We start from the raw sequence: 72089 nt of genomic DNA on the forward strand, positions 1-72089 counted from the left end.
AAATTATTAAGTAAAGTTCATGGTATATATTAAGGTTTGTTCTTCATTCTTTAAGAAATGCACAATAGTTTAATATGAAATTTCAAAAATAAGACCATTATAGAGAGTTTGAAATGTCCAAGTTTTGAGCTCTACATCAGTCTTATAACTCAGTTCTGTGCCAGTCTAATTACAAGCCACCAGCATTTAGTCTTTTTGCTTTTGAAAAGTATTTTTTCATTCTTTACATAATGATCATCCAACATGAAAATATCATTTGAAATGCTCCCTAAATTTTCTTTGTCTTAGCTGAAAATAAAAACATATGTATATGTGTATGTATATGTATGTAAAAACAGTTAAGATAGTTATACTACTGATTTCTCTGAGTTTGCTGAAGTGAAAATTAGACAGTTGAAGGCAGATGTCTCATGCACTGGGTGAATGATTTGGGGATGATAATGCACAATGTATAAACCATTATTACTCCAATTGGTGTACTTTAAAATTTTGTAGTTTTTTAGTTTTTCTTTTCTTCTTTTTTCTCTTTCTTTTTATCTATGAATAAAATAGTTTTGAAAAATTTTTTTTCCTGTGTCCTAGATAACGTCATGGAAAACAGGCCTAGAAAAATGAGTTAAATTCACCAAAATTGGTAAGCATTGATAACTTTTAATTCAGAGATTTAAGAGTAAATAAGCAGATGCATCTTCCAATGGGCTCTTGGGTAATTTACAACAAAGCATGTACTCATTCGTAACATCACTTTTTAAGACAGCTGTACATTGTCTTTAGGTTTTACTTGTTTATAGGGTTTCCAAAACTTCCTCATGTTGTGCTTTTCATATCCAATTTTTATTAAATATCTTAGCTAATTTCTGAATGAATAGCCTTTTTATTGGATTTTTCCCAATTACAAATGAAATTTCATTTTACATCTATAATTAGAAATGACACACTGAGACTGTACTAATTTAGGTCAAAATAAATATATATGTTTTGAAAAGCATTTAGTGAATCTTGTAAAGCAAGCCAAAGTAACAGCAATATATACAAAAGTGATGATTTAATGACTATAAAAGCAAGACAAGGCATAGAATTGTGCTTTTGAAGACTAAAGATAATGAAATGTTTGACTACAATTTCCCATACAAACACGAAACAATATTCCTGTAGCATAAACATCCTTACAAATAACTGATGAGTGATGAACACACACCAAGTTTCACTAAAGCAAAACAAACTGAGAATTGTTGGGGTTATTCATGTTTAAAGTTAACATACTTTCTGTATTTAAAAATTCCTGTAGAAGCTCATGATAAATTGCTTCTATTTCAAGATATTACAAAGAAGGCATATTCCATTAACTGTGTGGGTTTTTGTTTTCTTTTTCTTTTTTTGAGACAGGGTCTCACTATGGAGTTTGGCCTGGCCTCAAATTCATTATGTAGTCTAGGCTGGCCTCAAACTCCTGGCAATCCTGCTGCCTCAGCTTCCCGAGTGCTAGAATTACAGCATGAGCCACAAGGCCCGGCTCCCCTAGCTGTTAAAACAACTCTTAAATTTGAAATTATTTTTATTTATTTATTATTATTTTTGAGACAAGATCTCACTCTGAAGTGCATGCTGGCCTTGAACTCACTTTGTAGTCCAGGTTGGCCTTAGAGTACTGCCTCAGCCTCCCAAGGACTGGGTTTACAAGGATGCACCACCATGCTTGGCCTTAAATTTGAAACTACCATACCACATATTAAAATAACTTTAGACAGAAATCCTTCTTTGAGCATTTGAGAATTACATTTAATAGGCATTTAAAACATATTAATTCCACTGTAACCAAAAATTAAGTCATTAAGACATAAATAGGCATTTAAAAACATATTAATTCCACTGTAACCAAAAATTAAGACATAATTTCCATATCCTTTCTAAGGTTTTTCTTTACTGCAACGATCATAAAAGCAAATATGCATTACTAGAGAAAAGTCAGTGTGATGATTATTTGCTAATTGCTTCCAATGGAGCAGAATTAAGAATTAGATTATCCATATAAAAATATTCTATGCTGGTAAGCCACCCTCATTATAAGTATCTGCAAAGGTCCATCCTGTTGGGAGAATTTTAACAAGCATTTCTAAAACACAGTATTTTCCTTATAGTATTTATGAATATATCATATGATACTGTTTCCTGTTGTGTCATGTACTAATGCGACATTGTACAACAAGCATAATGCTATCAGATTCTTACAAAAACAAATCACTTAAATAAGTCAGTAAAATAAGCGGTGCTACCTACTTTTAGACATACAAACTGTAAAACTGAAGTTTGCTTTCCTTTGATCATTTTTGCATAGAAACAGAGAAATAAAAATCAAACAAGAATCAAAATGGCTAAATATGCAACAAATTGTTTTTTTTTTTTTTTTTTGTCTTTTTCGTTTTTTATCGGTACCAGGGATCAAACTCACGACCACCTGCTTGCAAGGCAGGTGCTTATGCCGCTGAGCTAAATCCCCAGCCAACAAATTGTTATTCACAGTGACATGGCTATTAGAATGCATTATTCTATGTTTATTCTTTCCAGCTGTTGAATTTCAAGATAAAAAGCACTTGTTTTCTACACAAAACAGCATGATAACAAGAACAGTCAAGAAGAATGTGCTGTAGAGTAGGCATTAGTTGAAATTTAGTGAACTATGGCCCAGGGCTTCTGTCCACAATAGAATATTTCCAAATCCAAACAACAGAAACCATTTCACATCCTTCCTAATGCAGTAAAAAATCTTGCCTGCCTCCCCAGAATCCAATTGTTTTTTTTGTGCCAGGGATCAAACTCATAATGTCTTGCTTGAAAGGCATGCAGTCATGATACTGAGCTAAATCCCCAGCCCCAGGTCTCAGAATCCAATTCTTTGCATTTTAAATTTTTAAATTTTATTTTAAAGACATTAAGACAAAAGAGGACAGAACAAAGCAGATCACAACAGAACAACGTAAGCAACACAGCACTTCACCACAAGACAACCGGATACTAATAGTAGCTACCATAATGTCTCTTTCTTTGAAATAGTTGAGCATACCTTCGTATATAATAGTATCCAACATAACAAAATAGCTTATACTTCACACATATTACAACCAATGGAAACAGAAGAACGAAAGCATGGTAGGACTTCAAAGAAAGATGATATTAAATCAGCAGTGACTGCCATAATGTCTTGTTTTCTTCAAAATAACTGTTCATACCATCACATGTAACAAAATGAAACAAAACAGAATAAAACCATTTCAACTAATGAATGAAAACATTATAAGGTTTCAACACAATGTAATGGGGAATCACGAATATCATAAAATCTTATCTACTCTTACCATTTCTTATACTAGGGATATTATATGGTATTTATACATGTGAGTTTGATCTATTTTGTTTATAAGTATGGTCTCAATTTGTATCCATTTATTTATAAATATCTCAATGTGATCATTTTTTATAGCTGAGTGGTACTCCATTATATAAAAATACCACCGCTTTCAACTACTTTGAAGGCAATAAGATTCACTAAGATACCCATTCTGGTTTGACTATTATCTCCTTTGGAGGTCCTGTAATGTTTACAATGTTTAAGTTTTATTGGTCTTATTCTCTACTGTTTTGTTCAACTTTATAATACCTAATGAGATAGACAATTCTTTTTAGGGAAACAAGAGGCATTATGGTAACCATTGTTGATAACCTTGTACTCTGTTCTTACATCATGTACTATGTCTATCCTTGGTTTTGACTGACAGCTTTGTTTTGCCATATTTGACTTTATTCTCTTCCAAAGAAAAAAGTAATAAGAACTAAGGAGTAATAAAACCCAAAGTGTGTAAATTTTGTTGTAAAAAAGAGAGGGAAAAAAAGTTCTCTAAAGGATACAACTGCAAGTGTGTTTAAGGGTGTTAAATAGATGACCATATTAATGTTTTTGGTTGGATCATTGAACACAACTGTTTGCAGTTTCTCTTTTTGAATGTTCACTTTGTATGCTTTGATACTGTGACTTGAGCAACTATCTCTAAGATGATAATGTGTAATCTATTAACTGGTGATTTCTTACTGTTTTTTTTGTAGTTCTGTATTACTTGTACCCTTACACCACTTTGTTTTGTTTTGTTTTTTCTCTTTTTCCTTTTAAATAAAATAAAAAAAAATACCACCGCTTTTTTTTTATCCATTCCTCAGTTGATGAACACTTAGGTTGTTTCCAAGATCTGGCTATTACAAATTATGCTGCTATAAACATGGGTGCACATAGGTCACTGTGGTATGTTTTCAGTTCTTCTGGGAATATACGTAGAAGTGGAATAGTTGGGTCAAATGGAACTTCCAATCGCAGATTTTTGAGGAATCTCCAGATTGACCTCCATGGTGATTGCACCAATCTACACTCGCACCAACAGTGCAGAAGAGTTTTTTTTTCCCCACAGCCTCTCCAGCATTTGTTGTTGGTGTTTTTCTTTATCCTGGCCATTCTTTCTGGAGTGAGATGCAATTTCAGTGTTGCTTTAATTAGCATTTGTCTAATGATTAATGATGGTGAATATTTTTTCATGTATTTATTTGCCATTTGTATTTCTTCATCTGAGAACTGTGTATTCATCTTGCATGCCCACTTTTGGATTGGGTCTTTGAATTTTGAGCATCTGATTTCTTTTTAAACTCCTTATATGTTTTAGACAGAAGTTGTTTGTCTGAGGGACAGTTCACTAAGGTGTTGTCCTAGTTTGTAGGTTTTCTTTTCACTATGATGGAGATTTCTTTTGACATGCAGAAACTTTTTAAATTTCTTTCTTTCTTTTTTTTTTGGTCTTTTTCATTTTTATCGGTACCGGGGATTGAACTCACGAACGCCTGCTTGCAAGGCAAGTGCTTATGCCGCTGAGCTAAACCTCCAGCCCCGACATGCAGAAACTTTTTAATAAGATGTGATCCCAGTTATTGATTCTGGGTGTGGTTTGATTCCTGTTCATGAATTCTTTACCTACCCCTATGTCTTCAAGATTTTTACCTAATTTGTCTCCCAATAGATTTAGTGTTTCTGTTTTAATATTCAGATCTTTGATCCATTTAGATTTTAATTTAGTATATGGTGATAGGCATGGATCTAGTTTTAATTTTCTGTATTTGGAGAGTCAGTTTTTCCAGCACCATTTATTAAAGGGACTGTCATTTTTCCAGTTAATATGTTTGGCCCCTTATCAAAGATAAGGTGGTTGAGTGTGTTTGTAGTTGTGGCTTTATCTTCTAATCTATTCCATTGAACTTTGGCTCTGTTTTCATTCCAGTAACATGTTGATTTTATTACAGCAGCTTTGTAGTATAACTTCAAGTCAGGGATTGTGATGCCTCCTGACTTTCCTTTGCTGCTTAGAGTTGTCTTTGCTATTCTAGATCGCTTCTGGTTTCAGATGAATTTTAGGAGTGATTTCTCTAGAGCAATGAGGTATATTAGTGGTATTTTCATTGGGGTTGCATTGAATGTGTATAACACTTTTGGGAGAATGGCCATTATCAGGATATTTAGTCTTCCTATCCATGAACAAGGGATGTCTTTCCATTTTCTGAGATCCTCTTCAATTTTTTCAGAGTACTATAATTTTCCCTGCATAGATCTTTTACTTCCTTCATGAGATGAATTCCTAAGTATTTCATTTTTTTGGATGCTAGTGTGAAGGGCGTGGATTCTCTGATTTCTCTGTCAGTGATTTCATTGTTAGTGTATAGGAATGCTATTGATTTTTTTAAATTGATACTAGGGATTGAACTCATGACCGCCTGCTTGCAAGCAGGTGCTTATGCTGCTGAGCTAAATCCCCAGGCCTCTGCTATTGATTTTTGAGTATTGACTTTGTATCCAGCTTTATTTCTGAATTTATTTATTATATCTAGGAGTCTTTCAATGGAGTTTTGGGGGTCTTCTATGTAGAGTATCATGTCATCTGCAAATAATGATAATTTAATTTCTTCTTTTCCTGTCTTTACTCCATTTCTTTCTTTCTCTTGTCTAATTGCTCTGCCTAGTATTTCCAGATGTTGAATAGGAGTAGTGATAAGGGACATCCTTGTCTTGTGTCTGATTTTAAGGTAAAGACCTTTGGTTTTCGGCCATTTAATATGATGCTGGCTGTTGGTTTTTCATAGAGGGCCATTATCATATTGAGGTAAAAACCAATTTTCTGTAAAGTTCTTATCATGAATGAGTGACCTTATCAAAAGCTTTTTCTGCATCTATAGAAATGATCATATGATTCTTACTTTTGGCTTTATTGATATGGTAGATTATATTTATTGATTTACGTATGTTGAACCATCCCTGCATGCCTGGGATGAATCCCAGTTGGTCGTGGTGTATAATCTTCTTCTTCTTTTTTTTTTAACTCTCAAGTAGCACTGAAGGTGTATACTCTTCTTGATGATTTGCTGCATCCTATTCACCAATATATTATTGAGGATTTTTGCATTTGTGCTCATTAGGGAGATTGGCCTGTAGTTCTCTTTGTCAGTTGGGTCTTTCTCAGGTTTTGGTACTAGAGTAGTATTTACTGCCAGGAATAACTTAGGAAGAACTGCTTCCTTTTTTTTTCATTGAAGAGTTTGAGAGTGTCAACATTAAGTCTTCATATTTCTTATAGAATTCCACAGTGAATCTGTCTGGGCCTGGGCTCTTCTTTGTAGCTAAGGACTTAATTACATTTTTAATTTCATTAATAGAAATTGGGTTATTCAGCAGTTTTACGTCTTCTTGGCCCAGCATTGATAGTTCATATGTTTTAGGAATCTGTCTATTTCTTCTGTGTTATCGAACCTATGAGAGTAGAGGTTTTTGAAATAGGTGATGATGATCTTCTGTATTTCCACAGAGTCTGTAGTGATTGCACCATTTTCATTTCTTTTTGCATGAATTTGAGTTTTTATTTTCTTCTTTAAATAAGGTTGTCTAGGTGCTTATCAACTTTACTTATTCTCTCACAGAACCCACTTTTTGATTCATTGATTCTTTGAATTGTTTTCTTGGTCTATTGCATTAACTTCCGCCCGATTTTTATAATTTCCTCCCTTCTTTTGGCTTTGGGTTTGACTTGCTCTTCTTTTTCTAGATATCTGAGGTGCAGCATCAGGTTGTTTATTTGTATTCATTCTGTTTTCCTGATGTGGGAATTCAGTTCAATACATTTTCCTCTAAGGACTGCTTTCATTGCATCCCACAAATTCCGGTAAGTTGTATTTGCATTTTTGTTTGCTTGTAGGTATTGTTTAATTTCTTCTTTAATTTCCTCTGTGACCTACTGATTGCTCAAGAATATATTATTCAATTTCCATGTGTTTGTGGGTTTTTTGCAGTTTCTTTTATCATTAATTTCTTGTTTCAATGCAGTATGATCTGATAACATGCATGAGATAATTTCAATTCTTTTGTATTTACTTAAATATGTTCTGTGGGCTGGTACATAGTCTGTTTTAGAGAATGTCCCATGTACTGCTGAGAAGAATGTATATTCTGATGTTGCTGGATGGAACACTCTGTATACATCTATCAAATCCATTTGTTCACAGGTGTGATTCAGTTCTGTTATTTCTTTGCTGGTTTTCTCTCTGGTTGGTGTGTCCCTTTGTGTCAATGGTGTGTTAAGGTCTCCTGTTATAATTGTATTATTGCTTATTTGATTTTTCATTTCCATTAATACTTGCTTTGTATAGCTGGGTGCTCTGGAATTTGGTGCATATGTATTTAAGATTGTTATTTCTTCCTCTTGAAGTTTCCCCCTAACTAGTATGTAGTGACTTTCTTTATCTCTTCAGATCATTCTTAGTTTGAAGTTCACACTGTCTGCAAACAGAATAGCTGCCCCTACTTTTTTTAGTTCCTGTTACATGAAGTATTGTTTTCCATTCTTTGACTTTCAGTCTATGAGTTTCCTTTTGTGTTAGATGGGTTTCTTGTAGACAGCATAGGGTTGGATGTTGTTTCTTGATCCATTCTGCCAGTTTCTTTCTCTTAATTGGTGAATTGAGACCATTTACATTAATGGTTATAACTATTATATATGGGCTTATTGTTGATGTGTTATGTTTCTGCTGTTGTATCTTTACCTTTCCATTCTGTTTAACTGTCTACCTTGCTTAGTGGTTTCTAGAATGTGTTTCAGTATTCTTTGCAGGGTTGGTTTGATGATCATGAAATTCTTCAGCTGTTCTTTGTCATGGAAGTATCTTATTTCTCCATCCATTTTGAAGGACAATTTTTCTGGGTACATCAGTCTAGGATGGAAGTCATTTTCCTTTGGCATCTGCAATACTTTGCTCCATGCTCTTCTTGACTTCATTATTTGTGTTGAGAAGTCTGGTGTCATTCTGATAGGTTTTCCTTTATAAGTGATCTGTCTTTTCTTCCTAACAGCTTTTAATATTCTACTCTTATGTTGGATTTCTGGGATGGTGATTATTATATGTCTGGGTGTAGTTTTATTTTGGTTATGGCTATTTCGAGTTCTATATGCTTTATTAATCTGTATATCCATTTCCATTCCCATTTTTGGAAATTTTCAGCTTTTACTTCTGTAAATAGCCTCTTGATATCATTTGTGTTGGCCCCTTCTTTTTCATTTTTCCCTATCAATCTTATGTTGTTTTTCTTTGCATCATCTTGCAGCTGTTGAATTATTTCCTGATTCCTTGTTGTTTTTAAAAGCTCTTTCCTTTCCTATTCACTAGCTGCAATCTTGTCTTCGAGGTCTGAAATTCTATGTTCACTTCCATTGAGACAGTTTTGACAACTTTTAACGGAATTTTTGATTTCCTGTATATCTCTTTGCATGTGCTTCATGTACTCTGTTTCTTATATTATTCATCCAGGGATTCTATCTTTTTGCATTGTTCCTCTATTTTTTTTTTTACTATGTCTTCTTTATGTGTGTTCAGCATTTCTTTCATTATTTTTTCATTTGTTTTTATACCTGGGAGATTATTCCTAATATGAATTTCTCTACAGCTTCCTGGAATTGCTTCATTATTTCAGTTGCTATTATTTCACGTATTTCAGGTTTATATTTTCTTCTATGTTACATGGTTCTCAGTCCTTCTTGGGGTGGCTGGAGGTTTGAAATTGCATTTTGGTCTTTTGTTTTGTCACTTTCCTGTATTCCTGTGTTTCAAGTGATGTTCCAAAGCTTCCCCTGGGTGTGTTGGAAATCGTCTCCTATGCCCTTGGCCCCTGGGACTGAAAATAGGTTGCTGAGTGTGGTCCAGTCAGGCCAGCAGGACCTCCTGTGCCACCTTTGGTGTCCCAGGAAACTGGTTGGGCTCCTAACCACTGTAGGTGGTGGGCCAAAGCACTCCCTGGGCTAACTTTGATGTAGCTCACCTTGCGTGCCCTCAGCTCCCCTGATTGAACGAAGGTCCCTGGGCATGGTCTAGTTGGGCCTGTGAAACCTCCTGAGCCTAGTTCAGTGTGTCTGGAAGCTGGGCAGGCACTTAACCGCTGGGAACGATGTTCTTAAACTCTCCCCAGGCCTGTGGCTGTGAGCTGGAACTCACCTCAGGTGGCCTTAGCTCCCCGGGTTGAATACTATCACATCTAGCCCATCTTTTACAGACAAATTTAATATCACAACAAAAGAAAGCAAACTGGAGAATAGTCACATGTATTAGAATCTATAAAGCTGTAATGGTATGAAGATATCTATAAAAATCATGACTTTAAAACTTTTTTCCTTAACAGTCTCAGGAATCAACCAACCAGAGGATGTTGCTGACAACTCATTTACTGATGATTAGTGAGGTCTATTGGCAAAGGAAGACTGGTGGTTGCTACTGGAGCTGTTGCTGGTTTCATTCAATGTATTGGAAATATGAGGACACTGTGGATGAGGATCCTGCACTGGAGTCCTGGCGCTGGGCAGAGAGAAAGAGGTGGAGAGAAAACCTCCTGGTTGGCTGTTGGCCTTGTCACTCTCAGAGTCACTTTGCAGTGCTCCAGATTTTACCAGCCCATATCTCTGGTGATCAATTTTCATTCTCGCTACAAGTAGGTCGAATTCTGTATTTCAAAGGATGTGAGCCATTTCTTCTCCAGGTATAAATGTCCATTAGTGGATAGTGAACCTTTAAAGGTTCCTCTTCATATGTGACATCATGCTGGGAAGTGTTAGATATGTCCATTTTGCCTCTGAGAAACTTTCTTAAGTGTATCACAGTCATAGCTGCTGGGCATTGTAAATATCTTTTATCATTTACTTCCTCCTTAGACTTCTCCTTGTTTTTGTTTACTTTCTGATCCAAACTGTTCTGGTCAGAGAGTTCCATGGATAAGCATACTATCTCATCATCAATTATAATTCTTTTCTCTTCATCTGCAGCTTCTCCTCTGTCTTCATGAGAGCCATTGGCAGCATCAGCTGAAGGATGAACTGCATAAAAGTCCTTTCTTCCCTTGGGATTTTAGCTCAGCATTATAAGCGAGGTGGTGAGTTTGATCCCTGGTTACCCCCCCCAATCCTTTCTTCTCTTCATTTCATTTTTAAAAAGCCCTGAAATTAGTTTTTATGTGGTATCTTGAAGTGTATGATCTGACCTTATATTCAGTAGCAGTCTGGCTTTGTGAACTTGGACATCACAGATAGAATAATACTTGCTGAACTAATGCACAATACTCGTTTTACAGAAGGAATGGAGACTTGCTCTTACAGAGAAGTACCCTCTGCAAAGCATGCACATTAAGTGGTGATTTAGGGGCCTGGGGTCTAGCTTAGTGGTGTAAGTGCCTGCCTGGCAAGTGCAATGTCATGAGTTCAATCCTTGGTACCAAAAAAAAAAAAAAAAAAAAAAAAAAAAAAAAGTGGTTTAGCTCAGTGATTTTGATTCAGTAGTTTGATGCAGTTCTGCTCCATAAAAGGTAGCAGCCAGTGAGAGGGGATCCAAGCGGTTAGAAAAGACAATGAAAGTTGAAAGTTGTTCTGCACAAAATGAATGTGAGCCAATTAGCATGTTTAGGTGAGCTGTAGACACCCCTGCCAATGGGCAAGGAGTGCAGCCAGAGGAACCGGGGCTGCTTGGCTCCGCTCAGGCTGCCTCTGAGCCCCGCCTCCTCCTCTGTGTTCTTTCTGTTTTACAGTTATGGAAAACCGCGTTATTGCCAGCAGAGCAGTATGCAGAAGCGTTTCACCACTGGAAGCTTCCATTTTCTCTACCAGCGTATTTTCTTCCCAGCCCCTCCTTGGAAGCACTGGTCTTTTTACTATCTCGAAACTTTAACTTTTCCAGAATGTTTTATAGCTGGGATCAAATAGTATGAACATATTCAGACTGACTTCTTTTGGCATAATCTATTTCAAGTTCCTCCTTGTGGTTTCCTGGATTGAGAGTTCATTTAATTTTGGATACTGTTATATTATATGACTATACCATAGTTACTTGTGAAAGACATTTTGGTTATTTATTCCAGTGTTTTTTATAGTAGTGAATAAACCGCTGTGGACATGCATGTAAAGTAGGTGTGTGTGTGTGTGTGTGTGTGTGTGTGTGTGTGTGTGTGTATACAAGTCTTCATTTTATTTGGAGAAACATCTAGGAAAATATTTGCTGCCTTGTATGGTTAGACTACATATGGCTTTGTAAAAAACTGTCAAACTACCTCCTACTATGACTGAAGCATTTTGCATTTCCACTGCCATGAATGAGAGTGCCTGTGTTCCACATCGCTGATAGCATTTCAGATGGTCAGCTTTTTAGATTTTAGCTATTCTAATGGAAGTGAACCAATATTTCATTCTTGTTTGAATTTACAGAACTTTTGGTTATATTTTTACATATTTATTTGCTACTGATTTGTTTTTATTTTTGGTGAGGTGCCTAGGTTTTTAAAACATGCTAATTGCTTTTTTACTGTTATATGTTAAGAGTTCTGTGTGTGTCTTGCACATCAATCCTTCACCAAATCTGTATTTTACAAATAGTTTCTGCCAGTATGTGAGCTGTTTTTCCCTTCTTTTAACCATCCCTTTCATTTTGGCCTTTTTTTACAGTTAGATTTTATTGGTACATTTTAGATATACATAATGATCACATTCATCATAGAGAATTTGTACTTGTATGTGATACAACTTTTAACCATGGCTTGCTCAAAGCAGCAATATTGAGCTTTAATGAAGTTCAGCTTACTGATAGTTTTCACTCACACATGGTGCTTTCTTTTATGAATAGCATATCTAAGAAGTCATCATTAAAGATCACAGGTATTATTTTATGTTACCTTTTAAGAATGCCTTAATGTATTTTATGTAGTTTTAAGAAAATACTTGGATCTGGGTACTTTATAAAGGAAAGAGTCCTTTTGTTATAGTTTTGTGTTTATCGTTCGTGGATTTTCAGTGCTGTGCATTGACTCAAGGTCTTACACATGCTAGACAAGCGCTCTACCACCTCGATTAAATCCCTAGCCTAGGACAAGATTTTCTTTTGGCTTACAGTTCTGGAGGTTAAATGGTGACTGCATCTGGTGAGGTTCTGTGTTGTTTCACAACGTGGAAGCTGGTACCTCAGAGTGGGAGCATGGGTAACAGTTCACATGGTGAGAGAAGACAACAACTTGTTCTCCAGGGAGCTGGGCTGGTCCCGCCATCTTTGCACACTGAATTAATCATGGAGGAGGAGCCCCATGATTTCATCATCCTTTAGATTCTTCTCCCAACCTTGCCTCAATACCATTGCATTGAGAACCAATTTTCTAGCATGTGAATATTTGGAGGGCACACTTGCACTGTATCCAAAGCCCAGCAAGGAGTCTTACAGTTTTGTACTTCTTCTGTATATCTTTGGTGTATTTATATCTAGAGTAAATCTACCTAGATTTGTTTATACTTTGTATGCAGATGTCCAGTTGTTCCATCTCCACTTGTTAAGAAATTGTCCTTTCTCTATGAAATTGTACCTTTGGTGAAGATCACTTGACTTCTTTACGTAGGCCTGTTTCTAGGGTCTGCATGCTTCTCCACTGATCTTTTTCTCTTATTTTTCTTTCTTCACCAGTTCTATCTTGTATTCCATACTGTAGCTTTACAGTAAGTCCTAAAGTTGGAAGTGTCAGTCCTCTGGGGAATTTTCAAATCTTTGCCATGAGAATGCGGTTGAGTTCCTAGAAGTAAAAAGTACAAAAAAATGGGTATTCTGTAACTCTTATCCCCGAGGAGTTTTAAATTCTCAGGTAAAGCCCCTCAGCTACCACTAGTTTGACAATTGACACTTAAGTGTTCCTATCAGTTGTTTGATCTGAGTAGTTTCTGGTTTTTTTTTTTTTTTTTTTTGCGTACTGGCAGTGATCAAACTCATGTCCTCACACTTGCCAGGCAGGGGCTGTACTCCTGAGTTGCATCCCTGGCCCTCCTAGTAGTTTCTGTTCTTGGTCTGCTGTAACAGAATAAATGGAAAATTTATTCTGTCTTTTTTGTTTTTGGGGTGATGGTCCTCCCATCGACCAATTCTTTGACTAATTAATAGATTTTTTTTAAACTTTTTTTTTTTAAATTGGTACTGGGGATTGAACTCATGATCACCTGCTTGCAAGGCAGGTGCTTATGCGGCTGAGCTAAATCCCCAGCCCCTAATTAAGAAATTTTTAAAAAAATTGTGAGAAGTGGTAGCTTTTCAGATAGCTGCATGTCCAGTACAAAAGTAAAATGTCCTGTAAAAATTGTACATGACAAGATCACCAATCATAGATGTATAATTCAATGATTTTACTTGGTTGGTAGAACTGTGTAACCATCCTTTGCCTTTCCTTTTAGAATACTATTGTCACCTCTCCACATTCTCTTAAGTCTCTTTGCTGGCATTGTCTTCATTCCTGCTCACCATGAATGTGTTTGAGTAAAGCAAACATTTGCAAAACTCTTATTAAGTTTAAATTCCTACTAGATTAGGGTTTTATGCAGTGGATGATTCTGTTTATTTTTCAGAGAACTAATGGAAAGATTTTATTCTAAGGACATAGTTTGGGAGACCTTAAGACTAGTGGCTATTTCTTGCTGTCCTTGATTTGGCCTCTCTTTGATGGTGACCTATAAATCTTGTGCGGTGAGCTCAAAGGAAGAAGGTGGTAGAAAAAATCTTTGATTAGAAAGAGATAATTAATTTGTAGGGAGTGTTCTTTAGAGTTAATAATTTTACCATTTGTATTTTTTCACAAATTTTGTTGGATTAAAGAGGCATTAAGTGAGTGCAATGCTTTTCATCTCTCTTTTAGGGCCTGAAAAGTCTCTTAGTCTTTCTGTGTCTCACTTTCTTCCTTGCTAAGCTAAAGGTCAGACTGTATCTCTGAGGGCCCTCCCTGATTACTTTTGCTGAATCCTTCAGTGGTATGAGGTGTGCTTTTAGGTTTTATGGGGGACTCTACCTAAAAACTGATTTGATCTGCACTCTATGTGTCTCTTACAGGAGCCCGAGCTGCATCGAGTTCCTGAGAAACCATTGCTGAAGGAGGAGATGGAAGAAAAGATGTCAGCGGGTTTGGAGGTTGAGGGTAACTCAGAATGGGCAACGTCCTGGTGAGGCAAGTGGCAACTGAAGAGGTTAGAGTAAGAATGTTGTATTCAGAAGTTTCAGGAGAAGCCTAAGAGTGCCTCATCCTCCATCCCTTGCAGAAGCAGCCTGAGCTGAGCAGCACTGAGTGGGAGGGAAATGTATTCCAGAGTGGATTTGTTCACCTGCTCAGTGAGCTCCTCTCAGGGAGGATTTAAGACAGGTTTATATTGCCTGCAAGCTCCAACTTCACATGAAGGATGATATGACCATGAGGCTCTGCCCTGGGTCCCAGGGCATAAAATTGGAAGCTGCCCTCACAGTTGACATCCATAAAGTGATATGGACTCAGAGGGAATAAACTCAGAGGGAATAAACAAGACTTACAGATGTTGAAAACCACTATTTGTGTGCTCAGCAGTTCTGTTCTAATTTAAGGAGCTCAAGGGTAGTAGAACTTGTTCTTCATAACTAGCAACTTATGCCTTCTTTGTCTACTTTCAGTTGAGAAAAGTTTGAATGAAGCCAGCATTTCTCACATGTTTGCTAAATAGCTTAGTTATCTTACCCTTTGTAAAAAAAAAAACCTGGGGGTTTAAATATAAGTCATATTTCAGTGGAGAAACAAGAGTCATGAAGGAAACCACAGAAACAGTTTCAATAAAATGTGGTCATCGCCCTCAACCGAGGAAGTACGGAATGTGGGTGGGCAGGTCAAAGATGGTGTTCCTAAAGCAGGGCGTGGTGGCGTACACCTGTAATCCTCGGACTGGGGAGGCTGAGGCAGGCGGATATTTGTGAGTTTGAGACCAGCCTGGGCGACAAAGTGAGTGCACCGACAGCCTAAGCTGCATAGTGAGATCTTGTCTCAAAAAAAAAAAAAAAAAAAAAAAAAAAAAAAAAAAAAAGATGGTGTTCCTCTTGACAAGGTGACCCAACAGAGAAGACCCTGAGGACAGTCACAGTTTTCTGTAGTGCTCAATGATGGAAGGAATGTGATAAGGTTTGCATGGTTTCTGGAGACTGTTTCCTTTTGGGAGAATGAGAGCATCTCTGACAGGATGCTTGGGTAGAAATACAATTGTAAAAATCAGAGGTTATATACTTCTTTGTGTTCTTTGACTGGATGCTTCTGAGAGCCCTTCAGTGTTTGGCCTTTAGTTGGAAACTGTGAATACAGAGACACATAAAACACTATTTCAGCATTCATGGAGCTCTGAGTCTCAGCAACCAGTGACTCATGAGAGTGACTGAAACTCATTCGAGAAAGTAACCAGCATTGTGTGGGAATACACCAATGTTTGTGTTGATTTTATTGTTCTTTCTTTTTTCCAACAGCCAGAAGACCTGTATTGGGATTTCTGATCTGTCAGAATAATACTAGCTAGTAGCTGGGTGTGATGGTGCATGCCTGTAATCCCAGAATTCAGGAAGCTGAACCAAGAGGATCACTTGGAGTTCAAGGACAGCCTGGGATACATAGTGAGTTCAAGGACAGCCTGAATTACAGAGTGAGACCCTCTCAATAAAAGTAATATCTGTTGGTGAGGTCGAAGTGGGGCGAAAGCAGTATATACAGCCAAGATCTGAAAACTAAACTGATGACATCGGTAATTCCTTGCTATTTTCTAGACAGCAGGAGAGATGAAGAGGTAAGTTTAAATGACTTATAAGTTCATCACTGACAAATTTATCATGAAATTCTCTGCTCTCTGATATATGCTTTCCAAACTTCACTACTTTCTTTTCTTTTATAAAAGTAAACTAAATACTAGCCATATTCTCAGACATGCAGTGGTTGTTATTTTATCCTCAAATTTCCGATTGAACTGGATGGAAAGGATTAAAGAATATTTTATGCTTGTAGTAGAAATGTAGAAAGAATGGTGTTGCTAAAATCCTGACTTTATGACATTCAAGTGGTTGATAAACAACTTTTACTCTCCTCCAAAGAGAATAAGCTAACAACCTCACTCTGCATTTCTTTTTACCCTATTCAATAAAAGTTTCTATGAAGATAAAGAATTTGGATTTTAAGTTAATGAAGCTTTTTTTGCTATGTCTCTGTTTAAAACATTGTGGTAAGCATGCTAGGGAGATGCAGGGAAAGATTATGCCAATTTTTACTGAAAGGACCTTACCGTGTTTGTTCCACATTCATTAAGGGTTCTCAGCAGGTGAGAACATCAATAGCAAAACCTGTTTTGGTGAATATATGGGTAAACTGAATGAAAACAAAAATACATCATATTCACACATATTTTTCGAGAAGTTTTTGCTCATCCTCAAGTTTGTATGCAATAAACTGTTGCTAACACTCTGACAGCTAGTAAAAAGTTCTTGTGAGGCTAAAATAAAATCTGTAACATATACAATCTGCAGTGGTTAGTCACATAGAAAGCAAAAAACATTTTAAAAGACTCATAAAAACACTATTCTAACCCTTCTTGATATTAAGAGGTAGTGATGTCAAATTTAACTTGGGTGTAATGAAAGGCCTAGTTATCCCAGGGAGAAAAAAACAAGACAACTTAAGAATGGAAAGTAGCAAGAATGATATTGAGAATATTAAACATTTAAAATACAAACATTTTATTCTGTTAGTATTATATGTTGTTTTTTCTTGTGTAATTTTAATAATTCAGAAATAATGGGCAAATATTCAAAGAAGAACATCATGATAGTTTTGTATTTTTATATTCACATGATTTTACAATTTTCACTTAGAAAACACCTTAAGATCCGCTTTAATAACAAGGAAATGGTGAAGTGACTTCTACACAGCACCAAGGAAAACATGACATGTTTGGAAATGATTTCTGCTTTGATGATTCTATGCATACATAGGAATGAACACTGTGAAATACACATTGGTATTCAGGGAAAGAGGTAGTTGTTGGCCCAAGAAGACACAATTATTAAGAATTTGGAATGAGTGAGAATTTGTCACCAGTGATGAGTTTTGGGAAAAGACCCAATAGCTTTGTATATCTGCATGACTTTGGCTGGTGGAATCATGGGGTTCCTGACATTCTGTGACCTAACAATGTTCTGTTTCCATGGTTGCAACTGCCAACATTTACCTGCTTCATTTGACCCTCCATATTTTTTCTGTTGGAGTCTGCGCTACAAGCAGTGTATTCAGCTCTTGTTTTTGATACTTTTTTTTAAGGTTAAGGATTCTTAAGTGTTGTGGGTTTTGATCAGCTTGACAGTAAGTTAATAAGTATAGCTGTTGTCATCCCTCAGTCCTCATCCAATCTATTTGATTTCGTTTGGTTTTAACCTATCATGTGTTTGTGGTCGTCTTCACAGTCTGTGGCTCTACCTTTTCCACCACATACGTCATCATGGGGATACGCACCGGCCCTTCTTGTCATTTAAAGGACAAAGTGAGTGTTTCAGAAACTGAACAGAAATTACGAGTGCAGCTGGAGGAAAGTAAGGAGAACTTTTACAAACTCAAAGAACGTTTTCTTCTGTCTGAAGCTACTGTCTATGCCATGGCTAATGAGCTTCAAAAGCATGGTAAGTTCTATGGTTTATGATCCCCAAAGTGATGAGTATTTTTTTTTTTTTTTTACTGTGTTAAAGAAACTTTTCTCTAAACTTGATTTTTCTCCCTCTTTTGAAAAGGGGTTTAAAATTTTAAATAAAACCATGTCAAAATGCATGCCAAGACCAAGTGGACATGTCCAGATAAATGTGATTACAGAACATACCTTTTTGATGTGTTTGTCTAACAGATATCCTTACAATAATACAACTTCCAGTGTTCCTTTGTATAATTAATGTCTTTACTGCCTTTGTATAACTAGTCTAATGGTCTTGTAATGTAACTTAAAGTGCAGCAGAACATTTCTCCTCTGTATAACCCACACTTTGTATAACTGATAGCCTTATGATGTAACTTGAAATGTTTAAATTCTCTTAGCAATCCATAATGTCCACTCAATCTATCAACCATATGCACTGAATTTCCCGGCATACTTTTCCTTTAAAAGTCCTAAAGCCCTGACTCTGGCTTTTTAGGAAAGATCCTAGTCTGAAGCCCAGTGATGTAATAAAGTGTCTCCTAATCCTCCTCTGTGCTGTTTCTTCCCATGTTTGATCTATTTTCCGTAGTACTTTCATCAAAATAAAGCTCACTTCAGTGTGCTCGTAGAAAAGTAGATGTTAGTTTTCTGCCTTCTAGTTAATGATGATGGAAGAACTGAGGCTCAAAGCATTGACCAAATTTTCTCTCTCCTTAAATTTTTTTTTAATTTTTGAGACAGGATATCTCTATGTAGCCCAGGCTGATGTCAAATTCATAGAGATCCTCCTGCCTCAACTGGGACTATAGACATTTAACACCACAGATTTCTCTTAATTAATAGTGATATGTATGTAAGGCTAAGGTTATTATTTCATAGTGAAGTGTACAATGAGAGTAGGGTTAAATATGTTACTGATTCCTGATCCAAATATGGAATTATCTGTTTCTCTCAAGATCAGGTATGGCCATTGTTATTAGATCCTTTCTCTGTCCTGTGAAAACCTGCAGATATATAATATCATTGTTGTCCTAAAGGTCTAGGACCAATGGTATCTCATTTAATTCAAGCTTCTGTTGGCTTCTTATTGGCAAAATTGTGTTGATTGTGCTGGGGAAACACGCTGATAGTGCTCTTCTATTTTAATGGGCATTTTGCTCCTACCTGAAACTACAGCAGCCATAACTGTCACCATGGAGACCAGGGACTGCCCTGCTGAAGAAGCCGTGAGTCCAAGGTTACAAGCTTTCCCTATAAGTCCAAGAGAAGGTATTTCTGGGATAGTAAAGAACCTGTAGTGCCCCCTCTATTTATAGTGAGCCAGTGAACCTTGAGGTACACAGGAAGGCCAGCAGGCCAAAGTATACTACTAGGGTTCGAGCGATGAAACATGAGGCCAAAGGGAGACTAGGAGAAGCTCATTAAGTCACAGTGAGTCCCAACCTGTGTGCAGGGCAGCCTCCCCTCCTGCACAGAGCCAGGCAGCAGGAGCCCACTGGGCAGGGCAGTGAGAGGGACTGTGTCCACTGAAGGAGTCAGGGGACACGGCCTTGTGTGCAACAGCAGGAGCAGAAGCAATCTTGCCATTTCTGATCCTGAATTTGCCTCATTTATCAAATAACCTCAGATTCGATGGTAGTGTGTTCATTTCAGCTGAAAGGGACACACATTTTTATTTTATGTAAAAAACAATTTAAAAACAAAATGGGAGAATACAATAGTTAATATATTGCTTATTGTTATCTTCAAAGTAGTTACTCAGAGTATAAAATACAGGCATAAAATATTCTCCAAATGATATTAGCACAAACTTTTCTTTACAATTAAGAGAAACTGCTAATACAGCTATCTTGTATTTTCCCCCTTCCTTCCTTGCCTTTTCTACTACCCTATTTCTTTTTCCTTTGGAACAATTTCTTTCCATTTTACAATATCTATTGTACATTTTGGATCTTATTTACTATTTCTGTTTCTCATGCCACGGACATGATACAATATTACACATGAGTCTGATTTTTTTCACTAAGGAGTATGGTCTCAAATTGCATCCGTTGCCTGCCTGGCAAGTGTGCAGTCTTGAGTTAGATCCCTGGTGCCAAAAAAAATTACATCCATTTACCTATAGAAGTCTCCAGTTTTTCTTTCTTTATGACTGAGTAGTACCCCATTGTATAAAAAGATCATGTCTTTTTTTTACCCATTCCTCAGTTGATGGGCATTTGGGTTGTTTCCAAGATTTAATATTACAAATTGTGCTTATATAAACATAAATGCATATGTATCTCTGTGGTATGATGTTTTAAATTCATCCAGAAGTGAAATAGCTGGGTTGAATGGGACCTCTAATCCTAGTTTTTTGGGGAACCTCCATACTGACTTCCAAAGTGGTTGTGTAGAGGCTATTTTAATGGACAGAAAATTTAAAAACTTGTATGTTTAATACTGAACATATTTCTAACACTGTTCAAAGATGAAACTAAAAGATGCAGCCTGTTCCTATGGTTAGAAAGCTACAAACTTAAGGAGCCTTGTCACTCTGGGTGCCATTTTCAAGATAAGTATAGCTCAGCCACAAAGAAATGTTTCTCTTAATTTCAAGTCCCAGAGAGTTATCACTGCAAAGGCGTCTCTGCCTGGCCTCAAACAATGATGGATTCTTTCTCTATGTTGCACAATAGTAACCTCATATATTTTTTATTTCTGCAAGAGTGAATTCTACCTAGCAACTAATGACAAATACATATGTAACCAGTCAAGCATATTATGTTGTCTATCTTTTGTACGTCCTTTGGAAACATATATAAATGACTGGAAAACTCAGGTCGGGACTGATGATTTGGAACTGAGATTCCCATCAGCGCCCTAGAGTAGCAAATCTGCCTTTTAAAGTTTCTGGTGCCGTGTCTCTATTTTTTCTGGTCTTGAATTCCACATCAGTCACATAAGTCTACAATCCCAATAACAGTGGAGAAGAGTTCCTTTTCCCCCACAGCACCTCCAGCAATTGTTATTGGTTGATTTCTTGATTATAGCCATTGTTTTTGGAGTGAGATGAAATATTAGTGTTGTTTTAATTTGCATTTCTTGAATGACCAGCGATGTTGAACATTTTTTATTATATTTATTTGTTCTTTGTATTTCTTCAGCTGAGAAGTATATATTCATCTCAGATGCTCCTTTTGGGCTGGGTCTTTGAATTTTTGGGGATTTGACTTTTTTCAATTCTTTTTTATTTTAAAGAGGGAAAAACAAAACAGGAAACGAAAGAGACAAATGAACAACAATAGCAAAAATCTCAAAACAATAACAATATAGGCTTTCAAAACAAGGTGGTAGGAACTTAACAAAGGTTGTTATTTTGCATAGTTATTTTCAAAGGAGTTGCTCAGATTACCAGATATAGACATTCAAAATTGATCTAGTCCTATGAATGTTAACTGTTTTGTTCCAACAACTAATAGAATTAGTACAATCATTTTAGCTATCTTAAGTGTATATATACAAATTTATATCTTTTTTTCTTTTTCCTTCCATTTTTCTCCTTTTATGTATTCTAGTTATTTTTCCCCTTTGAGCAATTTCTTACTTTTTCACAATATTTACTGAAGATTTTGGGTCTTATTTAGTCTTTCACTTTCTTACACAATGGGGACAATATTGTATTTACACATGTGAGTCTGATTTATTTCACTTACGAATATGGTCTCAAGTCTCATCCATTTACCTATAAAAGGACCTCAATGTGATCCTTCTTAATAGCTGAGTAGTACTGCACTGTATAAAAATACCACATCATTTTTATCCTTTCCTCAGTTGATGGGCTTCATTTCTTTATATGTTATAGATATAAATCTTTTGTCTGAGAGACAACAAGTTATAGTTTTTCCCACTCTGTGGATTGTCTTTTCACTTTGTCAGTGATTTCTTTTGTGAAAAAGCTTTTTAATAAGATAAGATCCTAGTTGAAAAAGATAAAAATCAAAGCATGTTAAGTAGCCAAGAGATCAGTTTTGAGAAATGGCCACTTGTATTTCATTAACATCTTTACTTATAATCGGGATATTATTGCAACTAAAGAGTTTGAAGATGACAAAGAAGAAAGACATCCCACAAGTCTCTTTAAGAGATGACAGTGTGTCAAGCATGGGACCACTGCACCCATCTCCATGGCTCTAATCCAGGTTTCCTGTTTTCTCCTCCCCTCAGATTTCTCAGCTATTCATATAGTCTATGCTTGCACCTACCTCATGCACATGAATCTCATCTAACAAAACACCTACAACAATGCCTGTCTCAGAGTAAACACTAAGAGTGATATTTCTCTTTATCCTAACCTGACACAAAATTTGTTATGGCTGGTCATGTACTCTCAGGTCCTTATGCTGTTATGCTTTGTGCTATTCACAAATGTTTCCAGATAAGACTTAAAAAAAAATCCCTGAGAAACTTGTTTCTTACTGTAATCCAAACACAAAAATATTTTCAGCCCTAAAGTAGAATTAAGGTCATCACTTTTTCCAGTCCAGCTGTTTGAATTTAGGGGCAGGAGGCTTGGCAATTGTAGTTTTCCTTGATTCAGATTTAGACATTATGGATGTGACTTCTGACTCTGCATATACCAGATAATCATGTCAATGTATGTAGCTTTAAGGGTTTACATTTATTATCTCTGAAATGGAGGCCATGAAATGCTGTCTGCTTGAGAGACTGGACAATAAACATATAGACATGGCTGCACAAACCCATGTACTGCGATGTCACTTGTCTTACGTTGAGTGCACCCTCCTCTCCTGCAGTAGCGCTACAGTTACACATGCAGTTGTCCACTAATGCAGATGCATCTGTCTCTCTCAGGCTGTCAAAAGTTCAAAGACATTATTGAGTCTGTTCTGGGCGAGGAGCTAAATTACCTGGAAGGAAGTCTGGCCGAGAAGGGGAAGCTGGTCCCAAATTTGAGGTAAGTGGCTCTGTGCACTGGAGGTAGGGTGGAACATGTGTGAATGCCTAAGTGTTCCAGCTCAGGTGTGGGAACCAAGAGGTAGCCTGGTCCATGGGAGGGGCAGAAAACCACATAGAAGGTACATGCTTGACAAAGACCTGTGGTACCTTTAGGGAACAAAATACTTGGTAGAGGAGGCAATAAAATTTGATAAAGATTCTCATTTGTACTTCTTAAATTGTATTGAGCTTACTTTAAGTACTATAAAATTAAAGTGAACAATTATGGGACATTTGATGTGTTCCTTACCTTTGGTAGTGTGCAATTGCTACCTCATTTATAATATTTCTGATTTTTCTGTTGACTAGTGAGGACTTCTCACCTTTCATTCACAAAGGGATCTTCCTGAGCCTGTCAAGCTGTTTCTTTTATTTTCTCCAATTAGTCTCAGCTCCAACTGGACACATTTTTATTGCTTCACAGCACAAATGTACTATGTCTCTACTGACATAGAGATTCTACAGCCAATGAAGGGGGCTCTCTAGGAGACTGAGGGAGATGCCTGGTTTTGGTTGGAGCAGAGTAGATGAGGAGAATGCTGAGGAACTCTTATAGGAATACTTTCTGACAAGAGGACTTGTCTTTATCTTTATTTTCCTTTGCAATAGGCAGGTCACCAAACCTGCATCCTCCTTTGGGGTTTCTTGAAGATAAATCTGTGTCATAAATCTGTGTCTTCATAAATCTGTGTCAATGTCCATATAATATTTTCCATCTATTTCATCTAGGGAATACAGTTTCCAAATTCAAGACCAAGACCAGAAGCTGTCCGTATTTCAGCAGAAATTACAGCAGGGGATAGATGCCTCATATCTCCTGTGTAAACATCTCACGGATCACCTCCCCTGGGATGACCTTAATAATAATCAGGGCCACAAGTTCCATGAGCTGTTGGCTGAGGGTTGCAGGCTGGCAGAGGACCTTGTGCGAATTCTTAGTCCAGGTATGGCATCCACAAACCTCGATTACCCTGAGGAAGTCCAAGGTCTTCAACTCACAGTACATTTTGTCACAGAGTGACTTTTTTTTAAAAATTAGGTACATATGTCATATTTTCTGCCTAGGAAAAATCAAGGCTTCCTATTTATAACACTGGAGATAAATGCTCACAATGAATTTCCTGGAGTCCAGCTAAGTCCTTTCTTTCTAACAGATGTGATCTTTGGTTAAATTGCCAACATCCATGTAGAGTGAAAGCAGGAAAAGGAGATGTGGAAGAGGAAACTTGTTAGGGAAGAAAAATATTCTGGAATAAGAAAGAGAGTTTCTCAGCCTGCAACTTAACCACTTTCTTTACCTAATTATGTGTGATTGGTCATTGTTATTTCTTTTGAGGTTTGGTCTTCTGATCTTAAAAAAAATGGATGATACGGTCTTTACAGGTACCTTACTTGGTAATGGAATATTTGTGAATTCACTTAAAGAAGATGATCACCTTCAAGTTTTGATTTTCTTAGGTATTCAATACAGTATCACCTGATGAGAGGAGTGTTGCTTTATAACTGAGCACTTCCCAGAAATTCTCAGGGCAGGGCCTAGGCTGATTGATTACCTTTATCGTGACTACTGAGCCAGCAGTCATGAATTGTTATTAACAAAAGAACACAATTTACATTAGGATGCACTCTAGTTTAAATTACATGAGTTCTGGAAGATGGATAATGTCAGAGATCCTCCTTGGCCGTGCCTGAAAAGCCTGCTGTACTTCTCTATCTTGCTTTCTTTCACCCAATCCTTAAGGAATCATGTCTTTGTGTAACATCAGTGATGTGTTCTGCCTAAATTTTCTCACACTATGTGGCTTATTCTTTAATCATTTTAGCAACACTTCAACTGAGCCAAGGTCAAATTAGCAATGTCTAACTAAATTATTCTTTCACCATGGGTTCATTGCTTTCTATAGATCTGAGTTGCATCCAATATCATATCTTATATTATGATAGTTTTTAACAATACATTGTTTTTGCTGTTTTATACTTAAAAATTCTATTAGTAGATGTTTGTAGTTCATGCAATACACAGTCATCTTGGGGAGTGGTCACATAAAAATTGGTTTTTTAAAAATCCTCTTCCCCTTCCCTCCATCTACTTTCTTCCTCTTCCAATTCCCCTATTCCATTTTTGGATTCTTGTTGATATTTTTACATTAATTTTACTGTGACTCTTGATATACACAATGACCACATTCACTTTAGGGATTTTTGTGCCTGTACATAATACATCTTGCTTCTTCGTTTTTCCCTCTTCCCTTCTCCTCTTTTCAAGCCTCTTTCCCTCCTTATTTATAAAAGCTTTGTTTCCATTTTTCTTTTCTTTTTTTTTTAAAATTTTATTTAAAAGGAAAAAGAGAAAAACACAAAACAAAACTAAGCGGTGTAAGGGTACAAGTAATACAGAACTACAAAAAAAAAAACATTAAGAAATCACCAGTTAATAGATTACATATTATCATCTTAGAAATAGTTGCTCAAATCACAGTATCAAAGAATACAAAGTGGACATTCACACAGTGAGACTGCAAACAGTTGTGTTCAATGATCCAACCAAAAACATTAAGATGGTCAGCTATTTAACACCCCTAAACACACTTGCTGTTGTATCCTTTAGAGCTCTTTTTTTCCCTCTCTTTTTTACAACAAAATTTACACATTTTGGGTTTTATTACTCCTTAATTCTTATTACTTTTTTTGGGGGGGAGAGAATAAAGTCAAATATGGCAAAACAAAGCTGTCAGTCAAAACCAAGGATAGACATAGCACATGATGTAACACAGAGTACAAGGTTATCAACAATGGTTATCAACGATGTCTCTTGTTTCCTTAAAAAGAATTGTCTATCTCATTGGATATTATAAAGTTGAACAAAACAGTAGAGAACAAGACCAATAAAACTTAAGCATTGTAAACATTACAGGACTTCCAAAGGAGACAATAGTCAAACCAGAATGGGCATCTTAGTGAATCTTATTGCCTTCAAAGTAGTTGCCTATACCCTCAAACTTGATACTATCATACAGAATGGAACAGAGTCTAATCAGTCAAAACAAGATTATGGGAGTACTACAGGACTTCAAAACAAGTTAATAGGAAATCAAAAAAAGTTACTATTATATATCCTGCTAATTTTAAAAATTTTTCCCCTTAATTAAAACAAACATAAGAAATAACTATATAATTTTTTTAAAGAGTAAGGGAGAGATTGAGATAAAAAAGGACATAACAATATAACAATAGAGGTCAAAGCATGACTGTTTCAGCAACTTAGTGCTTCACCACCAAATAACCCGACTTAATAGTAGTTACCATAGTGTCTGTCTTTTACCTTGAAATATTTGAATATAACTTCATATACTATAGCTTCAAATATTTCCATATCAAGAAGCCCAGAATAAAGCCTTTCCAATTAATAAGTGAAAACTTTATAAGCCTTCAAGGCCACATAAGGGGAATCATGATTACCACATATTTTTATATATTTGAATCATTATTTACATTAGGGAAACTATTTGGTATTCACACATGCGAGATTGATTTATTTCACTTATGAGTATGGTCTCAAGCTGTGCCCATTTGTTGATAAATATCTTAATGTGATCCTTCTTTATAGCTGAATAATACTCCATTGTATAGAAATACCACAACTTTTTTATCCATTCCTCAGTTGATGGACACTTGGTTTGTTTCCAAAAGATCTGGCAATTACAAATTGTGCTGCTGTAAACATAGGTGCACATATATCACTGTGGTATGATGCTTTCAGTTCTTCTGGGAATATACCTAGAAGTGGAATAGCTGGAATAAATGGGACTTCCAATCCCAGCTTTTTGAGACATCTCCAGACTGACCTCCACAAAGGCTGCAACCAGTCTACACTCCCACCAACAGTGTAGGAGAGTTCCTTTTTCCCCACAGCCTCTCCAGCATTTGTTGTTGTTGGTTTTCTTGATCCTGGCCATTCTCTCAGGATTGAGATGGAATCTCAGTGTGGTTTTAATTTGCATTTCTCTAATGACCAATGATGATGAACATTTTTTCATGTATTTATTTGCCATTTGCATTTCTTCATCTGAGAAGTGCGTATTCATCTCAGATGCCCATTTTTGTCAACAATAGTGACTGTCCAAATACTTTTTTCCTATTAATTTTATCACTGGAGATATTACTATCATGGTTCCTCAAATCCCAACCACCATCCTTTTCTCTTCTGAATTGTCTTGTCTCTTTTAAGCTATCTTCTCCTGGTAGAATTTAAATACTTCTCGATTGTGTCTAGCATTGATTCTAAAGGCATATCATGAATTTTGACACTTTTCTTTCTTTTTTATTTACTTAATTACTTTTTTGAGACAGGGTCTCACGATGTAGTTCAGGTAGGCCTTAAACTCACTATGGAGTTCAGGCTGGCCTTAAACTAAGAGTGAGTCTCCTGCTTTGGCCTCCTGAGTACTGAGATGGTGTGCCACTGTGCCCACTGAGCCCTGACATTTTCAGCTGTTGAATGCAAAGTATTCTCTGAGGATCACCAAAGTTCCTTTTTTTCCTTTAAGGCTCTATAGAGTCTTAGAAAAAGCTCTATAGAAGTTTTTCCCTTTAAGGCTCCATAGAGTCTGTCAGTTTAGTCTCACTGAATAATCTCTGCTCCATGAGTAAGAAGCAGAATGTCTAATGGAACACACAGTCAAGCTTACTAAAGTTTTTCTAAAGCAATGAATTATTTCAAATGATTATTAGATTTAATGTAAAACCCTTAGTGATATTAACTGAACAGATTATGGAGAACTGGATAGTTACTAAGAAAACAAGCTATCTTATATTTTTAGTAGGAAGTAGTAGACTTCCTATGGTGTTCTTTTTTTTATTTAAGAAGAAAAAGAGAAAAAACAAAACAAAACAAAGCGGTGTAAGGGTACAAGTAACACAGAACTACAAAAAAAAAAAAAAAACCACTAAGAAATCACCAGTTAATAGATTACACATTATCATCTTAGAGATAGTTGCTCAAGTTACTGTATCAAAGCATAGAAAGTGGACATTAAAACAGCAAGGCTGCAAACAGTTGTGTTCAATGATCCAACCAAAAACATTAATATGGTCATCTATTTAACACCCTTAAACACACTTGCAGTTGTATACTTTAGAGCACTTTTTTTCCCTCTCTTTTTTACAACACAATTTACACATTTTGGGTTTTATTACTCCTTAGTTCTTATTACTTTTTTGGGGGGGAGAGAATAAAGTCAAATATGGCAAAACAAAGCTGTCAGTCAAAACCAAGGATAAACATAGCACATGATGTAAAAACGGAGTACAAGGTTATCAACAATGGTTAGCATAATGCCTCTTGCTTCCTTGAAAAGAATTGTCTATCTCATTAGGTATTATAAAATTGAACGAAACAGTAGAGAACAAGACCAATAAAACCTAAACCTTGTAAACATTACAGCACTTCCAAAGAAGATAATAGTCAAACCAGAATGGGCATCATAGTGAATCTTATTGCCTTCAAAATAGTTGTCTATACCCTCAAACTTGATACTATCATACAGAACGGAACAGAGTCTAATCAGTCAAAACAAAATAGTGGGAGTATTACAGGACTTCAAATCAAGTTAATAGACCACCTCCAAGAACATGAAACCTTTACATTTTCATCGCCTACATCTGGGATTCACAGGAGGCGAGGACTCAGAAGCTGCACTCTGACACCCACCACCTGCATCAGTGGCAAAGGATCCTGTGCCTGAGGGAGCACCTAGGGTTTTCTCCTGTGGAAGCATTTCTATATTTCTTCTCAGTCTAATCTCAGTATTTACTAATATCTGAAAAATATAAATAAAGTGCTTGATAGATCAAGGTAATCAAGGGGTCTGAAGCATATAGTTAGGAAAATTTCCTATGATTTCAAGGAAAAACTGTGATAAATATTCTTTCAAGAATGAGGAATTGTGTTGATGTTTTATTCCTTTTGCTCTTCCTCTTTGGTCATTTTTATCTGCATAAATGATGTTTCTATACTTGCCCATGTTTTTTTCAGATATCAAGTCTTTGGTTTTTGTTTTCTTTTACACTAATGGAGTTCAAACTCAGGGCCTCTTGCTGCTAGGCAGGTATTGTACCACTGTCTAATAACGCAAATCCTGTTCATTTTTTGGTTTCATTTTCTTTTTTTTTTTGCATCTTACACTTGGAATACCCTGTCCCCATTTCTTCAAGGCCCTAAGAGCTATCTCTAGTCTATAACAAGTTCATCTAGGCATTCTGTGTTACTGTGATGGTTGCTGCATTCATAACACTTCCTTTCAGTTCTCTTTGTCTCCCTATCTGGCTATTGTCTACTTCTCTCATTGTAGCTATTAGCATAATAATAATACTGTTTTTAATTTCTTGCTATGATAACTCAAAATGTCTGCTTAGTGTTTCTCTAATATCTATCCTTTTTACCATGAGAAGTCTTCAAATTTTTTTCTTGGAACCCACAAGATTAAGTACTTTTCTCATTGTAGCTATTAGCATAATAATAATACTGTTTTTAATTTCTTGCTATGATAACTCAAAATGTCTGCTTAGTCTTTCTCTAATATCTATCCTTTTTACCATGAGAAGTCTTCAAATTTTTTTCTTGGAACCCACAAGATTAAGTGGATGCCACCAATTGAAATAAATCTAACATTTAAGGAGCTTTCCTGTTTTTCTCAGGTGGGTTTAAGCTGTGTTTTCTGAACATTGCAGCTAACTTGCCATAGACTATATCTCCTTGACTTTTTAAAATTTTTGCCTGCTCTAGTGTCTTAGTTTCTTGTGGTACTTCTGATTAATGTCCGTGTCTGTAGTTCTTTCAGTTTTATTAATGTGTTAGGGCATTAGAGTGCTGTTGAGTGTGAGTATGTTTGGAAAGAGACAAAGCATTGCACAGTACTATAACTTATACTCTGGATTTAGTGAGCCTATGCCTGGGCCTGTCATGTATTGTAAAGGCTTCCCAGTATTCCAACTATCTTTCCAATGTGTGTGCACCTTTCTGTATTATGATTGGACCCTCAGTAATGTGCTTGGGAGAGTGTTGTGCTATTTTCAACAGACTTCTCACCTGGTTCATCCAGAGAAATGGAATCCTCATGCTCATGGAACAGATTCCACATAGGTATCCTGGTTGTGTGTTTTAGGAGATGATTATTTTTATAACACTTGACTTGCATATACTCAATGGCTGAGTGAATATTTCCGATTTTTTTACAGAAAACCAGGACAATGAAGACAATGAAAAAGAACAGGAATCTCTGGCTCTCAGGTAATAATTATTGAAGTGCTGCATTAGGGTGAGTAATGTATGTCCAGTGTCATGACTAATTAAGAAAAGCTAAAGGTCAGCTGTAACCGTAGATTTTATGAGCAGAAGTTAACAAAAATGCTGGTGTGATTACATACCTTTGATTAATGAAGAAATAACCTCTTTGTACAAGGCATCCATTTTCCTTTAGATATACATCTGTACACCTAAATACAACCAATCTGATTATTAGTATTTAACCATACAGAATGTATTCTTCTCTGTTCATGGATCAATTGAGGATAAGATGCATGACTGGTTCTGTATGGGTGACCTTATCTTGTTGGCAGGGACTTCTTACCAATGAACATAACAAGATAAAAGACACTAATTGTGTCACTATATATACAGGAAGTATCTGGAATACACAGACATCTAATATTCTACAGTACCCTAGAAGCACTGAGTGTTTTGCTGTATGAAAACAACACAGATTAAAGAAATGGTGGAGCTTCTAGTTTGGTTTTACGTGTCTGGTTGTGGGATACAGAGAGCCTTAGGACTCCTTCCCTATCAGTTCATTTTTTAGTCAGTGCACTGGCCATGCCTGCCTGTCTCCCTCCTTCAAGGCAGGTGGACTCTGTTCTCCTCCTAGAAGGATAAACTTCTCTATGTTTGAAGTTAGCATGCCTGCTGTTGTGTGACCACTCACTTATACCTCTGTCAGGACCACCAAGATATCTTGTATTCAACTTTTCTTGCTTTAGTGATATTCTTTATGTCACCAGCCTGAGCACAGAGGGAATCAATGAGGAAAAAGTAGCAGAAATCCTGCCAGACTCATTAGGTGAAGGCCCTGAGACATCCAGCCATCACTATGATTTAACTGACATCCATGAGCCTTTCTGCACTGCAACTGCACTGTCAGATGCACATGAAGTCAGATCATCTCTGGATGCAGCTCGTGAGTTCTCCTTATAGAGAAAACTGAATATATATACTACCAAATTTTCTGAGAACTGAATGAGAGGTTCAATGTGGTATAATATGACTGCTCCCTTCTAACTTTATTTGCAGAAAATGTTCAAGATTGTAAGGATGAAGCCCCACTGCTAAATATGTCCAGGTAATTTACATTGCAAGATTTCTAATGCTAACTAAGATCCTATTAAGGAAGACCTTTAGGAAATGCAATCTGCTGAGTGTATCTAAAGAAACCTCAAAGCGTGTGTTGCATTTGATGTCAGCCAAAAGGCAGAGAAGTGATGTCAAAGTATATGTTGATGTGGCTCACAATGCTTGATTTTATGATATTTAATGTTACATCTTACTAGTATCTTAGATGACCTAAAATAGAATTCAGATGAACTGTGCATGCTCATGAATTGCAAAATTTTTGTTATATGATGTTCATTAACTTTATGATCAAAATCAGAGAGAGATGCATGTGTGGTCTTTGCAGTTTGGTTTTATAGTTTCTCTTCATAGTTTTCTCTTAGCCGGAAATATAAATAGATCAAGAAAAATTCAGGAATATGTAAGTACTATGTATACAATGGCTCAGGAATTCACTTGCTTTTGTATGTAACTATTCAAAAATATTTATGCACTGTTTATTCCGCATGTGGCAACCTATTTGAAGGAATCTGTTGGATGAATGCAAAGAAATCTTTCCCAAAGCCCTTATCAGTTACCTTCACCCCATTTACACTGTTCTTGTTTCCTTTCTACCTCCCCTAGGAAAGATTTTGTCATAATTCAGGATCATGCCAAGAAGCTGACCCAGTTACGTGAGCAGCTAGGCAAAGGGAGAGATGCCTCTTTGTCCCTTGAGCACCATCTGGAGTTTCTTCTCACCCACGATGACCCTGAGGACTATCAGGGTCAAGGCTACATACAACAACTGGCTCAGGGGTGCAAGATGGCTGCGAATCTTGTCCTGATGCTCAGTGAAGGTGAGGGGAACACATACCCTGATTAAAATGAGCTGAGTCAGGGAGATAAGCATTTCTTGAAGAGGAAGGGAACCAAGAAACGGAGATAAATTTCTCTGTCTTTACCTTCAAAGAGAGAGGGGAGTGACAAGGGAGTGACAGGGAATGTAAAAGGAACTAATATGTATCAAATATAAGTGCCAAACACACACAAAGATGCAAACCTTATGTCCTCCAAATATGTGCATAAAGGGATGAGGATCAAGAGATGGGGAAGGGGAGGAATGGTGTGACAGGGATGAGTAGTGGAATGGGTACAAGTGCACAAGGAATGTAAGCATTATGTGCCACACAGCTACTAATGAAAAATATGATTTAAAGTTCCAGGCTCACAGACCACTCCACATTCCATAAGTTACATTTTCCCAGGTGTAGCTATTCACATCTCTTTCGGGCTGTGACAATAGCAGGACTACCTGGATAGAAGAGAAGAGAGACATCTTGGGGTGTAGGCAATATTAAAGGACAGGATACCATTTGCTGGAAGAAAAGTCTTTGACAAATCAAGAGAGCTTCAAGCCTCTGAACCTGGTGCTGTCTTTACTATATGTGTGGGTGGGGTTTGAGCTATTTGAAAATTTCTGTTTCTTTGTTCAGTGGTAACTTGCAAGACAGCTGTCACAGTGAATGTGGGGATATTTACTAGTGTACTTTTAAAAACAATGAAGCCCTGTGTGTGGGGTGAATTAGGATTGTGACATGGAGGAACTTGATGTTGGGAACTTGCTGCACAGTAAAATACTTTCTCCACAGAGTATGTTCCTGGAGAAGACTATAGAAGCCGGCTTGGCACTACATGGGCTGCTGAGAAGGGCATAGAGGGTTGTGTCTGGGCTTTCTGGTATCTTTTTAAAGAAGGAAGTTGGCTCAAGAGAGCCATAAAGGGACAGATTCTGTGTCTGGGCTCCAGGCTTGTCACAAAAGGGAGGATACAGTTTAAGTCTATAGGGAACTTGTTTGTATTTGTATCTGATCACCTAAGAAACAAAAGCATTTTTAACTTTTCCCACTTTTTGACAGAATAAATATCCTGTCAAATTAATTCCTCAAATCAAGGTTAATTTTTTAAGTGATCATAATGACAAACCAGATGAATTATTTAAAGACAGCATAGGACCATTCAGCATACTTCTCGTAGTATATCCTAAAGTCACACTTAAGTATTTTTGTCACTATGCCCATAGCGACATAGGCATGGGTGGTCCGGTAGTGCTCCATTTGTGATTGTGTGTTTCTGAACTTGCAGGAAATAATGAACGAGGAAATAATGAAAAAGAAGAAACAGAGCTTCTTTCTAAAATGGATGATCAGGATGAGTAAGATATACAGGGTCACTGAGGCACCAAGAGGAATATGAATCACATTCATGATGCAAAGGGGAATGTAAACTTCTGTTTTTAGCAGTTTCATTCCACCAATCCACCTTGCCAATGTCCTTTTTGCAAATTTCTATATTTTTCTTATGAAGAGGAGTTGGTTTGAGTAAACCTCAGAGGTTTCTTGTTATCCTAGATCACTCCTGTCCTCTTGTGTATGGTCATATTTACATTACCTTCAGGTGATTGTCAGAAATTTTAGTCTGAAAGGCAACTAGGGGAGAGCCAGTTCCAAGCCTCTCTGTGAGTTAGTGGCATTTGCAGACTGTGAAGGGATAGAACCTGGCCCCACAAGGAGGAGATCCCTGCCTGGAAGTCATATCATTTTCAATGTTTTGTTGGGTTTTTAATCTTCTTTTTTTTTGTTTATGTAACTCTAATTGCATTAACAACTATTTAAAAGATAAAAAGACGTGTTATGGAAGCCACTATGTATTTACTACTGGCTTGTTTTGGTGTTCTTTATTGCCTTCATTGTTTTGTTTTTATTGTCTCTATTGTATCCTGTTCTGTTCAATTTTTAATATGTCCATAGGTGGTGTCTGTAACTATTTTGAAGACAACAAAGGCACTGTGGTAATTATTGTTAATTTCATGAGGTTTGGAAGTCCTATATCATTTATGATGGTTTATTTTGATTGATTTTGTTTTATTTTTCTTTGTTTTATACTCTTTAAAATAAAAAACTTAAAAAAAAAGAAAGGCAATTGGGAGAGTATACAATACAATTCACATACTATGCATATATTTACAAATAGACACAACAGTTAATATTCATAGGATTGGATCAAATTTTGCATGTTTGTGTCTGGTGAACTCTGAGGAACCCTTGAAGATCACTATGTAAAATAACAACCTTAGTTATGTTCCTACCACTTTCTTTTGAAGGTCTATATTGTCATTGTTTTGAGGTCTTTGCTATTGCTATTTATTTGTCTTTTTTGTTTCTCTCTCTCTTTTTTGTTTTTTTTTTGGTACTGAGGATTGAACTTGTGACCTTGCACTTGCCAGGCAGGAACTTATGCCACTGAACTAAATCTCCAGCTGTTTCTTGTTTTTCTAGTGATTTGTTTTATTTTCCCCTACATCATAGGTGTACATGTAGAGGTTTATACATGCCTAGAACTTCTCCTAAACAAACTATGAGAATTGATTGTATTATGCGTGATAGAACAGTTACTTTGAAGAAAAAGAGACATTATGGTATCCATTGCTGATTTCCTGTTATCATGCTGTGAAATCCAGTAATGCTTTTATTCTTTGTTCAAAGTGGTTTTATTCTGCTTTGTATTACTTAAATTCAACATACATGAAGGAATGGACAGCTATTTTGAAGATAAAAAGAGACATTACAGTAACCATTATTAACTTTCCTATTGTCTGGTTTTGAATGCGTGTAATACTTTCATTATTCTATTTTGATCAGCTTTATACTATTTTGTTTTGTGTGAATTTATTGTGTATGAAGATACCGACAACTATTTAGAAGAAAACAAGAGACATTGTAATAGCTAATGTTGATCTCCTGTTGTCTTGCTTTGAAATCCTGTATCACTTAACATTGTTTTCTTGTGATCTGCTTTGTTTTGTTTTGTTTTACCCTCTTTAAAATAAAAAAGATATATGCATATATATTTGTATGGTATCACAACTTTCAAAGACAAAGAAAGCATAAGAAGTATGGGAATGTACAGGTCTCCAGGAGTTACCTTGACTGTTTGACATTCAAAACACTGATGCACTGTTGCCAAAAGTGTGCCAGATTTATGTTTTGAAAGTTTTAACATGATATTCTCAGAGAAATTTCTCCCAGTGGTCTATTGACCTGTCAGTCATTGAGCTCTAATTACATATATTCACTCTTTATTTTACTTTAGGGATTTAAATTTTCTAATTGGAGTTCAGGCCCGAGACTTGACTAAATTAAGGCAGAAGTTGGAGGAAGGACGCGATACTGCCTCCACGCTCCATCAGAATCTGAACAGTCTCTTTGCTGCTGATGACCAACACAGATGCCATATGCGGAGTCTCAGACACAAAGTTGCTGAGGGGTGCAAGCTGGCCAAATGCCTTGCCCACAAACTGAGCCCAGGTGAGGTGGACACAAGTCCTGGTTAACCCTGTCCTAACGCCAGGTGCCAACTTCCTAGGAGACACTGTTACACCATCATTCTTTATATCTGTTCTTCTCCTATCTGCCTTTTAGCAGTTTCATTCCCTCTTGGAGTCTTGGCAGGAAGGAACTAAGCACCCATCCAGCATCTTTCCAGGAACAGGGTTTGGCAGGTGGAGTCATGATGGATTGATAACAGTCTGTGATACAAATGAAAGTTTTCTAGTTATCCTCATACTGATTTTATTGTGAATTATAGGATGATTGACCCTTTGTTTCTTCACCTCTAAAATGCTTATAATATGTGTTGTGTGATAGTCGTAGCATTAGAACAGGGACGTTTAATCAGTATCATAGCACGTGGATGATGCCGTTCAGAGATTTTCATTTATGGACTTCATGTAGTAGAATGCAGTGGTGCAATGTTGCCAAAATAAACACTCAGCAGGTAACTTAGACAAAATTTCCTTCAATTAAATGATAAAAGCCCAATGGAAGATCCTAGAAAGTTAACAGACTTATGAGGTATTGTGTGGCAGAGTTGTTTCTCCTGGCCTTAGCAAAGAGAGAGCTTTGAATGGGAGAGCAACAGTGAGGTACCGTGGAGCTATAGGCCCCATGAACCAGCTATGTGAAATGAAGGAGGTGCAGCTGGAGAAGCTCAGGGTAGCTGGATTTCTCCAGTGTCTCTTCATTTGAGAAATGAAGTCTTTTTCCCTTTGCCCACTGGAACCTCAAGCATTCCTCTAGGAAAATCCATCAGCTAGAGGTCTTTAGTGTCCTGTTTCAGAATACCTCAGTAGGCCACTTTTTAAAGGCAAACATAACATTTTTCTAACCTCATATATGCATAATGTTTGTCTTTTCACCAAGATGGCCCAAGACTGGGTGAGATAAGCTGTCAAATGTCTGAATTAGATGTTTTGAATTTGATTGCAGGTAATCTAGATGATGAGGATGAGGATGATGATGATCAAATGACTCTGGATTCCAGGTAAGAGTGAACAATCAGGGGCTCATAAGCAAGTATGAAATTGAGTGGATTTTGCAAAAGTAAAGACCATGGGATCAAAGTAGTTACAAATTTCCAGAAATGCCGTGTCCCTTAAGCAGTCCTATTTTCTCCATGGTACTGATAGTATGAATCTGATTTATAAGGAGCACTAGGCAGCTATGGGAATTCTTACCCTTCAAGAAACTATTTGTTCAGTGTAGGAGTAAAATCAGAACAAAGTGCATGTTTTGTTTCTGAATTGCTGGAATGAGGCTATGACACGTGTGCCAAAGAAATAGAAGAAGGAACCAGCCTAGCCCATAAAGAAAATAATGTCATGTCACAATCTTACTGTGTAGTTTAAACTGGCCTTGATCTCACTATGTAGCCCAGGCTGACCTCGAACTTGCCGCCATCCTTCTTTCTCAGCCTTTTTGAGACTTGACATTATAGGATGTACCACTGCTCCTGGCTAGCAAAAGTTTTGGGAAGTGGAATTCTGGGAATTTACCAAGTTGGAACCTATGTTGCCTGGACCCCTACAAAATTAAACATTGTGTAGGCACAAGATTGAGCCCCTGAAATGGTTTTCCTTGGTTGTTCCCTCTCATCACTCTACCTCCCATGTACAGTTTAGTTTTCTTCCTCATCACCTTGTTATCTATCCAGTTCACTGAGAAGTGGTTGATCTTTCTATGTTTGTATCTGTTGGTCATCTGTCTGTCTCATTCTTATGGCAGAGAAGCAATGTGCAATACAGGGGTACACCATTTCCTTCATCCTTTTATTCATACTGTTGAAATTCACCCTTAACCTTTGATTGACACCCAAGTGGGGGCTGTGGATTTTTGTCCATCTCAATGAATCTTTTGTTCTGCTTTCTCTCATTAGTGTATGTGAGGAGGAAGAAAATGAAGTCCTGTCAGATTCATTAGATGACAAGTTTTTCCAACCTTCCTGTCATCCCAATGTGGCTAACCCACAGAAATGTGCAAGCAGCACCACTTTCTCATCACAGAAGCCTGAAGACTGCTCTGCCAAGGATGGACCCAGTAAGTAGTTAACTCATCCTGCAGATAAGTCCAGCTCATTTGTCAAGGGACCTCTGTGCTCTGCTCCTCTGTCTTTTGTGAGAATCACCTGTAGAAGGCCCAGGAGGCTGTTATGGCAGAGACAATGTGCCGAGGTCAGGAGTGTTGGGAGCTTCACTCTCTGACTGGGAGTCTGGAAGCCTAGAGCATATTTTGGTCGTTGTGTAGGTCTGTGGATTGGTGAGTGTAGACAGAGGAAGTGTGAGCTGTCATCCTTACTGTGTACACACAGCTGGCACAGAGCTCAAGTTAAAAGAGTGGTCATTTTCTAGCTTCTGTGATTTTCCTGGGAGTTGCCTTCACAACCAGTTCCTCCAAATTTCACTGGACATCCACACAGCCCTATTTGTACAATTATTTTGGAGGCCTATTTTTATTTTCTGACTTCCAACTCACATTTTCTGCCTTCTCAGAGGTTGGTTTCCTCAAAATTAAGTGCCTAGTTTTCCATCTCCCTCCCCTCTGGCTATGGTTGCATTCATAGCCCATGAGTCACACATGTATCCATAGGCTCAGTATGATCACACATGTCTATAATTCTAGTACTCAGGAGGCTTAGGCAAGAGGATAATTTGAAGTTTGAGGCAAGTCTGGGATGCACAGTGAGACTGTGTATGTGCATGCTCACAGGTGCATGCTTATTGTGCAAGACCTGTGTAGGGCTGCCTGAATTTGTTTCCTTTCCTACAAAGGACAGGGAGAAACAGTCTATATCAAATAAAGGCTGTTCCCTGAGGCACAAATGCTTAGCAAACCCCTTCAGTCTGAGTGTGCAGTAGGTTTAATGGATCCCATCATTGAGGATAAAACTCCCTGGGGACTTGTTTGAATCTATACTGTTCTTAGTAGGAAGTGCATGAAGACAGGGCTGGAAGTTTGGACACACTGAAGAAACAAACCTTGCTAAAATTGGTAACTGATAGTACATACAGTAAAGACATCCAGATTCAGTTCTTTGGAGTTCTAGGAGAGAACAACAGTTGAGTTTAGTTGTATCATAGGGCTGCATAAGACACTGAAGGAAGGCTCCCGGATGACAGGGAGTGGCTGTGATCATGTGCATTCTTATCTCAGAGCTCCCAGGATGTCAGGTTGACAGTGAACTCTCTCATAGATATTTGAAAAGAAACTGCGGGAGGCATCAGGAGTCGTTGGAGAGATTTTTGCATCAGTGATGCCTGTCATCCTTCCAACTCTTAACATCCTTTTTTTTTCTGTTGCTGTCAATGTTTTTAATACAGAAGTTTGTTGGTTTAATATGTTTCACTTTTCAACACAACTTAAAAAATCTTACTGAGTGTCCAGAGTGACTGATAGTGAATGATGAATAAACTTTGTCTTGAGGAAACATGGAAGACACACCAGATCCAGAGTACTACTACAGACAGAGTTGTGGATGTGGGAGGACACTAGAGGCTTGACTAGGGTCAGAGAGGGGCCATTCTGAAACTTAGGAGTATTTGTTAAGGGAGTGATGGGCAGCACTGTCAGATAAGTACATGGGGCTGGAAATTAGAATGATGACCATATGATTAGGGGTTAGTCATTTAGTGGTCAATGCAGAGAACGTTTTCAAGGGTAGTTGTGTGCTCACAGTCAGAACAAGGTTTGGGATAAGAAGAGTGGTGGGGGCTGGGTCCAAGGGCATGTTATAGTCAGCTAATCTGGAGTCTGAGGTTGGAGGCTTGGTTGAGCCTTGGAGATTGAGTCCATCACAGATGGGCACACATTGAGTCCACTTATCATTTAAAAGAAAAGAAAGGAAAAAAAATCAGTTGATACAGTTGATAGTGCAGAGATTGCAGAAGCAGGGGAGGCACTAAGGAGAGAGTGTGGGTTCAGACACAGTGACAAGAGTCTGATACTATTTGTGGTCAGAAAGATAAAGCAGAGCAGATACTGTGAAGACAATGTTAAAAAAAGAAATAAAAAAAGAAAAAAGAAATAGACATTAGTCAGAACGAGATACACAGAAGGAAGAGGCAGAGGTGCTTATCGCAGTATTCAGGAGGCTTTGTTGGCCACGACACCCCCCTGAGCAAGACCTGGTTTGGTATGAGGCTCTTGGAAGCCCCTACTTACTGAGATCATCCCTTCATTTGGTTGTGGAAATATAACTAAGTTTCATTAGGAAGAATTGTCCAGACCCCATTGGAAGGATATATAAGATAAAGATACGCTACTTTGTCATACTCCAAAGAAACAATAAATTCAGATTGTGCATCACATACCTAAAGCACTAGTACCCTGACTTCCATGCTTAGAGCTGCTGGCAGTCTGTTGCAAACACAGTAAATATGTGTGGATAGGTGGGACAAAAGATCAGACAATAACCAGTTTTTTTTTTTTTTGTCTTTTTTGTTTTTATCGGTACCAGGGATCAAACTCACAACTACCTGCTTGCAAGGCAGGTGCTTATGCCACTGAGCTAAATCCCCAGCCCTGACAATAACCAGTTTACAAGATTTCAAAGTCCTGAAAAGTTTCCATGATTTGGAACATGTTCTATAGTTACTTCCCTTTTTTTCTAGAACCCTAAGCCTTGAAGCCCTATGTATTTTTATGTTCTTCTCTGTGGATAGAGATCAACAACTCTTTCTCATCCATGTGCTCCATACTCTATAGAACCTTTTTTATACGAGAAAGGACTATGGTTAGTAATAATGGGATTATAGACATGAACTTATCTATCAATTCAGAGCCATATTTCTTGGGTGGGTTAATATTCATTTAGGGACATTCCTTCTGGCCACCTATATCTAATAATTCCCAAGGAGGATGACACCTTCTTTAAATATATGATGTCTGTCACATTGATTAGATCACTAAGTGGTTTCCCTAACATGCAGAGATATTAGTGATGGGTGTTCTCAAAGATGTTACTAAGGTAGAATTGTGGTTTTTATACTGAACCTTTTCTCTTGTTAGCTAGTATCAAGGAGACCTGTGCCCAAGGGCTGTCAAATGGAGAATAAGTTTCCACTTCTCAAAGCTACAAGCTTGCCAGGCAAGGGTGGAATCATGCACCCAGAGGAGCCCTTGTTTGGGAACACAGCTGTGTCAGTACTTGAACTATAATGACTACAAAGCCAGACTGAACTTTTCTTCAACTTCTTGGAGCTTTGCAGTACACACTAACCCTGGTTACTGGTGCCAGCCCTTCCAAGATATGGAGAGAAATCAGAATCTGAAACTCCATTCTATGTGTTTATGTCAGGGACTCATGGCTGGAGGAGAGTGGGTTTGTCTATTTTTCCTCTTGGACAGTCTGAACTCTCAGACTTTCTAGCATCAGTAGCTTGTTTAGGACCTGCTATGGTCTCAGAACCTGGACTTGCCACTATTGATTGTAACAGACCATACTATTTGTCTTCTTAGGTAGTTATGTCTAATTTCCTTATCTGAGACATATAATGTAATTCATATCAGATACATTCAACCTGTGGCCTGGTAACTGGATATAAGTGGTTTACAATGACTATTTTATGGTATCATTAACTTATAAAATTTTAATAGTATTTGACTCAATTAGCAACTTTTAGTCATAGCTTTGAGTGTGTGTAGTCAAATACTTAGATTATTTCTGTGATTTAACACAAGATGATTTTACCAGGATTTTTAAGCCTGGTTAGAGAAAGTTTCTGGTATCAGTATAAACTCTGGGCCCACAACTCTGTGTCCTGACATATGCAGCTTATTTTTCTACTTTTTCTCCCTCTGTTGTAAATGAAGAGAAGTGTCTGCACATAAAGCACAGAGCCAGTCTTCTCTATTAATCCCCAGTTAGCCCAGAATTCCCCAATGACAAGGTCACACTTATTTTTCTGTCCGAAGGTTATCATTATGTTATATACTTGCTATGTATTGGTTTTTACCCATCTTATTTTTCTTGAAATTTTTGTAAATTGAGAGTACTTTAACCTCAAAATACTTACCATTACTGTATATGTAAGAAATACCAATATAAAAGAAAATATCAGAGTCTTATGATTTGTGTCTAGATGTCCCCCTAAAATCTCATGTGTCCTAGATGACGCTTTTTCAAAGGTATCAGGACTATGTTGAAGTGGGGATTGATTCATGATGCAGTGCAAGGACCAAATGTACTAGGATCACTAGAATTAAGTGTGTGAGTGCTACCTGTTCTAAGTAACCTGGATAAAATATAAAGGATAGAAAGAGCTGAGGTTGTAACTTGTTGCTTTGCTACCTTTTCCCTTCCATGAATTGTTTCTCCTCTGTGGTGCCTGTCTACTGTGCCAGCCTATCTTGGAGAAAGCTAATTAGGGTCTGAAACTGTGAACAAAATAAACCTTCCCATCTTTAACTTTAGGTGTCAGGTATTTTGCTCAACAATGAAAGAAAAGTAACTAACACACAGGTCTCTATACCTTTTCTTACCTTTTGGATTTTCTTGTTCAAAATACTTTGGGTAGAAGAGTACATCCCAGTAAGGTCGTAGATAATGGTGGATCATGATGACTGTGGTTTTATTTTCAGAGCTGAATTTGGATGTCTGTCTTGAAATGAAGACTCCTCCCAAGTTGGAGAGTGATGCTTTTGAAAGTTCAGCTGTTATCACTGATGCACTTACTATCTCTGGCCTCTGTGACAATGACAGTGTCCTGAAACAGAAGATTATTAAAAGAAAACTATGGTTATGCAAATGGAAAATAGCTTGCAGATTCCCAAGCCTTCAGGCTACTTTTGATGCTTCCCATGGAATGAAGAATCCTCCCAAGCTGGAAGGTGATGCCTTTGAAGGCTTAGCTGCAATCATTCCTGAGTCTCCAATCCATGGTCTCTGTGATGCTGACAGTGTCCTGAAACAGAAGATTATCAAAAGAAAACTACAGTTATGCAAATGGAAAATGGCTTGCAGATTCCCAAGCCTTCAGGCTACTTTTGATGCTTCCCATGGAATGAAGAATCCTCCCAAGCTGGAAGGTGATGCCTTTGAAGGCTTAGCTGCAATCATTCCTGAGTCTCCAATCCATGGTCTCTGTGATGCTGACAGTGTCCTGAAACAGAAGATTATTAAAAGAAAACTATGGTTATGCAAATGGAAAATAGCTTGCAGATTCCCAAGCCTTCAGGCTACTTTTGATGCTTCCCATGGAATGAAGAATCCTCCCAAGCTGGAAGGTGATGCCTTTGAAGGCTTAGCTGCAATCATTCCTGAGTCTCCAATCCGTGGTCTCTGTGATGCTGACAGTGTCCTGAAACAGAAGATTATCAAAAGAAAACTACAGTTATGCAAATGGAAAATGGCTTGCAGATTCCCAAGCCTTCAGGCTACTTTTGATGCTTCCCATGGAATGAAGAATCCTCCCAAGCTGGAAGGTGATGCCTTTGAAGGCTTAGCTGCAATCATTCCTGAGTCTCCAATCCATGGTCTCTGTGATGCTGACAGTGTCCTGAAACAGAAGATTATCAAAAGAAAACTACAGTTATGCAAATGGAAAATGGCTTGCAGATTCCCAGGCTTTTGTGCTTAAGTTGCACAGGCAACCATATTTCTGGCTTCGGACACACTTATTAACACACTCTCTAGGATTGAAGCTCATTCTACTAGTGTTGTTTGTCCTGATAATTTATTCCATCCGGTATTCAATACAACTTTTGTACGGTTGCACCACTGTTTTCCATGGGTTGCTACCCTTGTTTTCATCTGCTGTTCGGACTCTGAACTCTGCTCTGTTGGTACTGCTTCTGTCAAGTGGTCACCGCATCATAGGAGAGACGCCTTTTAAACTCTGGGAAATATGTCATGTTCCTGAAATCAGATACTTTCTGGCTCTTTTGCCTTGTCTCCCAACCCTCCCTACCTCTGGTAGCTTTTTGATCTAAGAGCACGACTTCATTAACAATTGCACCAAGACTCTCCTCTTTGGCCTGATTAAGGGATCCAAACTAAATCAATCTTTAATTCTCAACTTAAAGATGCAAATGAAGAGTGTTAAAATTGCTGAGAAACACCTTTTCTCATAAAATCTAAATTGGAATCATAGCTCTACAAGGGAGAATCATCTTGGTCTTAAGACAGTTTTGCCTCCTCACCTATATGCACCCGTAAAATATCCCTAGATAAAGTCTCCATAGAACACATAAGTTAGTATAAAGGCATAGACTATGATCTGTTTAAGCATTGTTTGTTTGTTTCTTATTGTTTCCATTTCTACTTTTGCTCATTGAGGTAAGAGTGCAAAATGCAACTCTGCTATATCCAATGCCTGCCGATATAAGAGAGCACTTTAATGAACTTTGAGAAAAGTGAAGCCAAAAACCAGCTTTACCTCTTAAATGGTCAGAGGTACCCTTTGAGCATCAGTGTTTGTAAAAAGGTCTCAAAACATCTTTAAATTAGAAGGACTATTGGTCTGCTTCATCTCGAGTCATCAACATGGAAGTGCTCAAATGCTTAGTTCCTTCACTACAAAGGCTGAAGATCCAGCAGCCGTGGAGGGAATTTGCATTCCTTTCTCAACAAGACTGTGTTACATGGATAAAATTCCAAGGAAGAGCATGCAGATGGATACATTAGACTGTAGCCTCTCTACTTGAAGCACAAATGTGTATCTCTTTTAAAATGAAATAAAATAGGAAATAGTTGGTAATAAGTGTATTGAAATTCACTATCCAAAAAGCAGTACCTACTTCAGTTGCACGCAGTGTAATTTAGTGTTTATCATTTAAAATATAAAATGTAGGGCCAGGGATTTAGCTCAGCAACTCAAGTGATTGCATGGTAAGCCTGAGGTGAGTTTGATCTCTGGTGTGTGTGTGTGTGTGTGTGTGTGTGTGTGTGTGTGTGTGTGTGTGTGTATGTATAACCATACTAACTACGTAGCAGTTTTATTAGATCAGCACTACAATGCTTTATGTTTGGTCAATTATTTACTTTAGGTAAATTCCATAGATAAAACCCTTTGATGTTGCTCCCTTGAAGGAAATATAACAAATACTCAAAACTGAATCTCAGCATATGATTGTTCATTTGCACTTTGCTATGCCATTTGTGACATTGACATGAAGTATGAAGTAATCATCTGTCCCAGAGAAGCACTTTGAGCAAAAAACTTACTGAGTGGGCAGAGTATAGTCAAACATAATGTAATTTATTTTTATTTCAGAGGCTTTTTCGTAGAGATCTTGAGAATGTATATAGAAACACACTCTGTGTGACAGGGTATGCAGTCATTTTCAAAGACCCAGAGGAGAAGAGTTGAGCTGTGGTTATTCTCACTGTTCTCTCGTGGCTTGCTCCCCTCTGGGGGATTCCTTTTTCTCTTTTATGCACCTTGGAATGACACTCGGATTCTTCCCCAGGTGACCCGAGTCCATAGAACAAGATCATAGCCTCCCTTCCTCAGTGCTCAAGGAAAGGGGCTGAGGCTGTGGCCCTAGCTTTGGGGTTTTTGAGATGGGTGACTGTGACTTAAGTTATTGCTTCCATACACCCCACATCCTGTGGAATCACTGATTCCTGGGGCTGGAAGTTGATGCTGTTTGCAGTTCCTGTTTCCCCATGCCCAGTCACTTTTCACTGGTCTGGGATATGAGTTGAAGAAGGCATGTTTCTCTGCAAAGAGTCCATTCCTTCCGGCAGGTGTCTGTTTCTGAATGTATAACATGGATGAAGAGCATTCCTCACAGGGAGATGGAAATCCACTCTCTGTGTTCCCATTGCAGAGGATCAGAAGGAAAGTGGCTGGTGTCAGCAGCTTCTGGGTAGGGCAGACCAGGGACCCTATGTCCTTTTCAAGGTGGGCTGCATGTTTGAGAGGCTCTCCTGTACCCAGTGGATGTGACTCCCCTTCCACCAGGTTAAGACCTAGGCCTGTAGTTAGTTCATCTTCCCCCAAGAGACCTGCTGAGTCCTGGACCCTCTCACCACTAAGCGCAACATCCAGGACCAACTATCATCAGGCCCTGACCACGACTCTTGCTTGATTTCTCTCTCCCTCTCTCAGGAACTAAGTACTGCTGAAAGGAAGAAAAGATATTGCTGATGAAGAGAAGCAAAACATTAGGTGTAGTTTTTCTAATTCACCAGAAAACAGATAACAGCCACCAGTTTAAACTCTGAAGAGAACACTGGAGTGATTTTTTTTGTGATCATTGAACTGTCAACTGCTCTTACAGCTTTCACTCAATAGCCCAGTTGTGTTAGAGAAATTATGATTCCTCACCTCCAGTTTTGTTAAATACCTACAAAGACCAAGGCCTTAATATAAGGCCAACAGAGAGGCCCTATTTCTGGTCCTCTTAATTCCCACCCCACATAAGGCCAAGGACACCAGCAGCTGGAGAAAGACAGCAAGGCCAAGTGGGCATTGCCTCCCTCTGTGACACACTAGGCACGGGTAGTAATAGTGATGTGCTGTGATTTCCTGAGGTGTTCAGTCCGGGTGTAACACAAGGAAATCGTCAGACAAATGCACAGTGTATACCTATGAACGGAAGAGCTGATAGGTTTTCTTTAGTCAGCGTCACCACAAAAAAATGACAAAAATGAAGAGGTGACATTTTGTTTTAAAAAACATACATAGCACACATATGTAAAAGGGATCACAAATGTGATTCTTTCTGTGATTCTTGTCACAAACTGAATTGGATGAGAACCAAATCAAATTTCCTCACAAGGTCAACACTGAGTCTAGCTCTTGAATTGGATTTGGTTCTTGTCCAATCCTTGCCTTTGCTGCCTTCACTATTCTTATTGCTCCATGGCTGCTCTGTAAGGCCAGGATAAGCTGATTGGGTCAGAAGTTGTTTTTTTTTTTTTTTTTTTTGTCTTTTTCCTTTTTATCAGTACCAGGGATCGAACTCACGACTGCCTGCTTACAAGGCAGGCACTTATGCCGCTGAGCTAAATCCCCAGCCCTGGGCCAGAAGTTTTGATCTCTAGTTTCTGACCATGTCTTATTTTCAGGGATAAAAGTGCGTTAGTGCTTTTGAAACACAAACCCGCCCTCTCCTTTTTGTCTCACATTTGTAGGTGAAATTGACTTGTTTGTAGAGGACAAGTTGATGGTTGTCTGGCTCCTGGCCTACATTTGGTTGCAGTGTAACTTTCTCTGGTATTAAACTCAGCCTAAACATATGGTGAAGAACAGCAGGTGGCAAGCACATGTGTTAGTACCACGTTCTTCTTGTTGCTGTCTGCCTGCAGGCAGTGTCCACTTTGTACATTGCTTGTTCTTTCCTGTTGGCTCTGGTCAACTGGCCAAGGAGGCATCCATAGGAGCTGTTCAGGAGGCAGAAACATTGCACCTTCTATAAATTTGAAGCAGGGTCTAGGAAGCTGCTTTGAGAATGTGTAAACATCTTAGTTTTCAGTGTTTTTTCTTTAAAAATTTTACCAGTTTGTGTCATTGCTACCTGTGTAAAATTGTTAGATTTAGACCAACCTGGCCATTCTTTAAGTCAATGCTTTTTATTTATTGACTTTCTGGCATTCTAATAAAAAAAATAAAACTCTGTCTCCTTGAGTTTTAATTTTAGTCCAAAGCTAATATTAACATTAGTGCTATTGCTTTTCAGCAATGACTCGAGTAGGTTTTATATTCAATGTTATGATATTTTATTACTATTATTGATTTGATGGGTAAGGATAAAAATCAATATAAACACTGCCATTTTTCTATTTAAGTCTACATTTTCCCATGGTTTTTAGGTTGCAGTTATTATATGTAATAGATTATGCTCTTTATAGTTCTGTCTTGTTATTTGTGTATGTGTGTTCTGTTTGGTATTTAGGAAATGTTGTTTACCTTATTTTAATGTTACTGTAAATTATTTTTGAGAATTTTAGTTTCCTTTACCTGGAAAATATCTAATATTTGCTTATGTATTTGATGTCATACTTTTTAACTCCAGATGTCGATGACCAACGACATTATTCATTTTCTTTATTTCTACTCACCATGTCTACCACTGGAGTATCATTCCACTCATTCAAATATATTCCAATTACATTTCTCCCATCTATTCACACCTTGATTGTTGGGTGACATCAACGTTGAATATATTGCTCACTCTGTGTTTGAACTCAAATGCTCCCAGACTATTTTTTTTTTTTTTTTTTGGTGAAGTTCATTGTTGAGAGATTCTCGTCAGGAAATCAGTCTTCTCTGAAGCTTTCAAACCTGACATTTCTTCTCTACTGCTTTTACACAGGGCTACACTGGAGGATAAGAAGGCACTTGCCTCAAGTGATCTTTTTTGTATATTTGAAAATATTGCTTTTTTTTGCGGGGGGCCGGGGGGAGATAGCATGTTATACATTTGGAATCTGGGCTTTTATTTTGCTGTACTATGCATTTCAAATTTTACCAGTTGTTTTATTCTTTCTCTTCTCCATAGGCATGTGGAGAATGCTTCTGCTCAGGTCTCTTTCCTCTCCTCAGTTCTCACTTCTCAAGTTTCAGCCTCACCCTTCCCTTCCTGTCACCTCCCCTGTGGCCCTGCTCTATTATCTGAGTGTCAGAGGTACTTTGGAATTACCTACAAAGTGCCTACATTTACCTTTTAGGAATGATTCTCCCTGTAATCTGTCATGAAGCAGATTTCCCTCCTTTATTTGTGTAGTCTTAACTCTTTGCTTGGCTTCCCAGAATGGCTGAACAAAACCATTTGAGGTTTCCAATATTCTTTGGCTCCTGGTTTTTTGGGAGCAGAATTATGAATGTTGTTCTGACATTTGCATTAATGCATAGGTCTTTTGAAGCATATGTTGAGGCATTCTTTAACTATTATCCTAGAAGGGATCCAAGCTCAAGAGTTTCAGTAGTGTTTAAAAATATACAGAAACCTACAAAACCCCATTTGCCAGGTTCAAATATTTCTATCTTATTACTGAATTTTTAAAATGTAGAATATCTGCACTCTTACCTTTATAAAAATTATTCAAAACCACCTCTTGATAGTATATTGAATCTTTATAACGTGGGTGCAGTTTTTAAAGTACAAATGCTTTTTAAAATTATCATAATTGTGTTACAATAATTTTCTTTCTTTCTTTGTTTCTTTCTGTCTGTCTTTCTTTGTTTCTTTTCTTTCTTTCTGCCTTCCTTCCTTTTCTTCCTTCCCTCTGGTACAGAGGAGTGAATCCAAGGCCTTTGCACTGAACTACATCTCCAACTCTTTCTTATTTATACTTCTATTTTGGAATACATTCTCGCTAAGTTGCTCAGATTGGGCTTGAAATTGTACCCCATCTGCTTTAGCCTTCCAGAACTCAGTGATTATAAAACTAAGCCACTGATAGTACTTGGGTCCTCTTTGACACGGGCAAGTGCCTGCAAAGGGAATTCTTGGGAAAGAGGGAGGCAGAGGTAGGACTTGTCCACCTGTAGGGAGTCAGACCAATTTTATTTTTCTGATTCTGGGGTGTCATGTCTCACACTCTGGATTCTCCCTCTGGCGATTTCAGGTCAGATCTCCATGTGCTCTTCCATTTAGTTGGGCCATTTTCTTCCATTGATTAAATGCAGATTGGTTTTTGCTTCTCCATCCTGAGAAGATGGAGAAGTTCAGGTTCAAGGAGGCAGTTGCACCATATTTGCTTTGTCCCTCCTGAGCCTGCAAGTTTGTCCTTCATCATTGGAAGACTCCATAGAGAAATGGCTAACACATTGTATTGGGGTAATAGAGCCTGGTATCCTGTCTGGGGACCAAGACATGGCTGCCAAGGGGCCTAGTGACCTGTCCTACCCACTTCCCCTCACCTGACTCTGGGCCTGGGGTGTAGGTCTCCTGCATGGAAAAGGCAGTGATTATGAAATTCTATGTTACTCACCCAGATACCTCATAACTGGGCTGATCTTACTACTACTGACAGGCAGAAGAGAATTTAAACATGATACACCAAATTTTCTTCCTACTGGGCCAATCAGGTAGAGTTCATTTTCCTTAGATTCTTTCCTGCCAGCATTTCCCCAGCTTCTGAATTTCTTTTGGAGTCAGTAAGGGCTGCAGATGTCCTAAACTTCTATTCTGAGAGAATATCCTCAAATCAGCAAAAAAGGGTAACCTGGCCTGGAATCTCAGCGTCCCAGTCCAAAGGAGGCTTCCTGGGAAAGGACCTGAGCAGCTATCGGTCTTCCCGGTACCAGGATTCCATGGGAAATGTTTCTGGTGCTTCTTCTTCTTCTTCTTCTTCTTCTTCTTCTTCTTCTTCTTCTTCTTCTTCTTCTTCTTCTTCTTCTTCTTCCTCTTCTTCTTTTTTTTTTTTTTTTTTTTTTTTTGGTACTGGGGATTGAACTCATGACCTTACACTTGCCACTTAGGCTGCTAAGCTAAATCCTTGGCTATATAGAAAAATTTAGATGAGGATTTTTAAGGATCTTTCTACTCAGCTAAAATGTTTTCCCCCAGGTGTGCAGAAAATTGCCATGTGCTGGCACTGTTCTTTCACTTTTGTTTCTGATTGATTTTGGAAGTTTCTTTGGTTATAAAGTGTCTGAGTTTTGGTCTAGCCCCAATCTCTGAAATGAGTGGACAGTGAACATCTATTTTTTTTTTGACAGTGAACATCTTAAACAAAGGGAGCAAGTGGTATGACTTTAGGACTCCGGAAAGGTTAAAAAGTCTATTAGAATTCGAGCTTCCCTGGGGGTTGAGGCAAAGAACTTCTCTGGGTGATCTATATTTATTTGGTTTTCAAACAAAGGAAGGGATATTGAGGTAGGTGTGGGAACTGAGCAGGACGTTGAGAGTCAGTTCAAAGACTTCTGCAAGTAGTAAATTTTCCCCATTAAGGCAGCTGTCTTATTTCTCAGGTTGGCAGTTTTATTGCGCTGGAATAGGAGCTATCGGCTGCTGATATCCTTGGCTGCCTCAGCCATGGTGTCATTGTGACTTCAGGGCACCATGCATATGCTCTTTTCCAACACAGTCAGAAGCCCCTGTAGTCATCACCTTAACCTTGTACGGCCCAGTCTCCAACACAAAAGGACTGAAAAATACAAGTGTGTTAGGAGTCTGAAAACAAAGGGAGTGAGAGCATAGAGAAGGTAGGTGAGAGAGCAGTGAACAAAAGAAAGGAGCAGAGGCAGAGTGAAAAGGATGTGGGAAGAAGAAAGAAGGGATGCACCAGGGACCCAGGGGGACTTCTGCTTTGCTAGCTTTGGGACACCTCCTTTGCTCTTCTGGTTGCTTGAACCTATACTGATTAAATTGTTCACCCAAAATTTCTGCAGCTGTTTGTTCATTTTTGCTGAATTGCTTTCCACTGTTGCTGGTGTATGGTATTGATATAAATCCTGGGTAATGAGGGTGGCTCTAAATTAGTTACTCTGCTGGCTTCTTTTAAATTGGCTGGCAGAATCACTACTCTCCCCATGAATACAGGCTGCCTACAGAGCCTGGAGAGGTTCCAGGTTGTGGGAAAATGTTCAAGACTTGACACCATTAAGTCAAGGACAGGTTCTGGTGGGAGATCTGCCTCTGAGGCCACTGTACACATGGCAGGATTCCAGTTCTCTTTAAGTCTGTGTGAAGACGGTTTTCACAGAGGTATCAATACATTTCTCTACAGGAACCAAAATTTTTCCACACCTAACTCCACAGTCAGCCTTCTACTTTATGAAGCATTTAGTCCTTATTCAACTTGTATTACTTAATGATGTCACAAATTTGTAGTCAGGCTATATTCTATTCTCTGTATCTCCCTGAACATCTCTCACATCCACACTCTAGGCAGACTGGATCTCTAAACAGTGCTATCTTGGATCTTGCAGTGTGTTCTGCATCATGTAGTAGATATCCCTTTCCTTCTTCTTCCCCCTGAACACTCTAGCTGAGACAAGGACAAGTCCCCTACCATTTTCACCACATACTCTCTCCTTGCTCTCTTTGAAAGGGAACAGAGTCCCCCTTTCCTTCATTCCATCCTCTGTCTCCAAGGTAATGTGTACCTCCAGTGACTTGCTGCATTCACTGATTAGCCTTGGAATGTTTTCTGATAGACTCCTTGGGATTACCTGAACTCATCATCGTGCCATTAGCAGTTTAAGAGAGCCTTACTTCTAGGAACTTACTTCTTGTAAGTTTCATTTCGTCACCCTATGACTCTGCCATCTGTAACAGAAGTGGTAACAGCTGATATCCTGTGTTTTCCCCAATTTTTGGTGATGGTCAAGCTTACTCAGGTAGGTAGGATGTTACCTGGAGTTTGTCTATACATAGCTTCTGTAAGACTGACATGTTTTCTTTCTATTCCTTTTTGGGTTCTTTTTTTGTACTTGTGGTTGAACTCACAACCTTGCCAAGCAGGTGCTTATGTAAGCAGGTGCTTATGTAAGCAGGTGCTTATGTAAGCAGGTGCTTATGCTTAAGGTAAATCCCTGGCCCTTTGTTTCTATTCCTAATTTACTTAGGACCTTGAAAATGGCTGATGGATTTTGTGAAATGATAATTTTGTATTAAAATGTTGACCAAATTTTATCTCAATTTTATTGACATAATTATGAGATATAACACAGTCATGATACATTATTATTTATATATAGTATTATATTTACATACTTTAGCAATATTTTGTGATGGGTTTTGTGTCTTTCATGAGAGTGATATCAGTTTGTAATTTTCCCACCTTGAAATGTCCTTGTGTGTTTTTAGAATCAGTATTTTCCTGGCCTAATAGAATTCTTGGCAGTACAACTTCTCTCCCATATTATCAGAAAGTCTTTGCATAAAATTGCTGTGATATCATCCTCAAATATTTGATGGAACCTCTGATGAAGTCATAATAGCCTAGAGTCTTTGTAAGTTGGGCGACATTCTATGTGTTGCCTGACTCATCAAAAATAAGGCCGAGGGATGAGGTAGAGATGGTGGATTGGTAAGCAGTAGAATACAAAGTCTCCCTGAGACAGACAACTCAGATACCAGAATAAAACATCCTGGAGAGATCAGGACAGAGCAAAATAGATCCTCTCCACCCAGGAAGAAACTAAAGGGAAAAGAGCTCATCAAACATGCAGTCCCAGGGCTATCATTGGAGCAGCTAAGATTTTTTTTTTTCAAGCTCACACATTTATTAATATTAAGAAGAAAAGGTAAAACAAATTTTCACAACAAAATAATGAAAAAGTAACAATTGTTAATAAATTACACAACATTATCTTTAGTCACTCAAGTACAAAATATGGGCATAAAAATTACTTCAATATTAGCACAGCCTTTCCTATTCAGTGAACTAAGTGACACTAATGGCATAACTAACTTGCACTTTTTTTCTTTTCCCTTCTATCCTTTCTCTTTTCTCCTATCTTAGTTTCTTCTTTTTATTAAACAGTTTCCTTCCATTTCACAGTGACTATTGTATATTTTGAACTTTATGGTTTCACATATGTCACTGTGGTGTGATGGTTTTCAATCATTCTGGGAAGATACACAGAAGGGGAATACCTGGGTTGAATGGGACCTCTAATCCTAATTTTTTGAGGAATCTCCACATTGATTTCCACAGTGTTTATACTAATCTACTCTCTAACCAACAGTTGTAAAGGGTTTCTTTTTCCCTACAGAACCAGGAGCATTTTTTATTGGTTGATATATATTTTTTTAAATTAAATGATTTTTTAATGAATAAGGGAGAGGATGAGATAAAAGGGGGCATAACAACATAACAATACAGGTTAAAGCATAACACTTTCAGCAATGTAGTGCTTCACCACCAAGTAACCCGACTTAATAGTAGTTACCATAGAGTCTTTTTCTTTGAAATATTTGAATATAACTTCATATGCTATAGCATCAAATATGTCAAGACTGTGTAACACCATTCAAGTGGATGAAAGCATTGTAGAGTATTTAGAACCAGCTAACAGAAAAAAAATGATCAATGGTTTAAATATTATCTCTTTGCCTATAGCAATTTTGTTTATACTACCACATATGATAAAGTCCAGCAAGTTACAACATAATAAAATCAATGGAGACAGAAGAACCATAGTTTGGTACGGCTTTAAGACAAGATGTTATTAAATCAGCACTAGCTGTTATTATGTCTTATTTTCTTCAAAGTGGCTGTTCATTGCATCACCGGCCATGACATCAAACAGCCCAGAATAAAGCCATTCCATGTAATGAGTGAGAATTTTATAAGGCTTCAAGGCCATATAATGGGGAATCACGGTTATCGCGTACTTTTATATATTTGATTCATTTCCTACACTAGGGAAACTATTCGGAGTTCACAGATGCGAGTTTGATTTAGTTCACTTATGAGTGTGGTTTCAAGCTGCGCCCATTTATTGATAAATACCTCAATGTGATCCTTCTTTATAGCTGAGTAGTACTCCATTATGTAGAAGTACCACAGCTTTTTTATCCATTCCTCGGTTGACGGACATTTGGGTTGTTTCCATGATCTAGCAATTACAAATTGCACTGCTATAAACATAGGTGTGCATATATCACTTTGGTATGATGCTTTCAGTTCTTCTGGGAAGATGCCTAGTAGCGGAATAGCGGAAACAAATGGGACTTCCAATCCCAGGTTTTTTTTTCTTTTTTTCTTTTTTTTTTGTCTTTTTCCTTTTTATCGGTACCAGGGATTGAACTCACGACTGCCTGCTTGCAAGGCAGGCACTTATGCCGCTGAGCTAAATCCCCAGCCCCTAATCCCAGGTTTTTGAGAAGTCTCCAGACTGACCTCCACAAAGGTTGTACCAATCTAAACTCCCACCAACAGTGTAGGAGAGTTCCTTTTTCCCCACAGCCTCTCCAGCATTTGTTGTTGTTGGTTTTCTTGATCCTGGCCATTCTTTCAGGAGTGAGATGGTATCTCAGTGTGGTTTTAATTTGCATTTCCATAATAACCAATGATGATGAACATTTTTTCATGTATTTATTTGCCATTCGTATTTCTACCTCTGAGAAGTGTGTATTCATCTCAGATGCCCATTTGTGGAATGGGTCTTTGAATTTTGGGGGTCTGATTTTTTTTAATTCTTTATATATTTTAGACAAAGGTCCTTTGTCTGAGGGGGAGTTCACTAAGATCTTTTCCCAGTTTGTGGGTTTTCTTTTCACTATGCTGGAGAATGTTTTTGACTTACAAAAACTTTTTAATAAGAAGTGGTCCCAATTATTGATTCTGTGAAGTATTTCCCATGCAGTTTGAGCCCTGTTCATGAATTCTCTACCTACCCCTATGTCTTCAAGGTTTCTACCTAATTTGTCTTCCAATAGATTTAGTGTTTCTGTTTTAATATTCAGATCTTCAATCCATTTAGATTTTAATTTAGTACATGGTGATAAGCTTGGGTCAAGTTTTAGTTTTCGGTAAATGTAGAGCCAGTTTTTCCAACACCATTTATTAAAAAGACTGTCGTTCTTCCAGTGAACCTGCTTGGCTCCTTTATCGAAGATAAGGTGGTTGAGTGTGTTTGTAGTTGTGGTTGTATCTTCTAATGTATTCCATTGATCCTCTGCTCTGTTTTGATTCCAGTACCATGTTGATTTTACTACTGTTGCTTTGTAGTATAACTTCAAGTCAGGGATTGTGATGCCTCCTGCTTTGTCTTTGTTGCTTAAAATTGCTTTTGATATTCTAGGTCTCTTCTGGTTCCAGATGAACCTTAGGAGTGATTTCTCTAGATCTATAAATGTTGATGGTATTTTTATTGGGATTGCATTGAATCTGTATAACAGTTTTGGGAGAATGGCCATTTTCACAATGTTTATTCTTCCTATCCATGAACATGGGATGTCTTTCCATTTTCTGAGATCATCTTCAATTTCTTCCTTCAGTGTATTATAATTTTCCCTGTATAGGTCTTTTACTTCTTTTGTAAGAGTAATTCTTAAATATTTAATTTTTTGGTTGCTAGTGTGAAGAGTGTGGCTTCTCTTATTTCTCTTTCTGTGATTTTGTTGTTAGTGTATAAGAATGCTATTGATTTCTGAGTATTGATTTTGTACCCATCTACATTGCTGAATTTATTTATTATGTCTAAGAGTCTTTCAACGAAGTTTAGGGGGTCTTGCATGTAGAGTATCATGTAATCTGCAAATAATGACAATTTAACTTCTTCTTTTCCTATCTTTATCCCTTTTATTTTTCTCTCTTGTCTAATTGCTCTGGCTAGTACTTCCAGTACTATATTAAATAGGAGAGGTGATAAAGGACATCCTTGTCTTGTGCCCGATTTTAAAGTAAAGGCTTTCAATTTTTGGCCATTTAGTATGATACTGGCTGTTGGTTTGTCATAGACAGCCTTTTTATATTGAGGTAAAGACCATCTATTCCAATTTTCTGTAGAGTTCTTATCATGAAAGAATGTTGGACCTTATCGAAGGCTTTTTCTGCATCTATGGAAATGATCATGTGATTCTTACTTTTGGCTTTATTGATATGATGAATTACATTTATTGATTTACGTATGTTGAACCATCCCTGCATGCCTGGGATGAATCCCACTTGGTCATGGTGTATAATCCTCTTGATGATTTGCTGCATCCTGTTTGCCAATATTTTATTGAGGATTTTTGCATCTGTGTTCATTAGGGAGATTGGTCTGTAATTCTCTTTTTCGGTTCGGTCTTTCCTGTGTTTTGGTACTAGAGTAATATTTGCTTCCAGGAATGACTTGGGAAGAATTGCTTCCCTTTCAATTTCATTGAAGAGTTTAAGGAGTGTCTGTATTAGGTCTTGTTTGTATTTCTTGTAGAATTCTGCAGTAAATCCGTCTGGGCCTGGGCTCTTCTTTATAGGTAAGGAATTAATTACATGTTCAATTTCATTGATAGAGATTGGGTTATTCAGCAGTTTTACATCCTCTTGATCTAGCTTTGGTACTTCATATGTTTCTAAGAATTTATTTCTTCTGTGTTATCAAGCTTTTGAGAGTAGAGGTTTTCGAAATAGGTGTTGATGACCTTCTGTATTTCTATTGAGTCTGTAGTGACTTCACCTTTTTCATTTCTTATTGCATGGATTTGAGCTCTTCCTTCCCTTCTTTTAATAAGGTTGGCTAGAGGCTTATCGATTTTATTTATTCTTTCAAAGAACCAACTTTTTGATTCGTTGATTCTTTGGATTGTTTTCTTAGTCTCTATTGCATTGATTTCTGCTCTGATTTTTATAATTTCCTCTCTTCTTTTGGCTTTGGGCTTAACTTGCTCTTCTTTTTCTAGCTGTTTGAGGTGTAGCATCAAGTTATTAATTTGTATTCATTCTGTTTTCCTGATATGGAAGCTCAGTGCAATAAATTTTCCTCTGAGGACGGCTTTCATTGCATCCCATAGATTCCGGTAAGTTGTATCTGTATTTTCATTTGTTTGTAGATATTGCTTAATTTCTTTTTTAATTTCCTCTGTGACCCACTGATTACTCCGGAGTATGTTATTCAGTTTCCATGTGTTTGTGGGATTTTTGCAATATCTTTTATCGTTAATTACTAATTTCATGTCGCTATTGTCCGATAGCATGCAAGGGATAATTTCAACCCTTTTGAATTTATATAAATATGTTACGTGAATTAATATATGGTCTATTTTAGAGAATGACCCATGTACTGCTGAGAAGAATGTGTATTCTGTTGTTGTTGGGTGGAATACTCTGTATATATCTACTAAGTCCATTTGTTCACAGGTGCAGTTCAGTTCTTTTATTTATTTATTGATTTTCTTTTTGGTTGATATGTCCATTGGTGTCAGTGGTGTGTTAAGATCTCCTGTCAGAACTGTATTACTACTGATTTGGTTTTTCATTTCTATTAGTACTTATTTTATATAACTGGTGCTCTGGAGTTTGGTGCATATATATTTAAGATAGTTATATTTTCCTCTTGGAGTTTTCCCCTAACCAGTATGTAGTGACCTTCTTTATCCTTTCTAATCATTATTGGCTTGAAGTTGACTTTGTCTGCAAACAGAATAGCTACCCCAGCTTTTTTTTTGGGTTCCTGTTGCATGGAATGTTGTTTTCCATCCTTTGACTTTGAGTCTGTGAATATCCTTTTGAGTTAAGTGGGTTTCTTGTAAACAGCCTATGGTTGGATTTTGTTTCTTGATCCATTCTGCCAATCTGATTCTTTTAATTGGTGTATTGAGACCATTTACATTAATAGTAAGAACTGTTATAAGTTGGTTTATTGTTGACATGTTTCTGGTGTTGCATGTTTATCTTTCTGCTCTGTTCAACTGTCTGCTTTGTTTAGTGGTTTTTTTCTAAATGTATCTAGGCTGTCTTTCAGTATTCTTTGCAGGGTTGGCTTGGTGGTCATGAAGTTTTTCAGCTGATCTTTGTCATGGAAGTATCATATTTCTCCATCAAATTTGAAGGACAGTTTTGCAGGGTACATCAGCCTAGGTTGAAAATCATTTTCTTTTGGGATCTGCAATACATCACTCCATGCTCTCCTTGACTTCATTGTTTGTGCTGAGAAGTCTGCTGTGATTCTGATAGGTTTTCCTTTATAGGTGATCTGTCTTTTCTCTCTGACAGCCTTTAATATTCTATTCTTTTGTTCAATTTCTGAGATGGTCATTATTATATGTCTGGGTATAGATTTATTTTGGTTGTGACTATTTGGAGATCTATATGCTTCATTGATCTTGATATCAGTTTCCAATCTCATGTTTGGGAAATTTTAAGCTATTACTTCTCTAAATATCCTCTTGACATCCTTTATGTTGTCCCCTTCTTTTTCATTTATCCCTATCAATCTTATGTTGTTTCTCTTTGCGTTGCCCTGTAGGTGTTGAATTGTTATTTCCTGATTTCTTGTTATTTTTAAAAGATCTTTTCTTTCCTGTTCACTTGTTGCAATCTTGTCTTCGAGGTCTGAGATTCTATCTTCACATTCATTGAGGCGGTTTTTACAACTTTCAGTGGAGTTTTTGATTTCCTGTATATCTCTTTGCATCTGTTTTATGTATTATATTTGCTTCCTATACTGTTCATCCAGGGATTCTATCTTTCTGTTTAGTTCCTCTAATTTTTTAACTGCCTCTTCTTTAGCTATGTTTAGCATCTGCTTCATTTCTTTTATCAATTCTTGTTTCATCTGAGAGAATATTTCTAGTTTGAATTCCTTCAGGGCTTCCCATACTTGCTTCTTTATTTTGGTTACCATTATTTCAGGTATTTCAGTCATGTGGCATGTTTTGTCTTCTATACACATGGCTCCTGGGCTTTTTTGGGGTGAGCTGGATGTTTGAGATTGCATTTTAGACTTTTGTTTCGTCATTTTCCTGTATTTGGAAGCTTCAAGTGTTGTTCCAGGTATGGGAGAGAGATCCACCAGCCTGGGATGGGGTACCCTGTGATGGCCCCACTCACTGGACCCAGCAGGGAATTATGGCCTGCTCCTCAGGCCAGGAAGAGTGTCTCAGGCTGGGCAGAGCTCCCAGCCACTGCTGTCACAGTCTCTGATCTGGCCTGGCCCCCGGTTCTGGTAGAGACCTGGCCTGGGTCCCCAGGTCATGGCGAAAGTTCCCACAGGCTGGGCGGAGCTCCCAGCCGCTGATGTTACTCTTACCCTTCCAGTCTAGTCTCTGGTCCGGTGGGGAACCCCTCTGATCCCCCAAGTCAGGGAGAAAGTTCCTGCAGGCTGGGCGGAGCTCCCAGCTGCAGCTGCTATAGTCTCTGAACTGGGCTGGTCCCCAGATCTGGTAGAGACCTGGCCTGGGTCCCCAGGTCAGGGTGAAAGTTCTCAGAGGCTGGGCAGAGCTCCCCACTGCAGTTGTTACTCTCACCCTTCTGGTCTGGTCTCTAGTCCAGTGGGAGGCTGGTCTGGTCCCCCAAGTTAGGGAAAAAATTCCCACAGGCTGGGTGGAGCTCCCAGCTGCAGCTGCTATAGTCTTTGAACTGGGCTGGTCCCCGGATCTGGTGGGAAACCAGCCTGGGTCTCCAGGTCAGGGCGAGAGTTCCCGCAGGCTGGGTGGAGCTCTCAATCACAGCTGTTACTCTCACCCTTCCAGGCTGGTCTCTGGTCGGGTGGGGAGCCGGTCTGGACCCCCAAGTCAGGGAGAAAGTTCCCGCAGGCCGGAGCAGCTAAGATTGACAGCCACGGTACTCTTGCCAGAGTACGTGAACTTGAGCAACTGTGACTCGCCAGACCTGCCCAAACTCTTGCTACTAATGACTTGCTGGAGTGTGGTTGCACTGAAGTTGGATATTGATGAGCCCAACAGAGAACAGACTCAACAAAGGACCTGCATTGACCCACAGTGAGTGCTGGGAATAAGACCCTCCCATGGGAAAGGTGTAACTAACTGGACAACATGTTGGAATTGGGCAGGGTGGTCAAGAACATGGAACAGCAGTGACTTCAGTTGGTTGTTCCTTTTCCAGAGCAGATTGGTGGGATATGCTTGGCCTAGCTCACATCCCTGGCCAGGACTCAATAAGTCGGCCCAAACCAATTCCATACATTCAGTGCACACTAACGCAGTGAAGGGCCCCGTAAGTTGACTGACCTGGAGGGGAGGGGCTGGCATATGCTGACCCTGTTTACACCTCAATGACCAACAGCAAACTGGAGAGGGCAGAAATCCCTAGCCAGCATGTTTCAGGAGAACCATAACCTACAAGGAAAGGGGCTGGGGCCTCTGCTTCAAACAGGAGGCTCCCTGAGATGCTTCCTCCAAACAGGAAGAAACCAAAAACATGACAAGAGAAAGAAACAAGGAAAAGTCCCCAGGCCCCAGCCCTGAGAACATTCATCCAGAAGAGGTAAATACAAAAGAGATTGAGGACAGCAAACATCAGACACAGCATCAGTGGAAATAAGAAGAGATTATTGGGACCTCATAGATGAGCTCAAAAGTAAAATATTTAATCAAGAAAAGCAAGATATAAGTAGATTAATAAAAGAAATGCTAAGCACCTCTCAAGACATAGACAGAATAATGTAGGAACACAAAAAAAGGAGAGAAATGTTTGATGAAGAATATAAAGAAAACCTAGAATACATGAAACAGATTCAAAGAGATTACCAGAAAGTTAAAAACTCCATTGAAATCTGGCAAAGCTGCTTGAAAGAAACTAAGGATAGACTATCAAAACTTGAAGACAGGTTTGCAATGTGTTCTCATGAAGGGAAAGATCTCTTAAAAATAACAAGGAAACAGGCAGTAACAATAGAAAGGCTAAAAGAAGACAAGAGGATCTATTAAGAATAAAGAATGTGAATGTAGAAGCAGGGATTAAAACAAAGAAAATACAAAGGCCATTCACAGAAATAATTAAGGAAATTTTCCCAAACATAGGAAAAAAAGGAAATAATATTCAGATGTATGAGACATACAGAACTCCAGCCACCTACATTCAAAACAGAGCTACACCCAGACATATAATAATCAAGATTTAAGAAATTCAATATAAGAACAGAATATTTTTCATATATTTTTATTTTAGAGATTAAGACAAAAGAGGACATAACAAAGCAGATCAGAACAGAATAATGTAAACAAAACAGAATTTCATCACAAGACAACCTGTAATTAACTGTAACTACCATAATATCTCTTTCTTGGAAATAGTTGAGCATAACTTCATATACAATAGTATCAAACAGAACAAAACAGAATAACACCATTCAAGAGAAGAAAAATATTACAGGGCATTCAGAACCAAATAATAGGAAATGAACAATGGCTACTCTATTATCTCATTTTCCATAGAAAATTTTTATACTCTCACACATAATAAAATCCAACAAGCTACAACATGATAGAACTAATGGAACCAGAAGAACAAAAGCATGGTAGGACTTCAGAGTAGGATGATATTAAATCAGCACTGGCTACTATAATGCCTTGTTTTCTTCAAAATAGTTGTTCATACCATCACACATAATAAAATCAAACAACCCAGGATAAAACCATTCCAAGTAATGAATGCAAATATTATCAGGCTTCAAAGCAATGTAATAGGGAATCATGATTATCATAAACTCTTATGTATTGTACTGTTTCTTACACTAGGAAGACTATATGGTATTTATACATGTGAGTTTGATTTATTTCGCTTATGTGTATGGTCTCAAGTTGCATCCATTTATTTATAAATATCTCAGTGTGATCATTCTTTATAGCTGAGTAGTACTGCATTGTATAAAAATACCAGCAACTGATGTGACAGGCAAAATATGCCGGATAGATAACAACAGCTACAGAGGCTCTCTGCAATAGCTTAGAATCTAGGAATGGTCCTGTGTGGGAAGTCCTAAGCAGGGGGAGATATACCCTGCCAACCCAGGAATGAACTAAGCTGAGAGAAACCAACTGGAAATGCAATCCTGGTGCTAGGACCAGAATAGATAAAATCTCAGCGCCAAAGCTGGAACCCGTGCCTCTGGAAACCATGATTTGAATTTCCTGCCACCGCTGCTGCATCTGAATAGGCATAGCAGGGATAGAGATGTGAAAGCTCAGAGAACAGGAATTGGTGGACAGAGTTGAGAGTGGGACTGGCAGGGAACACTGCATCAACCTGTGGTGAGTGAGAGGAACAGGGACCCCTCCACAGATAAGGAGGCTCCAACAGAGGATATTCTGGGACTGGGAAGACTAGCCAGAACAGGATGCTGCAGTGACTTCAGTCGCATATCCCCCTCTCAAGCGGGATTGGTGGGGAGCACCTGACCTGGGTGGCAGTGTGGACTAAGACCCAGTAGTCTAGCCCAAACCAGGTCCCTGCACCTGGCAGTGCACCCTAGCAGTGAAGCCTTCATTAGGTTGACCTGGAGGGGCGGGCCCAGCAGAGGCTGCCCAGGTTTGTGTCTCCCTAGTACACTGCAGTGGGTGGTAACACCTAGCAGGTGTGATTCAAACAAACTGTAACCCACAAAGAAAGAAACTGGGCCTCCTATATATGACTGTATGGAAGGAACAAAAAATACAAAAAGAGGAGGCAACAAGAAAGGGTCCTCGGTCCCCAATCCTGAGAACAGTGATCCAGGAAAAGTAAATGTAAAGGAGAATGACGACAGAAAACATGCAATATCAGACACAGCATCAATAGACATAAAGCCATATCTCTGGAGTCTCATAGACGAGTTGAAAAGTGAAGTATTTAATGAAGTAAAGCAAGATATAAGTAGAATAGAGAAATGCTAAGCACTGCCCAAGGAAAAACAAATGGTGAATGGAAGAACAGAAAAATATGGGAGAATTGTTTGATGGAGAAAATAGAGAAAACATAGAATACATGAAGCAGGTTCAAACAGATTACCAGGAAACTAAAAACTCTATTGAAAGCTGGCATAACAGCTTGAAAGAAACTAAGGATAGATTATCTGAACTGGAGGAAAAATTTGTAATGTGGGAACATGAAATGAAAAACTTCTTAAAAATAACAAGGAAACAAACAGCCATAATACAAAGGCTAGAAAATGGTAAGAGGATCTGTAACTTAAGAATTAAGAACATAAAGGAAGAAGTAGGGACACAAACAAATGAACTACAAAGGATATTCACAGAAATAACCCAGGAGAATTTTCCTAATTGAGTAAAAGCTAAAGATACTCAGATGTATGAGGCATACAGGACTCCAGCCACCTACAACCTAAACAGAACTACACCCAGGCATATAATAATCAAAATTTCAGAAATCCAATATGAGAACAGAATATTAAAAGCTTCCAGAGATAAGAAACAGATCACTTACAAGGGAACACCCATCAGAATTACAGCAGACTTCTCAGCACAAACCATCATATCACAAAGAGCGAAATAATTCAAGCTTTGAAAAATAACCTCCAGCCAAGATTGATATATCCTGCACAACTGTCCCTAGAAATTAATGGAGAAGCAAAGTGCTTCCAGGATAAAGAGGAACTAGGGAAATTTGCAACCACCAGTTCATCTCTACAGAGAATACTGCAGGACATTCTAAAAGAGAAAAATAACAAGGTTCCAAAAACAGTAACAGAGAGGCCACAATGAATGGAGCAGAAAGCAAAATGAAGAAGACAAACTGACAACTAACGACAGAAAAAGAGCTCAGCAGAAATGAGGCAGGGAAGGTTGGACATAATTTCTAATATAGATGGCCTAGATACCCTAACTTCAGGGAAAGAAAGAGAGAATAACTGGCAGAGTGGATCAAGAGATAGGGTCCACCGAGAGGTTCTTTATAGGAAATATAATTAGCCTGAAGAAGGTTATATGGACCAAACATGAGAAAATGGAACACGATGTGATAGGGAGCCAGAGCATAATAGGGGTAACTAGACCAGTATATATGGGTAGGTTGAACACACAAGCTTTAAAAATGAAGAAATATAACTAGAAATCCAGTCCAGCAGTGAGAAAGTTCAGAAACACTTAAGTAAATAGCAGGTTGCCACCTCAATACAAAACCATGAGTGCTGGGGAGACCCAAAAATACACAGTTCATTCTGGGGGAGTAAAAGGGAGGAATAGTCCTTAAAAAAACAGCAGAAGATATAGCTAATAGTGTATCAGGAATTAAAACTCCTATGACTCACACCACTCTGCTTGGTTGGAACTTGTTCTGTTCTAGTTTGTACACAAGCATTGGATCTGAGGGTCACGGACGGCTGAACATAGGATAGGGGACATCTTTAATTCCCTATTAACTCAATAAGGATCCATGTATGACTTATATTGTTACATCATGACTGATCTTGGTAAATCTGACTTGTTTGATTGCTGCTTATTATTGACAGATTTTATTCAAAACCTGTAAGGTTGATGGCAACAAGTCGAGGAGTACAGACTATACTGAAAATAACAATGATTCACAATGATATCCATTCTGATTTGATTACTACCTGTTTTTTTTTGTAGCTTTATACTATCCATAAAGTTGTATTTCTGTTAATTCTATTATGTACTGATATGCTCAATTATACTTTATCTGATGATATAGCCAATTCTGTTGATGATAACAAGAAATAGCACAGTGACCAGGATAGAACTTCTTATACAGCAGATTTATATGTCTTTTTAGTTTTATATGCCTATAGGAAAAAGTTTAGTTCTTCCTTGCTTTGTTATGTTTTTCCCTCTAACATAGAAAGAATAGAAATACATGTTAAGACTCAAGTTTACGTAAAACCTATAAATAGTTTGAGTACTAATCTGATGACACATGATGAACCAAAACTTTGAAAGGAAGAAAGTGGCACTGCAGTACCCAATCCTGATTCTGGAGTGTTATGATGTGAAATTCAGCAATATTATTAATCTTTGTTCAGAAAGATTTCAATCTAATATGCTCTGTTAAGTCTCAACATAAATGAAGATATGGATAAACGCATCTAAGTATATAGGATTGATAGCCACTAATACTTAGTTTTTTCTTGGATAGTTGAACAGAACTGTTTGCATTTTCCCTGGTTGAAATCCCATTTATATGTTCCACTTGTGTACCTTGAACAACTATTTATAGGGGGACAATATGTATACATCGGCTAGTGATTTATTACTGTCTATTTCTTTTCTTTGAAAGTATATACTATTTCTGCCCGTTTTCTATCTTGTTTTGTCTTCTTTAAATAAAAAAAAATACTACCAATTTTTTATCCATTCCTCAATCGATGGACACTTAGGTTGTTTCCAAGATCTGGCTATTACAAACTGTGCTGCTATAAACATGGGTCCACATATATCATTGTGGTATGCTGCTTTCAGTTCTTCTGGGAATGTGCCTAGGAGTGGAATAGCTGGGTTGAATGGGACTTCCAATCCTAGCATTTTGAGGAATCTCTTGATTCTTTGTTATTGTTAAAAGATCTTTCCTTTCCTGTTCACTAGCTGCAACCTTGTCTTGGAGGTCTGCAATTTTATCTTTACTTTTGTCGAGTTGGTTTTGACAATTTTCAATATAATTTTTAATTTCCTATATATCTCTTTGAATCTGATTCATGCATTCTATTTGTTTCTTATATTGTTCATCCATGGATTCTATTTTTTTCTTTTGCTCTTCTAATTTTTTAACTGTGTCTTCTTTAGATGTGTTCAGCATCTCTTTCATTACTTTTATCATTTCTTCTTTTCCCTGGGAGATTATTTCCAATTAGAATTCCTTTAAAGTTTCTTCTTTTTTCAATTGCTATTAGTTTAGGTATTTCAGGTGTTTGCCATATATTTTCTTCTATGTAAGGCTTTCTTGGGATGCACTGGAGTTTTGAGATTGCATTTTGTTCTTTTGCTTTGTCATTTTCCTATATTTCTGTGTTTCAAGTTATGTTCCAAATCTTCCACTGGGCATGTTGGAAATTGTCTCCTATGCTCTGGGCCCTGGGGGTGAATGGAGGTTGCTAAGCATCGTCCAATGAGGCCCTCGGGCCCTCCTGTGCCACCTCTAGTGTTCCAGGAATCTGGGCAGGCACCTAACCACTGTGGATGATGGTCCAAAGCTCTCCCTGTGTATGCACCAATGCCCTGGAACTCACATCATGTGCCCTCAACTCCCCTGATTGAAAAAGATCACTGAACATGGTCTAGTTAAGCTGCAAAACCTCCCAAGCCTAGTCTAGTGTAGCTGGAAGCTGGGTGGGTCCTTAACCACTGGGAGTGATGATCTTAAACTCTCCCTGGGCCTCACTGCTGGGTGCAGGAACTCCCCGCTGGCAGCCAAGTTCCCCAGATTGATATAAGTTCACTGGGCATGATCCAGGCAGGCCCTAAACCGGCAGAGCCCAGTCTAGTGTGGCTGAAAGCTGGGTGGGTCCTTAACCACTGTGAGCAATGATCTTAACTCTCCCTAGGACCAGCTGCCAGTGTGCCAGAACTCAGCTCACCGCTGGCAGCCCAGTTCCCCAGATTGAAAGAAGTTCACTAGGCATGGCGCAGGCAGGCCTGAAACCTGAATAGGCCAGTCTAGTGTGGCTGAAAGCTGGGCAGCTCCTTAACCACTGGGAGCCATGATCTTAAATTCTCCCTAGGCCCAGCCGCCAGTGTGCCAGACAAGAACAGAATGTTAAAGGCCATCAGAGAAAAGAAACAGATCACCTATAAAGTAAAACCCATCAAAATAATGGCAGACTTCTTGGCACAGACCATCAAATCAAGAAGAGCTTGGAGTGAAGTATTACAAGCCCTGAAAGAAAATAACCTCCAGTCCAGATGGATTTACCCTGAAAAACTGTCTCTAGAAATTAATGGAGAAACAACATGCTTCCAAGATGAAAAAGAACTGGGCAGATTCATGACCACCAATCCAATCCTACAGAGAATACTGAAGGACATCCTAGAGAGAGAAAAAAGTACCAGGATTTTCAGGAACAGTGGCAGACAGGCCTCAATGAATGGGGCAGAAACTTGAATGAAGGAGAAAAGCAGAGAACTAATGGCAGAAAAATAGCATAGCAGAAATGAGGCAGAGAAGGCTGGCTATAATCTCTAATATAAATGGCCTTGATACACTTAAAAAAAAAAAAGAAACACAGGCAGAATAGATCAGGAGGTAAGGTTCACTAAGATGCTCTGTATAGGAAATATAGTTAACCTGAAAGAGGGTTTATGGACCAAAAATCAAATATGAGAAAACTATGCTCTAGTGAAGATTTCTGATTGTCTTGCTTTGAAATTTATGTCCCTTACATTGCTGTCTTATGTTTGGATTTGTTCTGTTCTGTTCTGCTCAATTTTTACCCTCTTTAAAATAATAAAAAAAAGGACTAAACAAGAGAAAGCCATTGCCTACTAATGGGAGTCAGAACTCCATGTTCATGGTCCATCCTACCCCCTGAGATTGTATGAGTATAGACCCTTTCTCAGTCTTCCAGCTGGAGTGAATCCCCCCAAGTTCTCCGGCCTATGGGCTCAGACTAAATTATACCTGGTTCTCCAGGTGTCAGATGGACAACCATAGCATGCTTTGACCTCCATAATTTGGTGGATCAATTGTTATGATGTTGGTCCTCCAACTGTATATTCTATTGGTTCTGTTTCTGTGATGAACACTGGCTAATTCCTGGGTTAATTTCAAGAATATCTGGTTGGTTCATGATGAGACAACCAATTACTATAATTCAGTGGGTTAATAGCCTAGTGAAAATAGTCAGATCACCTGATATAAAAAGTATTTGACAGCATGTAACATCTATTCATGGTAAAAGCTGTTGGTATATTATGAATACAACTGATGCCCACTAGGCTGATAAAGGATGTCTATAATCATCCTGTGACTTTCATTTAATGACAAAAGACTGAATATTCATTTTCATCATTAATGTCAGTGTTGTATGTAGGTCTTGCCAGTTTGTTAAGAAGAAAGGAGAAATAAAATGGTTCACTGTAGCAGCCAGTATAATTGTCCATGTAGATGATACCAGTGTGTCTGGGGAAAAACAATACCATGAGATACGGTAACTGATGAGTAGATTGAGCAGTCTTGCATGGTGCAAAGCAAATGCAACATTTAAATTATTTCTCCTGGTGCCAACTTGAAATCAGAAATCCCAAAATGTAAAATCAATGTCATTTGAAAAAATTTCTTCAAAGCAAAACACTTTAATAGAATTCCAACAGAATGCACATAGAATCTTTAAATTAGAACAGATTGCCCTCCTGTGAAGCAGGCTCTGCCATGCAAGTCGGGAAGAGATTCACTCAGGAGACAAAGCAGGCCTTCCTGTGAGGCAGCTGGTGTGAGGCCTGGGAAACCAGAAGAGCAACTGGTTGATCTGGAGGATCAGGATGAGATAATAGCAACTGAGGTGAAAGAACTGGCTTGATGCTTGTGTTGTTCGGTTGACTTTGCAGGCTGGGGGCTGGTGGTCTGGGCATCTACTTGCAAGATGGCAGTGTGTGTTATAGCAACTGTATAGGATTTACTCCAGTCTCATATTTGAAATCCAGTGTTTTGTTTCAATTTACTGTTTTGTTCTAGTACTGTGTCTGGTAACCTGAGCAACTATATTTTGAACATAACAATGTGCAATATCACACCACTCTTAAATTTCTATCATCTTGTTTTGAAAGCCTATATAACTATTGTTGTTTTTTGAGTTTGTTTGTTGTTTTATCTATTTTTCCTTTAAAACAAAAAATAAATAAATTTGAAAAAATTTGAAAAATGATTAAACCATGTAATACGTGGGGAGACATACTCTGCTTATTGTTTAGAAGATTGGAGAAAAAAAGTCTATATTCACTCTGAATTGATCTATAGATTTAATACAACCCTCAGAATACCAGCACAAATCATGTGTGTATGTGTGTGTGTGTGTGTGTGTCTGTACAATTCTTGGTTTTTATCTGCTTTCCTTCACACAGTATTAGTATTTTGCAATGAATAACCACCAGGCAATATATTTGCCAAGGGCCTGCCTGTGAGCCATAACAAAGTGTCTGCGTAACAGAGACCACATATAGAATTCCAAAAAGAGGAGAAGTGAAGGTGAGCATATAAAAAGTCCTGGTTCTTGACTTATGTACCAGACCAAGCATCTTGGGTTGTCACAAGCACCAGGAAAAAAGTGGGGGCAATATAGTTTCAGACAGTAGAGGCTGTGATTTCACCTGGTATTAGAGGCTGGAGTTCCTCATCTGAAGCTGGCTTAATATCAACACTCCAAACCTAAATGGACAGAACTCTTGGCCATACAGTTTCCATGCTCCAGGTAGTGCTGGTGGTAGGAAGGATGTTGGGCAAAGCAGAATAGTGGAGGGCTAGAATAATATTTTCCTTCCAGAGAATGACAATATTTGATGATTATATTGGTGACAATTGATCAATAACTTCCCGAACTCACCAGAGGTCTCTCCATAGCTTATTACATTATTATTGAGTGGTGGGGACATCATCCTGGACAGTTGGTGATTTCAATCCACTCAGCCTCATTAATGTATCTGTTTGCTACATCCTTCAATCTGGATGTTTCAGTCCTAGCTTTCTCTTTTCCCTCATTTCTGGTATTGGCACATTTTACTTTATTTTTGCAATAAAGAAAACAAACAGTTGTATAATTCCCTCATTCTTGGTATTGGCAGTTTATTTTTGCAATAAGGAAAAGAACCAGTTGTCTAAGCAGTTTCAGAACTGTTAGTGTTCATAGATCAAAAAGGAAACAAGGTCAGAAGGTAAACTTTTCAGTTCCTCCCAAATATTATGACAAGGAACACAGAAATTTAAAATAACACATTTACCATGAGTGTTCAACATACAGTCAACTCAAGCAACAAGGGTGCATGGTTATTTATAATTACTTAAGTGCCTCAAGGATCAGTGTGGGAGAAGAGCTCCAGCAAGCCTGAGTCTACCCAAGTAGTTCTTTGTGCCCACATTCCAGGCTCACCTCATCTTCCTGTTCTCAGGAAGCTGAACATATGCGGAAATCTGGGAAGCTCTGAGTATATTGCCCCCCACTTCTTTCACACGGCATGGCCACAGGCCAATTCTGTACAATAAGTTTCTGCTGTTATCAAAGAATTCTTGCCCCTCTGCATGACTTTACTGCTGAAGCTCTGGTCACCAGAGTGAATTATCTCCAACTTTTCCAGTTTTCTTTTTTTGATCACTTGGAAACCTGTTACTGTCAGTGCTCCTGGTACCTGACAGTCACTGCTGGAGGATTTTGGACCAGGTGTTTAGGCAGAAGTAACAGCTCAATGTTACATTCCCTGGAGTGTGATCATCAAAGCTGAACTCCTACTGTGTGCATGATGGAAGATAAAATCCCTGCTGTCATGGATCAGTTTATATCTGGTGCTCATCAGGTTCCTAGGATATCTGTCCTGGTGCTGTAGTCCATGGTGAAGATGCCATTGTTCTGGCAGCTTCACTCATGAGCTCAGAGGAAGCCTCCATAGCAAGTGAGTCACCATTCCCCTCAAGATACTACTAGCTGATGAGAGCACAGCCTCTCTTCTTGATGTAGGACCAGTGAAGGAAGGGGAAGCACTGCTTGGAAAAGGGCTGTTGTCTTTGCATCTAGTTCAGTCTATCAAGGAGGAAGAAACTCAACCTAGGGGAGATATTCCACCTTTACTGAGACCAATGAAAGTAGAGTCTTCCTTTGAAAGAGTGGCCTTCTACCTGCCCATCTTTCAAAGAAGAGTAGTCTCACTACTGGATGATTCATATGTCTCTCCTATCTCAAAGCCAAAGAAGTCTTACAGGGAACTGAAGTCTCCATCAAGATGTGTCTAAGAAATGCTTGTGATTAAGTAAAGAGAGATAAGGGAGATGAGCTGGTCTTGAAGACAGGAGCATCTGCTACCTTCCTGGATGGGTGAGCCTTGTCTTGTCTTCTCTCAAGGTGCCAGCATATCTTGACAAGCCATAGATTCTGCCCATCCTAGTGGAGAGCTTGGAGCATCTTCCACAGCTTCCTCCAAGGAGACAAGAGGAGTTTTTAGATCTCCATTAAGTAAATGCTACCCATCTCCTTTACATGCTGAGTAAACCTCTCCGCCTTTAAACTCCCAAGTTCTAGAGGCTCACACCCTCAACTTCATTGAGGGAAGTGAGATTTCAGTACAGTATAAAGGCCAAGGGCATATTTGGCTTCCATTTAACTCGCTAGGTCTGATGTATCTGAGTACCATGCCACCAAAAAGCCTCATTCCCAAGAGCTCTTCTATTCAGAGCAATTTGACCTTGCCTCTGAGCTGTTTAGTAGCTCTTGGCTCTCAGATCTGGAAGTCCCCAAGCAGGCTCCCCACAGGTTGCCAACCTTTCAATCATTTCAGCCTAGAAGAGATGGTGTGGTTCTAGACACAACGGATGACCCTAAGCAAGATCTTGTTGGCCATCAGCTTCCCTGGCCTGTAGAAAGACCCTCTGGACATTCTCAGTTTACTGACAACCCCACCTGGTCTCAATTAATTCCTGAACTGCAATAGGGGCTGGACCTTGACTCTTGCTGTTCACTATTCCAAGAGTCTGAGTGAGGGGGCAGTCCAAGGCTCAGTGTAAACCGATGCTCTGAGTGAGGACAGCAGGCAGAAACCATGCATGCCAGGGACCTTGTTACTGCCCCTTCCTCCCAGTTCCTTGTGTTTCAAAGTCAGCTTACCTACAAGAAGAAATTCCAGAATAATAGACCATTTATTGAGTCAAAAATTGAAACTGGAGATGGAATAGATGCATCTGAAACAAAGAATGGGTACCCACATGTACCTCCATTAGATGTTCCTCTGATAATGTCACGCCAGGGAGACTGGCATTGACAAGAACTCAGATGAAGGCCTGAGGAGGCAGAAAAGACATGTAACCTGTCTGATTTTCTTAGAATGTAC

General features: G+C 38.3%; 2 protein-coding genes and 1 pseudogene across 2 annotated transcripts; 2 read left to right on the forward strand and 1 right to left on the reverse strand.

Moving 5' to 3' along the window:
• Positions 1-9671: 9671 nt before the first annotated feature.
• On the reverse strand, positions 9672-17887 carry LOC100731368 (polycomb complex protein BMI-1-like; annotated as a pseudogene).
• Positions 10786-44883, forward strand: LOC100731644 (neuroblastoma breakpoint family member 6-like). Its single transcript, XM_063253464.1, has 11 exons — positions 10786-16190; positions 17854-18066; positions 22929-23031; positions 23802-24016; positions 30309-31303; positions 31417-31465; positions 32080-32294; positions 33580-35801; positions 36762-36816; positions 37708-37868; positions 42408-44883. Exons 8-11 carry the CDS (start codon positions 35729-35731, stop codon positions 43403-43405), a joined length of 1287 nt encoding a protein of 428 aa, XP_063109534.1. The 5' UTR covers positions 10786-16190; positions 17854-18066; positions 22929-23031; positions 23802-24016; positions 30309-31303; positions 31417-31465; positions 32080-32294; positions 33580-35728; the 3' UTR covers positions 43406-44883.
• Positions 17889-33653, forward strand: LOC134477093 (neuroblastoma breakpoint family member 6-like protein). Its single transcript, XM_063254053.1, has 8 exons — positions 17889-18066; positions 22929-23031; positions 23802-24016; positions 30309-30360; positions 31107-31303; positions 31417-31465; positions 32080-32294; positions 33580-33653. Exons 1-8 carry the CDS (start codon positions 17889-17891, stop codon positions 33651-33653), a joined length of 1083 nt encoding a protein of 360 aa, XP_063110123.1.
• Positions 44884-72089: the final 27206 nt, after the last annotated feature.

This window comes from Cavia porcellus, unplaced genomic scaffold, assembly GCF_034190915.1.
Source record: "Cavia porcellus strain 051 isolate PalLab524CR breed Dunkin Hartley unplaced genomic scaffold, mCavPor4.1 scaffold_7, whole genome shotgun sequence".
In the NCBI taxonomy this organism is placed as follows: Eukaryota; Metazoa; Chordata; class Mammalia; order Rodentia; family Caviidae; genus Cavia; species Cavia porcellus.

Coding starts and splice junctions, on each gene's coding strand:
- LOC134477093 (XM_063254053.1), top strand. CDS start 17,889: ATGGGGATACGCACCGGCCCTTCTTGTCATTTAAAGGACAAAGTGAGT. Junction 18,067..22,928: donor TAATGAGCTTCAAAAGCATG/GTAAGTTCTATG, acceptor TGTCTCTCTCAG/GCTGTCAAAAGTTCAAAGAC. Junction 23,032..23,801: donor AAGCTGGTCCCAAATTTGAG/GTAAGTGGCTCT, acceptor TATTTCATCTAG/GGAATACAGTTTCCAAATTC.
- LOC100731644 (XM_063253464.1), top strand. CDS start 35,729: ATGCGGAGTCTCAGACACAAAGTTGCTGAGGGGTGCAAGCTGGCCAAA. Junction 36,817..37,707: donor CAAATGACTCTGGATTCCAG/GTAAGAGTGAAC, acceptor TTCTCTCATTAG/TGTATGTGAGGAGGAAGAAA. Junction 37,869..42,407: donor CTCTGCCAAGGATGGACCCA/GTAAGTAGTTAA, acceptor TTTTATTTTCAG/AGCTGAATTTGGATGTCTGT.